The 72,089-nt window shown below is 41.6% G+C and overlaps 1 protein-coding gene across 1 annotated transcript; it reads right to left on the minus strand.

Annotated features, from left to right (window-relative positions):
* Nucleotides 1-17,670: 17,670 nt before the first annotated feature.
* Nucleotides 17,671-50,746, minus strand: LOC119015606 (pseudouridine 5'-phosphatase). The gene is made up of 4 exons (XM_037091769.1): nucleotides 50,592-50,746; nucleotides 49,661-49,879; nucleotides 47,961-48,190; nucleotides 17,671-22,206 (listed from the first exon to the last, which is right to left on the minus strand). Exons 1-4 carry the CDS (start codon nucleotides 50,659-50,661, stop codon nucleotides 22,030-22,032), a joined length of 696 nt encoding a protein of 231 aa, XP_036947664.1. The 5' UTR covers nucleotides 50,662-50,746; the 3' UTR covers nucleotides 17,671-22,029.
* Nucleotides 50,747-72,089: the final 21,343 nt, after the last annotated feature.

A 72,089-nucleotide genomic window follows, 5' to 3' on the forward strand; every position in this document is an offset into this window, starting at 1 on the left:
TTGAAGTCATTATCCTGCTGCTGTATGAATCCGCAAAGGTCAAGCCAGAGGGTGGAGCGTGTCTCTGGAGACTGGAGTGCTACCGCTCCTTGGTCAGGATGGAGTCAGTTGTGTGCAAAACAGAACAGAGCGGCCCCAGACTTGAATATTCCCTACACCGTGTTCCACTGTAGGTTTGAAGCGCTGTGGGCTCACTCTCTCTCATGTTCCTCTTAGTGAGAATGAGGGGATCAGAGAAGAAGATGAAAGAAAAGAAGAGAGGGGCGAAGAAGAAAGCCGGATGGGACGAGAGAGGGGAAGAAAGCGGGGAAGGAGATGAGAGCTCCAGGCCATATATAAAGGTACATTTCGCTTCATGTCATAAGTGATACTTCACTTCTTGTTTCACTGTTTTGTTTATTTTGTTAAATGAAAGCTTCTAACAGGCTGTCTGGCTCTTGCAGAGAGTGTCTGGCTGCGGTGTGGCCTTTCCACGTAATTAGCAGCCGGTGATTTGGAATTCACGGGTAAAGGCTGGCAACATCCATCAGGAGCAGCACAAGCCTTCTCTCCGCCAGCCTAAAGTTCCACTTCTCTAAAAAATGAATGAACTTACTCCTCCAGATGCGTCACAAGTTTGCTTGGTCGCGCGGACTTTTTTCCGCATTTAACGACGCCTCTCACGGAAAGAATAAGTGGGTAATGTGCACAATTGAGCAGCAGTCTGTACACAATGACAGTCCATCAAGCTAAAGGCGGGTGGATGCCGTGCATGGAAATGATGCTGCAAACGCGGATGCATACAGAGCTAATCACTGAGGCAGAAATAAGCACGAGGCTTCAAAAGTGTGGAGGAGTCTATATTCCTCTCATGTATGGGATGAGGTGCTGGTGCATTTTGCTGAATTTATCCCATTCTAACTTGTCCTGCTCCCTAATTGAAACCCCTCTCCTTGGGTAGGCATTACATTAATTCTTCCAGACAGAGGCTCTTATCAAAATGCAGCAGGCCTACTCGGGTAAATAAAGGTCTGGTGGGGGGGGGGGAGGCAGCAGCGCGCTACAGCTGAGCCGTGGGCGCATATAAAAAAGATATTAGATCCATTCTAATTATGCTCTTGGAAACACGGTGTCTCGGCCTTCGCCATGTACAGTAGAGGTCAGCGAGAGAAGTACAGCAGTGATTATGAAATCGATAGCTCTCCGCTAAAGGGCCAACGGATTCTAAAAGGCCAATTATCATGACAGCTGCCTCAGCGAATATATTGTATTTTTCTACTGCAGAAATCTGAGTGGAAATAAAACTGTTACCCATGAGTAATGCTGGTGTTGTAAATAAGTTGGGAAAGCCCTTACTCAGATAGAAGCATCGTTTCGACCACATTTTATCATTGTGAAAAGTTGACTATTTACACTCCACTGTCCACTCTGCTACCGGTCTTGTCAGTACAACAAACAGGGTCCTCAGCTTGAGATTCGAAAACAACAGACCATTGATTTTGTTTCCCAGCAGAAAGTGGCCATTTGTTGAACTGCCCAAAACAACATGCCCAAAGCCAGAACCAGCGGGGCCATGTTAACATACTGCAGGGGCCGGGGGCAAATTAACTGCAGGCCCCTTCATCCTCTCTCATCACGTTGTCGGCTCATCTTTGACTTAGTATGTAATCACAGCACGTGCAACGTCTCATTATGTTTGAATACACCTTTAGGGAGCCAAGATGGTAAAATGGACTCCCTGTCCAGTCTGCATTGGTGGGACAGACGTTGACATTGTGGTCCACAAACACTGAGGCAGGCTACAAGAAGTTATTCTGGCAGTTTGTGGCAAATGAACCCACAATCAAACTCTCAGGAGTTGTGTTATGCAAAATGTGCTAATCTTTATGCGTGAACACAGACAGCTTGTAAGTGCTCTTTGCCTGTTTTCGATACACTGGGAGTTAGGCAGAGTCGGCCAAGATGGTGATAGCCAGTGCCACCCACACTGAGCTCCATGCTGGCTCTTCAGAAACCTATGGGTGATGTCGCTTTGGTTCTGGTCCACTATTTTATGCAGAAAGTGTTTTGCATCGAAAGGACAAATTGGGACAACAATTTAATGAAAGTCCAGTATTGAGTGAAAACCCGCTGCAGTCTGCGGCCGTCAAGCAATGGCGCACTTTCAATGCCAGTTCACATAACGAGCATCTTTATTTCCACTGACAGACTCTGAGAGTCAGACAACATTATGGAAAGATACAGAGATAGATCTTTTTTTTTTTTTTTTTTTTTTTTAAAGAATAGGATCCTTTTCATTTAACCAGAAGCAAACACTCACCAAAGGCAACATGCTCCATCTGAAGCAAACGTATTTTCATTTTTCGTAAATCGCGCTTTGTTAAAACTTCACAGTTAAACAAAACACAACAGAATCTTCTTTGATCCTTCGACTATACCAGTAATCACCAACTCTTAGTTCAGTCGAAATAAATCCTCAATTCACTTTGTAGATTAGAAAATGGGGCTCTACATTCTGTTCTCCCCCACTCCCTCTCCTGATACTTTCACATCTAACAAGGTGAATTATTTCAGCCAAACCAGGGTTGATGGTAGGTGGAACAGCTCGCTTGCTGAAAAAACAACTTTTTGGTCCTAACAAACCTGAAGGCACCATTCCTCTGCACCCCAGATCGTGCATTGGGGCCAACCCCTCGTGTCACTCACAGGTCCATAATGTGCGGAGGCTATAACACTCTAGAACTAGATTCTCTCCTCTCTGGCCAACTTCCCCACCAAGAGGCCTCACAGCGGGATCCCTTTGATGAGCGCAGATTCTGTGTTATTAATGAGGGGGAAATTAGGGGATACGGGGGATTTATACCAGCCCTAATTCTTCTGACATCTCATTAAAACCCAGCCTCGAAGTGCCCTATCCTATGGCTGCCCCTGCTTGGTCTATAGGGGAGTGGGTGGGCATAAGCTCTCCAACTCCCAGAAGACCTGGTTTCTGATGGGGTGGAACGGTGTCTGGGTGGGACAGTGGATCCCCTGCAGGAGCCATGAAATGGCAAAGTAATCTCAGTCCGTTGGGAGCTTGAGTTTAATTTGCTCCTGTAATAATTCCATTTTACTATGGAGCCACATATGCACACGCAGGGTATTCATAGTTGGCTATTGTTCCACTACTAACCCAATCCAATATATTATATATAACCGTGCGTGCCAGATAGAGCAACCTGAATACATCCTTCCATAACATACATTCAACAACCTTTTGTTTATTTGTATTTCCACTTAACTTCAATTCATAAAAATAGATTTTAATTCAACAACCATCAAAATGCCGGAGATAAAAACGACCTGAACACATTCCTAACATGAAAGACAAAGGTTTTTCCAAAGTTTAAAGCTTGTCAGTTGAGACTGTCATGTGAAGTAGGAACGCGTTTCATTGTACAACCTTTTGTTGTAAAAAACAAAAACTGAATAAGTGAATCTTACCTTGTATCTTGCTATCTCTAAATTCTTGAATGAATGAAAGAACTTTAGATTTGGACCCTCTGAGCTGGAGGAAGTTTCGTGAGATTTAGCATTTGATGTCAGAGACAGGCCACAGCATAAGAAAACACATAAAACTGTGTGTTGTCAGCATAACGGCGGGAATTAACATTATACCTGTGGAGTATCTGACCTAGGGGAAGCATATATGGAAAATAGTACAGGACAATGAACGGACCCCAATGAGAGCGGGGCTGAGAATGAGAAGATTTCTCCAATTATAACAGAGAAGGGGAAAAAAACAGATAATAGCAGTGTCCATAATGTACAATGCAATGCACAAATGATAACTTCTGCTGCTATGGGGCACTGTATACCAAGTTTGGAATAACAGGGGGCATAGAAGTTGATCAGCCAATCAGAGCCGGCCAGAGTCAAGTGAGAGATTAAAAAGTAGCTTTACCTTCACTCCTGTTTATCAACCTGACTGCAGCAGTGATCTGCAATGCTGTAATGCTGACCACCGCTGCTGGAGGGGAAATACACTTTACGTCAAGAATGTAATGTTACAGGGAGAAGAAGGGAAAAGAGGAGAGAGAACCGGTGTCTCTGGTGAGAGCTTAATTGGCGCGTGCCATTGCTCACTAACATTAGTTTACTGCTAATGTGCAGTGAAGAAATCTGGTTGTTCGGGGTGGATAAACACTGAATGAGTAACCTGAGTAAATATGGACGATCGCTTTGCTTGTGATGAGCACACCATTTAACAACCACCGATGTGACTCAGGCACAAATGTTGTCAGACGATGTTTCATTTGTGCTAAGTTTAGTCTTGTCAGCAAACTCACCTATCCTGGAAGTAGCAATGGACTAAATCAGGGTGGGGTGGAGCATTGTTGGATTGGAAATATCTATATCATATATATATAACAAATCGTGTTGTCTTGTTGCTTTCAGACATTTTAATGCATAATTCCTATCCTGTCTTTGATGTCAACACAGCTTTCAAGGTGATTTCTAAGGATTTTGAGATCAATTGTATCCAATGCGGGACTCAGATCAAGTAGAATTAAGACTGAACAAGCCCCAGACTCCGTGGCGAGACATAAATCACTGGTGACCTCAACGAGAGCTGGCCATCTGATTTGCAAAGGACAGAAAATCCTCTGGATTGTTATTGCAAGAGTCTGCAATGGTTGCAGAGTTTAGCTGATTGTTTATCCAAGACGTCACTGGCAGCGATAGGAAATATTTGCATGTGAGCTGGGGGGTGGGGGGTCTGTGAGCACTGGCAACCGTTTGACAATGTCTGCAATTTTACTACCAGGAAGACAATAGTTCAACAGATCTAACAACAGAATAAGCAATGATAAGGACTTCAAGTTGCCTGCAGCCCCCATTGAAGATGGAGAATTTAGATAAAAGAGGTGGATGATTGTTATTAGCCACAGGGCAATGACAGTGATGGCAGATGATGATTAAAGACGATGTCACCATGAGCCATATCAAGTTCCAGGTGGGTCGATAGAAGAGCTTCTGATTGACAAGTACAATGCTAACGTGCAATACAATATGTTTATTTTATGTTTATGCTATAACCCATCATATGTTGAGATACAGTATCGGATTAAAAAGCTAGTAAAGAGAATAACAAGTAGAGAGCATGCCATTTTCTGGCAGATTCCACCAGGCATGTCGTGTTACGGCTGGAGCCGATCAAGGCTGCTTTTGACAAAGTTTGAGCTCCACCAGCTGCGGCGCTGCGCATGTCAGCAACCGGCCAAGAAGCAGGTCTCCGCTCTGCTCCACGGAGACCACGCGTCAAGTCTATTTTTGACTCAGCTGCACAGAGAGGATTGAGCCAGATAGGAAGTCAGACAGCGGTGCAGCATGTATAAGCCTGACATGACCTTTTGAAGTTAGTGCAGACTACAAGAGGTTTTACATTTCAGACTGTTGAGGTGTACAAATTTATCAAGGTCCCCGTGTGAAAATATATTTCAGGGAACAAAGTCTGATGTATTGATTTTTTTTTTCCAGCGCCACTTAGAGTTACATTCACTGCCCACTTAGAAACCTTGGGGCTAGCCGTGAGTTTGGTGCTGAGCAAGCCCCTCTTAGCTCCTCCGTTTGGCATGACAATTTCACATCTGGCACTTTGATGCGCTCAATGAATCCTCAGAAAGTCTTTCTTTGTGGTTCAATGTGGTCTCAGACTTTTGGACCCAGTCTGGGGAAACGATAGTGTGGTTTGCAGAGGCAAACACTACGCGGCTGCTTGTTAAACAGGCGATACCGTGTGAGTTCATGGCACACTGCACTAACAAACAGAGGAGATCACATTCTGTGCTTTGTGAATTGAAGTTTCGAAAAAGGCTCACAGTTGACACCCATGTGTATTTCCCTTTTTGGAGTACTCGAGTACCTGGAGTGGTGTGAACAGTGCGTGTTTACAGATGGTCAGGGAAGGCATGACTCAGCACACAGCGCTCATGACAAATTCACTAAATACTGGGGACGGAGACGACAGCGCGCCGCTGTAGAGAGAGCCGTGTTTGCATCTGTACTGCAGCACCACTTGAATTATGAATTAATAAAAAGAAAAAAAAGAAAAAAAAAAAAAACGATGAATTACTCATATCTTCTGGTGCTTTGGAAGCTAATGCATTGATTATAGGTTGGGTAATGGAGGAGGGAACTGAGACGAGATGTGTCACATTAAAGCCCCATTTGCGGATCTAATGACTCCTCGGGATCCCTTACACCTCCATCCACAGTCTGAAGTCTTTTTGAATTTGTTTTGACATTTTCTCTCTATCAACAAAATCCATATTTAGAAGTAATATATCCAATACATACGCAGTATTGGGGGAAATAAAAAATAATTTGTTTGATGAAAATACAAAAAGATAGATATTTCCTGCAGTCAGTAGGCACTTATCCCGGATAAGTACCTCACACAACCTCAAACCAACCATCAAAATTACCACTTTGAATAACTTTTCTAATGGCAAAATCTACTTGGTGTTAAATTGTTTTTTTCTCTCCATGGGCTATACAGCTGCAGGCTACATGGCTTCTGCCGTGACCTGCCTCTCCCAGACAAGTCCGGCCTCATGCAGGTCACAACAGCTGACGTCGAGAACTGTCTCAGAGGCTTTGAAAGTTCACCAACACAACTCTGATGTTACCACAGGCACAAAGAAAACCCCCTTTCTTGTAGAGAGGGACCCAATGATGGCACAGCACAAGGAACCTAGAGTTGGTGAAGTTTTGTATCTGGATAGCACAAAAGCCAGAAATTACTTCATTCCCGACATGACACACATAAACAATGAATAAATGAATAAAACAACATTTTATTCGTGGAAGGATCGCCAATTTGCATATAATAAATTTCCCCATAGGCTAAAGTAGAACTCAAAAAAGAAGAGTGGAGAGTGATCGCAGTGTGAGAGAAAACATGTTTTTTTATTCTTTCCTGCCACACAGTTTCTTCTAACCTTCTGGGAAATGGCTGACTAGAAGTTTGGCCGTCCAACATAGAGCCCTAAATATTGTTCAGGCTTTTATGACCACCCTGGAGATTTGCCTCCATTTCTGTCTGTGTTTTATTCGTCACAAAGAAAAGCAAACTGCGTATAATTTAAAGTGTGTGCCATCAGTGCTGAAACTCTCCCCTGCCCCTCGGGACTATCCAATCATCTATAAATGAACAAACAAGTGTTTTTTTGGACCAGACCCTCCTGCTGCCAGCAGCCTGGTATCTGTGACTCGGTTTGTTCAGCACCCGCTGACACACACACACACACACACACACACACACAGGTTACTGTCTCTATCCACCATCATTACCTAGCAACACGCCCCCGCATGCTGGATTCAGCTGGGACCCCCCTTTGCTCACATCTGACCTCTGTTTCCCAAAATAAATTAAAAGTCATAAACAGTTCTTGTTTCAAGTTGTTGGAAACCTGTTGATGCTCCTCTGCTGCTGGATCAGGTATGATTTAGCCCCACAACAAATGGATGATAACACTTCATTTTACAAGTCAGAGTATTTCATGGCAGTAGGTGTGAAACCATGTAACTTATCTAAACATTCTTTGAAATTACTCCCCCTGTTCCAACATTAATTGGCTTGAATCTATTTGGAAATGAGCCCAACGTGATTTAATAATAATATTATTATTCCTTAATACACTACCAGAAAACTTATTTCTGTCTGACTTTACATCAGCAGCCCACTAAATTGACAAGAGTTATTACAGTTTGTTTTTTTTTTTTTTTTTATATATATATATATATATATATATATATATATATATATATATATATTTTTTTTTTTTGTTTCTGCCCAGCTTCTGTCAGCAAATTGAAAACATTTTTAACCATTTGTATTCTCACCAATGTCTTCACTTCAGCAGTTCTTTATTTCAGCAGATCACTCAAACTTTGGAACAATTTCCCGAGATGGCAGGGTTTTTTTTTTTTTTATTTATTTATTTATTTATTTTTATAGTAAGCCACCAAAAATAGCTCATTACCAACAAATACAACTTCATAATCAAGAATCAAGCGAGATTTTAACCCTTTCTCATGGTTTAAAAACTTAAATATACTTTGCAGAAACAAGTTGGTAATCAAGCTACAAAATCTCACTTCAATTTATTGGCCTGTTAGATAGAGTAAAAATCAGAATTGCATAATTAGCAGAAGTAGAGCAGAGACCTGTTGAAAGTTTCTTGGAAATGTATAACCAGCTATTTATTCATTGCTCTTTACCTGCTATTTATATCTGTTGAATATAACAAAATATTAAAACTAAATGAGAGTGTGTTGAGCCATGTTACGTGGCTCTAAATGTCATTTTGCATGTGAAATCTGAACCATCGCTATTATCTAACGTGCTGCAGCATAATGTGTGGTGCACATCCTAGTAAGGCAAATGCATGAAAAATGTGGGACAAATTGCATCTCATATCCATTCAGTAAACCCTATGGCTTGGTGTTATGGCTCGGTCATATTACAGCTGAACTTACATCAAAATATGTATCCGACAGCAACTGAGGTGAGAAATAGGTTACGCACAGCCAGAATCTTGATTTATATTTGATCAGTACAGTCAGATGTAACAGTTTGATCTGCCTGGACTTCAAAGCATGACACAAAATGGCAGCGTGATCATCACAGATATTCTTATTTTCTGGGAAAATGTACACTGAAATATGTTCCTGAAAAAAGCTTGAAGCAAACAGAATCTTCTTCTTCATATTTGCTGAACCGCCTAATTATACGGTCTCGTTCCCTGTCATTTTCACGCCCAGCGCCCACGTTGCGTAAATAGCAAACCTACTTGCGCCCACCTGTGCGCCCCCGGGAGCGTTGGTCTTAAAGTGAGGTGTGGTCAGGCGCGCCGATGACGGATTGCTATCTTGAGGCGGCAGAAAGACCATCAAAAAAATGGCCGAAAGTCAAAAGCGCAGTCAGTTTCCTGCTATTTAACTTTTTTCCATAAAGGCAGTAATGTCTTGTGAAAAATACCATGGCACATTTAAAGACCAAAACTAAAAGCTGTAGTTTTAAACACGCTAGAAGAAACGAGTCAGGGGTTAATGTCCAGATACACACATACACACGTCCAATTTATGACCCGTCGAGACTGATCCACCGACCAAGATCCACACACACACACACACACACACACACACACACTCACACACTCCTCAGTTAAATATAATTTTATCTTTTCATATGCAGTCCTACCGAGTTATTGATGGGACAGGTGATTGGGAAACAGTGGGGCAGAGGGTCCAGCAGCCGAGGATCACATCCCTCTCCTCTCAGCAAAGACAAGAGCCACTTAATATGTGCCAGGCCCTGGTGCACCTGGCCATTAAAGGGAGTGGGAGACGACAGATTGGTTTGATTAATGCTCTGCCCAAAACACACCCATGACCAATTCAGAGTCTAAATCCCACCTCTGCGCCCCAGATTATCCTCCGTTTAACTGGCAAAATGGACTTGGACACGTCTTAAATGCAATTGCACACCGTGCTTCAGACCAAGCACTACACACCATCTAAATAGGGCCCTATGTGTTTTTATGGGTGTCACCACTAATGGTGTCTTTTGTCCTTTAACTTGAAAGCCTTGATACAACTCAAGGTCCACTTTTTCGATCTTTCAAAAGCATTTCGCTGTTAACATTATGAAACAGAACGCTTCCATTGAATTCGAATCCTTAAGAGGCAGTTGGGATCTCTGATCTGTGATTATTTCATTTCGTCGTCGCTTTTCTTGAATAATTGGTCGCCTTCCAACAAGGTCATGTTCCGAGGAGACAATAGAAACCTTATTCACTCACAGTATAGTGGAACTTTGCCAATACCTCCAAAATAACAGGCTGTCACGTATTCTCTGTGGTAAAAGGCCTGGAGCTCCTCTAGAGGAGAGGGAAATGCATTATCAGTTTGAGGGTAAAAATCAATTAACACCACATCTTGTGTAGATGTTGTTGCCTGCCATGGGATTCTTTAGTGTTTTTCTTCAACTGCTCTTTTAAAGGTAAAAATTCTGAGCTATTTCTTAAGCCTCAGGTTGAAATGTGGCACTTTTTTCTTGATTTCTTTTTTTTTTCTTCTATTTAGGTAAGAGAACATTTCTACAGTTATACAATCAGGAAAACGTTCTCAGAGCCAGAGTTATTTCAGGACTTGTGTTTCCCTTCAACTTCAGTCATCTTTCAGCTTTGCAGCCAGACAGCAGGTGTACATTCAAACACTTACAGTTCCCTCATGCACTGTACGTGGACAGCTGGAGGCCGCTGTAAATTGAAAAGCTGACTCTCCACTGTAGACACACCTCTTTAATTCTAGTGTTGTCATCTTTTGCTGGCCTCTCAGCCCGACTCCAACTGTCCAATAAAATGTCTCCAAGAAATATGCCACTGCTACGGGCTGCTTCTAAGCCCGTACACACAAGGAAGGCACAGGACGTACAGCTGGGGTTGTTTAACGTGTTTACCGTTGTCATGGTTTCAGTGCTGATGACATCTTAGCACAGCTCCTGCTGGTTAATTGGTCCTGTGTAGAAATATTCGTGTCATTCTTCCTGCTGTAACTGTGAGGGGGGGTTCAAGGAGTGTTGCAATTTCGATACAAATTGAAAATCTATGGAAATTTCCATTTTGACAAGACCACACGGCGGGCTCGCTGGTAGACTGTCGCTGCAATTTCAGAACCTTATCCTGTGTGATCCTACATTTATTTGTCTGGAAAGAGGCCTTACTTGGCACAGATATGAGAACAAAGAATGTTGTAAGACACCAAATTTCTGTCTTTTTTTCCCCAAAAGGTGGCATTTTTTGTTGAACTGTGTAATCTTTATTTTTGGTGAGCATTATTTTAACTTACCTTGCAAAAAGCCACCATGGTAAAGCCAAGTTCCCCTGTCTTTTTAATGAACTCGAACTCGAACAAAAGAATAATGTTTAAATCGAAAACCCCACCGAAATGTGACCATAGACGTGGAAGTCATGTCAAACCACGCATTTTGAAAATCCTGATGATATTAGAGCATATGAATGTATGAATGCAAGTCGTTTCATTGTACAATGCATTGAAACCTTCATGTCAAGCTGGGGGAGTAATGCTAATGGCGATCCTCTGGTGTCATCATGAATTTGACATGTGTGGTCCACAGCAGTGACGTGCAGTCAGTGCAGGCAGGACCTTACCAAAGTCCAACAGAAGTGGTTAGATCACATATACTTGTATGTTTTGACCATTTATTCATATTCACGAGTCATAATTGTATTCATTGTATTTCAAATCTTCATTATCATTATCATGAATTTGTCTCAGGATGACAAACACTCCAATAAAACTAGTCAGAGAAAAGTTGTTTTAAAAGTGTAGTATGTTCCTTTCCTGAATGCTGGGGAGGATGTTACCTTTGTCTCCGCCTGCTCCTCGAGGTCCCGTTTTCATAGAGGACATGCTGATGCCACGTGGATACTGTTTACAATTTAAAGACTGTTTGACTGGATGACTCTTCTCATCCAGAGGCAACAGTGTGAAGGTGAGTGGCCCTGCGGTGTTGGGATAATGTGTTTGTGCCCCATTGGTTGAATTTAAGCAGTATTTCCCACTCCCCACAAAGGGTGGCCATCTTGAATTTTTAAAGACCGAACCTGTAAGTGGAGTCAGTGATGACGTCCGTGTCCCTCTGTACAATCGAAAGTTATGTTCACTCAGAAACAGTGAGCCACGTGAAAATAAATATGTTACTCGTTTAGAAAACTCAACAGTAAGAGTTTATTGTTGGGTTTACTGAATAGCTGTTTTTATTGCCCATAATGCCTGTGAGTTTGCTGTTCAGGTTTACAGCAAACATGAAGATCAGACTTTATTGATACCTTGGGGGAATTCACAAACTTACACACGAGCAGTGTACAAACTAAAATTAGCTGTACCTAGAAAATTGATGAACGCAATCAATATTTAACACAACTCAATATTTGATACCGAAAGTATATTTTGATGGAGATTTTGAATACACAACTTGTAACAGCTGAGTATATCCGCACTGTTGGGTTACTATTTTCAACTGAGAAAAAAAATGTGGGTGTGTCTTCCACCTCTGAAATTTTCATACTAAACGTGCATCAGGCGTGATTTTCCCCGCAACGTTTGAGATCCGATCACGCAAACCATATTTGGGCCTTCTTGTTAATCCAGCAAACATTATACACGATGATTTCTCTTTACTTGTGTGTAAATAATGTTTGCACCGGTAATGTACCTGTCTATTTGCTTAGAGAGAGATGTGAGATCTTGTCACAAGGGTCACTGGAGACGCATGTGTCCATTTGTGATCGGATCACTCAGGATGGATGGTAATACCAGGTCTGAATTCTCCCTCCTTCTCCGTCCTTATTGCGTTAATTGTGGTGTATAAGTCTGCAATGTGTGACACTGTGAGCTAATTGTGTCCATTGATCAGGCTTGATTGTGCATTAGCTCCACATCTAATGGCTTGGCAGTAGGAGCGAGGCATATTTACTGATTTATAGCCTAATTAATGTAAACTACATTTTGTCTGTCCATGCATAATAAGAACTTGGAACGCTGGGTTAATTGAATGCAGACATATGCTACATTGATAGGTCACTGCCCACCCAGGCGGAAGTTTTACCATATGTTACCGAAGTCTAGTCTTTGTCAGATTGCCATGAAATTTGATAAACATTCATGGTATCCAGAGCACTGCCAACATGTCATAAACTTCACTTATCCACTGAAATACTATACCTGTACTTTGATGGATTTGCACAGACTGTGGTGCAGGAATTCATGGTTCCCAGCGGATGACCTTGTCCATGAGACTGACAGTTTTGCTGTTGAGAGAAACTCCGGCGACTTTTAATCTAATGCCTGTGGCAGCCTGCGGAGATCCTGCAGAACTATGGCTGTCAAAATGATGTTTATTTGTTCCGTCTAAAAACTGTAAAGCCTCATTTAAAGACCGCAGAGCGACTGAACTTTTATAAGACTAAATTACAACAGCTTCCAACAGTGTCAGGTATATTGGCTACAAATCCAAGCCCAGATGCAGTGTGAAATTATCGAGGCTTTGAGATGCACACCCATTATTCCGTGTGTGGGGAAATGAAAACTGAGGTAAGCTGAGGAACATTGAGTCATTGTGTGTGTGTGTGTGTGTGTGTGTGTGTGTGTGTGTGCGCGCGTGTGTGTTTCTCCTAACAGCTCAAACTGATGCCCACATACATAATTCACAAAATCAAGGGAGACCGGCTCTCCTGATGTGTTCACCGTGAAGCTTGAGGATATTTTTATTGAACCCAGGCGACCCTTTACCGCACCATTTGCTTTCCCTTAAACTGCGGTATTCTCTCAACTGTATACATTTATATTTAATTCCCTTTTATTGCAGCTGTAACAGAGAGGACGTTTCTGTAAAGCGGCACCTCGTGGTTACATCCTCGTGGCACTCTGCTGAGGTACAGGGGGAGACGAGACTTGTGCGTGGAACACTTGTTCACACGCATTCTCCTGGCTTCAATGGAAGCTTTAAGCCACATAGTGTGTGTCTCAAAAGAGGAGAAGATTAACAGCGAGAGATAAAAAGGAAAAAGGGAAGGCTCTGCGAGTGTGTGGACCGTGGAAATGAAATGCTGATGCTCTGTTAGCTCGTTTGTCACTGTTCTCCTTCACAGGAAAGCCCGTGTAAAGTATTCATGGGCTCCCTTTTACTTTACATTTTCCTTTCTGCATTAGATCACTATTGACTCGCACTGAGCCCTACACAGCAAAGAACTCTTGAGAAAACCGCGATGATGTGCCAAAGTGTGATACTGCAGCTGTACATCTGCTGAGGCATATCAAATTGATTATTCCCCGGCCAGTTTAGCACTGGAGGTGTCACACAAGTGGAACGCAAGGTGGAATAGATATAAATGTGATTAAAATGTAAGTGAAGAATCAGTGCGTGATATAAATAATTCAGTAGACAAGGCTCAGATTAAAAGCATAAAAAAAAAAACATTAAAGTAACTATGAGATCACGGAGATCCGCTGTCATAATGGGGGGGGGGGGGGGGGGGGGGGGTGTAATTAAAGCTAAGCTACAGTAGTGTCACCCCAAAAAGGCCACCAACACTGGCAGCAGTGTAATGAACAACTTAGTCATATGCACATTATCATATAAGCTGTGGGCGAGTGTGCTGGCAGTGCGCACAGACAACACACTAATATCTCCGGATGATGAAGTTTCACTCTAATCAGGTAAGGACTGAAATGACTTCTGACGCCATTCCAAACACTGGCAGGTTGAGGGCGACCACTATATGACCAGATACAAATTTCCAAATCTTGGGTCCCAGCTCAGAACCAGAAAAAAAAAAAAAAAACATGGCTGACGATCACAAGAAAGAAGCAAGTGGTAGCACAGCGTACTTATATCTAATATGCAACTGCATATTTGCAAGACTGTAAGAATTGTAACCCAACATGTTTTGAAAGCCAGCTTCAAGCTTTGGTCATGCTAACAGAAGCTAACTCGGCTCCACTGACTTGAAGTGTTGGGAAGCTACTGGGTTAGCGAGCTATGCTGACGTTATGTGACAGTCAGGTACAACTTTTAAAAGGGAATTAATTGAAATATCATCACAAATTCACCTGTGAAAGAACCCAGACCTGCTGATCCCATTCACTTAAAAGAGATTATGCAGTTTAACAATGCAGACATACACTGATGTGCTGCACAGATATTATAGATATTGCACATTTTTAACTCTTGTCCCTAGTTGGGTTTTTACATGTACAGCATAAGAAAAACATACAGCTTGAACCACTAATTTAGCCAGACTAAGGGTAAAGTCGGCAAGCTTTAGCTTAGCAACATTTGGATGCTAATACGATTTTGGGTGAGAATACATCTTGGTTGGTGAGAAGACATGGCTGTCCATTTCACTGCATTTGCACTTGATTTAAATGTATTACCGTTCTTATTTTTCATTAGAAATGATAATATCAGTGAGTGCAAACTTGAAACGCCCATCAATTTCAACATGTCTTTATATTGCGTATTTTCGCTAGTGGTCTCAGACTTTCTGAACCTGTATGTTCCTGTATGAGTCATGTTTCTTTTTCTTCCTGTTTTTCTCCAGTCATCTAAAATGCAAATAAAAAAAGAGAAAAAAAAAATTCTTAAACCCTCAAAACAACACAGTAACTCCACATTTTCCCATGATATCAAACTCCTAGTATAGCAAAAGGCAACAGAGAAGTTACTGTTTAATTCCACAAAGCATTATTGCAAACATGTTAATCTGATATTGTCTGGCCTTAATTGTGCATTAAGCTCCTCTTTGCGTTCACAAATCTGCTTCCCAACATCGTCCTCTCTATCACCTGCTCCTGTAATCAAATTTATTCTCTCATCACTCGGAGCTGAATAAAACATGAGGTCTATTTGCATCACTGAGGAAGCATTGAGTCTCATAGCAAGTGCAGAAAGCACAGTGTCTGCATGCTATCTTATAACAGACAAAGTGCTTCTCTCGGTCAGAGGCCTCCGATATCTTCATCTCCATAAAATCCCTTTTGGTTCAAGTCGAGGTTGCACACTTTGGCAGCAGAATATAAAACGGCATCCAGCAGGACTACTTCCATCAGATCTTGGCATTCTTCTGTGCTCTACCCTTCTTGGCAATTCAGCCATAGCCTGTGCTTTGGAGATATGCAGACTTTGAGATATTCTTTTTGCGTGGTGTAGAGAATAGAGAAACATATCTAAAGTTTTGCCACCTTGCACATAGTAGAGTTATTTGTTTTGGCCAAGTCTTTAAAAGAAAAGGAGGATTATTTTAAGACTAGTAACAAAGAAGTCGGCGTACACCGAACTGTGGTGGAGTATTTAGACGCAAACTTTCGGATTATGACCGTTTCTGTCAGACAAATCAATTAAAAGGCTTAAATCTGTTTTTATAAATGGATTCCCTGACTATAATACAAAAGCTCCTGTGTGTTTAATCCCTCATCTCCGTCAGTGAGGTGATGACTTTTCTTTCCAAATCCCCCGGAGAAAAATAAAGATCTGCTTCCCGGGCCTCTTCAAAGATATGGCATTCAGTCAGTATCTTTTGATAGTGCACGCCTGAGACAAGATTGAAGAAAATGTACAGAGAGAGGCCTGCCTCTATTATCTGATGAGCTTCCCTATCCCGCTCTTTCCACATTCATTCAGAGGGACTGTTTGGCAGCCCCTTAAGTCGGAAAAAAAAAAAAAAAAGAGCCTTTAATATCTAAAATGAGGTCATCCATACAACGTCTCTCCCTGGCGTCCAGTGTTTTTAGGCTTTGCCTGTAGTGGAGCTTCTTGTCTAAGCGCTGATAAAAATCCGGGTATAAAACCTGACGTTGAAGATGAATGTGTCCCACAGCCACTCTCGCCTATCAGTCGCGAGCACAGACGGGGACAGGGGCCTGGGAAACATGTCAGGGAGCTATCTCTCCCGCCGCTCCCCTTCTCTCTCCTGCCCTCTTCACTCACAGGCAGAATTAAACTTGAAAAGGTTTGCGGCAAGGATAAAAGAGAATGGTGATTGACAGAGAAGGGAATGAATGCTAATTTATTTTTATTTTATTTTATTTTTTTATTTTTTTTGGAAGGACATTTTGTAGGGTGTAGCCTGCAGCACTCTTTTACAACAGGTGTGTTCAGGGATACGCCGCAACGTGGGGATGGCAGAGCCGCAACCGGGCTGATCGAGGTGTGCTGAGATACCTGTTTAAATTATGATAAATAAAAAAAAAAAAACAAAAAAAAAACATTTCCTCCATTTCTTTAAACGGGTCAAAGCATGCACGGATAAAAAGAAAGACGCCGAGCTCCGCAACGCTCCTCACAAACCAGATTTCAATTTCAAAGGAAACTACGTGCAGAAAAGGCATCAGTGAGCTGTTATGGAGTGCACACACTTTCACGTGTATCAATCAGAAGACAGACTCGGCAAACACTTCCCTTGGCTACGATGGCGGTGCACGTTAGACTCACCCTCAGTCTTTCACAGTGTCTGAGAGTGGAGCAAGACGGAAGGTTAACGGAAGATTACGTGCCGTATGTTTTGTTTGAGTGGCTATCACCGTGCAGTACGGCAGCGTTTTGAATCTTCTCCTGCTATATTAAATAACAAGAAAGCCTGAATGCATCCACCTGAGTAAAACATCTGCCCTGTAGTAACAAAGATGATGGTCTGATGGTATATAATGGTATATGGTGAGCTCCACCTCTCCACCATGTTTGTTGAGTCATTCCCTGATATTAGGTGTAAGTTCATAACGACTGTGGATGAGCTCAAATTATTTGACTCAAGTTATTCAAAGCACTTCCAGCTTGGATTGAAATAAGGTTTTATGGTTAGGTAGGGCACCTCCATTGTCATGGATTTGTCCCGCGTGTGCGACGCACATGAAATCACATTCATCATGCATGTCAGTATTCAGCCAAAGCTAATATAAGTCTTTAGCACTCTGAGGTAGAAAAGGGGTTTTGTACAAAACATCCACTTTGTGTTACTGCCGGCAGCAGCTCGACAGATAAGTATCATACTTGAGCGAATGATTGTCTTTTGATGCACTTTGCACGTCCAGATATGACTTTCCCTCCAAAAACGACAGCCAGTGTCGACAACCATGGATCCTTTATTTTATCTTACAGTAAAAAAAAAAACTTAAGGTTAACAGCTTTGTATGGCTACAGCTCTCATATTGACTTCCATTTACTACACATCCTGTCTGTGTAATGATTTATGGGGATTTCTCTTTCTGTCTTACTCTTCTATAAAAAAAAAAATGGTTGGTCCTTGATGTGATGCCAATAAACTGTATACCAAAAGCTATATGAGAAAATAAATTCGATACTCAAATAAATTAAGAATGAAGCAGCACAGCATTTGATGTATATAGCAAAAGCCAGTGTACAGAAAGATGCATTAAATCTGTTCAATGTGTGTCCACTGGACAATCAGCAGACAGTATGCAACATTTGCACTGCATTCGCTAAACCGTTGAAAGATACTGTATTTGTGCCTGTATTGATCCATAACAATACAAGTACAATATTTTCATAAAAGGAATCCCTTCATGTCTTCTTTCTTTTTGTGAATTAACGTCTGAGTGACAAAATTGCTGTAGCACCAAATACTTAAATACTTGAATCCTTAAATCAAATAATATATGGCATTCATCTGTCAAGAAATGCCCTTGTTACCCAATCAGAGAAGGACGTTCTTGCCAAAGGACTGCACTTTGCAGTAGCTCCAGAACAGATACCAGCAGCAGATCTCATCACAGCAAGTGAGTCAGCCATCAGAAACAACAAGCTGGCAGACACAGAGGCAGAACATCTACGACTGAGCTTCAAGGTATCAGCCGCTCTCGCTAATGCAAAGGCACAACTGAGGAAAAGAAGGCCCTGGCATCACTCAAAAGAGACTGGAACATCACTGTCTTGCTGGCAGACAAAGGGAGATGCACTGTAGTGCTGAACACAGCCGAGCACCATACCGAAGTCGTTTATCTGCTTAGCGATACTAACACCTGTGAGGCTCTGAGGCAATATCCTACCAGTAGGTACAAACACAAGGTTATAGAATAGCTGCACAAATTGGAAAAGGACAAAACCATTGACAGACCATTACTGACTGTACCACAGGATCCCATGTATCTATGGACTCCCCAAGATACGCAAAGGAAGCAGCACCAACTCAGTTACCTCCAGCATATCCCAGCACTCGGCCAGTATCCTAGCTTCTTTGGGCGGCAACACTAAACACCACACAACAGCAAAAAAAAAAAAAGAAAAATCTCAGGATTTCACCCAACAAGGTGAGGGAAGTAACACTGGACCCAGACCAAACAAGGGTTTCTTATGACGCTTACCTCGCTTTTTACATGCCTTCCCACACAAGAAGCGGTAAATAGGATGAAGAAACGCCTGCTACGGGGTAATGCAGATGATGATGTTCAATGCAGCCAGGACTGCACAGATTTGTACATTGTGGAGAGACAAAACAACCTTTGCCCAGGTCAAGACTCTGCTGTTCTCTTACAGGTGAAGGAGAATAATCATTTTCGAGGACAACAGTGTAAACATTGACTTGTTTGGCCTGCAACACCTTTTACGCCGATGGTTACCGATGTGTTTCCCATGGCTATGAAGTGTTTCCATAGCTACTGACACATTTCCATGGTTACCGACGCGTTTCCAAGAATACCGATGCGCCTGGAACCTGGCTTTTGTTATTTAGATTGAATCATCTGAGAAAATATGCAATATGTCTGAAAATGACCTATAGCCTAAATACATATCAGATCAAGTGAAAAAGGAAAAAAAATGAAAGGACATAATCTGGAACTTTATTTGATTCAGAAAAGTGAACAAATTTGCAGAGCAGAGAAAATGCAAAACAGCGTGGATGACATGATTCCCGAATTGTTCTCATCCTGCAGCCCGCGATCTGAATCTTAATTTGCAATACAAACACCTGTTTCAGCACGACGGTCACTTTGCGGTGCGAGTTAAAAGGCAAACGCACAAAGGAGGGGAATCACACAGAGCAGGAGAGGGTGACGCGTGCGTTTACAGAGTCATGAGTGTGCGCAGGAAAATGGAAAAAAACAGCGGAGGAGGCGACCCCCCCTCCTTGAAGATGAAAGGCCAGAAAGGCTTGGAGGAGAAGTGGACGCGAGTGCAGCGAAAATCCTATTTGAGCAGCCTGAGGGAGCCGTGGCACCAGGCTCCACCAGCGGGGCCCCCCGTTAAAGCCTGCCTGGCGAGAGGACGGGGGGACATGTGAATTGTAGTAAGTGCAGAGGCAGACATGAGCAGAGATGAAAGGGTGAGGACGACTCGCAGCCTCTTTACTGGATTACACTGAGGAGAGGAGTAGTGTCTTTGGCATTTCAATAAGACCGCTTAAGCGCAATCTATGGGCAAGGACAACGAAGCGCCGACAGAATTTGGTCTGATCCACCGCGTTGTGTTCAAGAGCTTCTGAGAGAAAATGTCTTTTGGATGACATCCAAATGATCAGTTTGCTGTGGTATGACATGCAGCGGTTAATTCTTTTCCTGCTAGTAGAATAACAGACTTCAAAAGTGTTCTGAATGGGGCAATTTGTGAGATATGGCCAGAATTTTAGTTTGAAATGTTCAAAAGGTTAATTATCAACTGTGTGAAAAAAAACAACTGTGATGAGATTATGTTGAAACATGTCTGTGAGATGTGTTGCAGAGATGTTTACAGCAGTTAGCGTGCTAAGCAGCTAGCCCTGACCCATCCTGCCCCAGTGGCTTTATCAAGCTCTCTTAGTTTGAAGAGTAAAACTTAGCAAAAGACACAACATCTGAATTTGGCTCTTTTATCATAACTCATCATAAAACATATTATGACGCTGGTTTGTCTTTCCACAGTCACCTCTGGATTGGGCTAAATAAACTCTTATTTCTAAGGGTGAGATGTGAAAATGTCCCGGCTGTATGTGCTGTGTTCAGTTGCCACTTCTTGTCCCCTGAGTCAGAGTCTTGGTCAGAGCCACCGTAAACCACCTCCACACTGGATCTGTCGCCTTCAAACTGGCCTCCATCAGTCTTGGAGGCTGTGTTCGGTCCCAGTTTTGTTCCAGCCATGTTGACTCTTGGGCTGCCGAGTCCCTTCCAGACAAACTCTGGCTCCACTGCTAATTGAGCCACGGGGTAATTAGCTCATGGCAGCTAGCTACAGCCAAAGATAGCTTCAAAGAGCAGTCGTCTGTTACCTGGGTGATGTGCTGCCACTGATGTATATGGAACTACTTTGAATTCTTTCTTTGTTTCGTCGGCTGTCTTCTGTCTATCAATAACCTCACCATTAGTCTGGATCTACTTGAAAAACATTACACATACGCCACAGTCAGAGAATTTAAACACATATATATATAAATGTAATACTATATAATCAAATGTGAACCCACCCCAAGCCCAAACAACCTGACTGAACCATAAGGGTCCCAGCAAAGATTCAGGTCTCTGGTTGGAGTCGGTCAATTTAGTTGTATAGAGCTCTGGGAAGGTCGGGTCCAGGAGGTAGAACTCTATAAATCTGCTGTGTTTTCAGTGCTGCTTTTCAGTAACTATAATTAGATGTGAAGCAGGTGCTATACATCAAAATCAAGTCTCTAAAATGCCGATAAACAAATAGTTTATCGTGAAACGAAAAATCAAATAAACCAAATAGACTTTTCGCCATTTAAGTGCTGGAAAATTCAAAGAAGATTTGAGGTTTCCTCTTTCGAGACCATGCAGCCAGTTTAAGGTGTTTTGTGGAGAAACGTCTTCGAAGCACACAAAAGTTATGTTTGCAGTCAGCATTACCAAGACTATTCTACAGCTCTTGCAAATGCATCGAGCACACTGGCGTTAAATCTGGTGTTGTTTCCATCCATGGTAACTCGATCCTCACCTTCGCTCGCTTTGTTGACACATGGTCGTATAGTAGGTGTGCTGCTGCCTCCTGTAGATCGGTGGCGTAGTGTGAAACCGCTGGCAGGCTGTGAATTTCATCACCTGCACAAAATAAATCAAATCGGAGAATTGCTACCAAAGCACTACTAGACAAATAGAACTCCACAAGGAACCTGTAAGTAAATGATCTACGAACACCACTTGTGTTCTTAATTAAAGAGTTCACCTGCTCCTAGAAGTATGTAGCCAGTTCTTTTGTCCCTGCCTCCAGCCTTGTACAATAAAAGGCAAATTAATTTTCTTTTATGCTGTTTACAGCACTAGAAAAAAAAAAAAAGTCAATAGCAATGAAACTTTTAACAATTCCTGTATTACAGTAGCAGGTTGGTGCCAACACAAAATAAAATTATTCCCCAAGATCATAGTAAGGCATCCATGAAAACAATCAGCCTGGCTCGGTTTCCTGATCATTACGCCTGAAGAAGAGTAATGGAGAGATATGACAATTTGGCTGGTTCGGATTCGGTTTACAGGTTTGGCTCAGTCGAACGCCGGCAGGCCAAAGAGCTGGGGCTCAAACTCCTCCATGCTCCTGAGTCGCAGTGTGGCCTCCTGGGTAAGGCTGCGGTCCAGGTTGTCGTCGGGAATCATCACCACCTGCATCCCCGCAGCGAGCGCCGCCTTCACGCCGTTGGGAGCGTCTTCAAACACCAAACACTGAGCAAGGACAGAGGAGAGGGAAACAAAATGATATTATCCTATAAGCCTATTAGGTCTACAGGATTTCACCCCTGCACACGCCGCAAAGCTGAAACCAAAAAACAAACACAGGAAAAATGGAAACAGGAGCACTGTTTCCATCTTCATGTGACGGACTAGATATTCCTCAGAGGAGTGCTGTTTACCTCTGCCAGGAGAAATATCCATTTAATCGACAATTGGACGAACGGTGCCCCCCGTGGCTCCACTTCATTGGCTTAGTTTGTATTTTCAGACAGTCCATTGATGATGATTGGATCGTCCGCTCTGAGTCATTGTCCATATCAAGAGGCCGGACGCAATAAAAGCCATCCTCAGTGGAAAATAATAAAGGCTAATGTTCTAACAGTACTCATTATTGTTGCCACTGAGTCAGAGCGATGACGACTCAAATATTCTTTTGTTTTTCGTAAGACCATGGAAGTGAGCCGTGGGGGTGCTCAGGGTGCTTCAGTACCACCTACCCATCAGACATTTTAAAACTCAGTAACAATTATATTTTGACGCTTTTATAATCCAATGATGTTTTTTTTTTTTTGTTCATTCTCGTTCATCTACCTTCATTTTTTTGTGTTCTGAAATTCCTCTCTGAGATCGCTGGCCTGCTACGCGTGGCATTGTATGACCATCGGCACAATTTGTTTCTTGTTTATAGAAAAGTACGTGCTGAACGCTAAATCTGAGACCAAAGGACTGTAAGTGTAATGCAGAGATGTAAGCCACTGGTGATATGGTTATCAATATTGAAAAGCAAACTAATTACACGTCTCGGAACTTCACAATCGCATAGCACAGGTTAAAAGAGGTGCGAGCAGTAGGCCGGCATAACACGCTTGCAAAGACGTCTGTCAAGCACAAATCACCTGAATGGAAATAGCAACTGTGAAGTTTTTTTCGCAGCAGGCCTCATGAAAAGGTAATGTTCACTGTGTGCGCTGTGTATTGCTGTCACGTCTGCTGTGTTTATGTCTGCCAGCTTGGGTTAGATGGATCTTGCCTGAGTTTTGGACTTGCATAACCATTCTGTTGCACTTTCCCACATCGCAGGGTGTTTTTTTTTTTGTTTTTTTTTTCCCCCTCCCTGAATTTTATGTACATTGGATTGCAGCATTATACGTCCAGAGCACTGTGACAGACAGATCTACATCTGGATACCGACTGTTAGTATATCTGTGACTGGTCCAGGTCAAGACATGCTTCGCAGCAGTCTGTCAGAACATCACACTCTGTGTCGATGAAACTGGAACATCTCAGTTAGGGCTTACAAAAACAGGGAAACAAAGAAAATAGCCCGACGTTCTAGTGTTTCAAAACGCTGTGACAGCGAGCAGCAAAGGTGCATTCTGAATCCAATATGAATTCATCATCTAAGTTGGTCAGAAGAAGCAAAAGACACAATGTCAGTTCAGTACTTGACAGCTGTCATGCTCCGTGCCACATATGCAATTACATGCACTGCAGCCACACTATTGTAACCTGTTAAGACACAATTACAGCTGTTCATGTCTTCATATTTGAAGGGTATTACAAAAGTAGAAACATGTACAGCCAGACTTAGATGCTTTACAATCTGCTATTGCCCACTAATGAGGACATTCATGAAGGCAAGTTTTATATAACACTGAGGAAGAATTGTTGGTTTGTCATTTCACAAACTATGCACAGTGGAGTCAGTGTTAGGAGCATGGATGAATACTGTTTTCAGTCTATCAACAGAGGATTGGTGCCTGAAATACCAAAGACAGGAGATCAGACCAGAGCTTGTGAAGCTTCACCACAGGGAAGCAACATTTATTCTCTTAGAATCCAAAGGTCAAAAGTCTTTCTGTGCAAGGATTTCTTTTTAAAACAAGCTGCTGCTGAGGTGAGTCCCGTCTAATAAAATCTTTGGAAATGGAAAATGGAAATTTATAGGGCAGAACTCAATGCCACATGTCGCGACACGTTAAAAAATAAAAACGCGGAGGCTAATTGGCATTTCAAATGCTTATCTGTCCGCATGTTTGAGAGGGATGCTCAAACAGCCACAGTAAATTAATATGGCTGAACCGTCAACAGGAGGTTAATCATTTTTCAGTATCCAATCATCACATTCATGAGTGTGCAGACAAGAAGAGGGACCTTGACATGTACTCATACAGCTCCTGATGTAACCGCGTAGGTGTACAAATCAATCTCAAATGAGCTGAATCTGCATGTACAGAGTAGGTGCTGTGAGATGACTGCGCTTCAACAGTTGGCTTTAAAATCAAACGAACCTGATGCACAATTTTGGCGAGCAGCAGCACTCAATTCTGAGCAATTCTACTTCAGCGAATGTCAACTTGTGGCGCGCCACTTAAATGCTTTTAATGTGAAGCAGCAGCTGTAGGAAATGTTTGGTTTAAATTAGCATTAACCTACCGCAGAGGTCTACAGGTTGTGAGTACGAGGACAAATAAATTACCTGGATACCTTGATCATCACAGTTTTACCAGCAGGGGGGTACTTAAGTTCATTTGCATTTTAATTCTACAATAACGAGCTGATCTGCGTTCAAGCAACCGTCAGGTGGGATATGCGAGCGAAGTGAAGCCAGTGAGTGAAGTGAAAATGCCACTTAGCAGTACGATGGCAGTTGTTCTACAGTACATGCCACTTCACAGCAGAATTCTCACTGAGAGGAAAAAGTGCAGCCGAACAACAACCAACTGAGAACCGATGCAATGAAACGTGGAGTGCATGTGGAGTAGAAGGAAAAGGAAAGGTGAAGTAGGTCGGTTTGAAACAGCAGTTTGAGAATGACTGTTGTTTTTTTTTTTTTGTTTGTTTCCCTACATACCGAATAAATGTATGCGTTGGATTAAATGCTGAAATCATTCTAAACATCCACTGAGGAATTTTACATATGGAGTTACAAGTTACTTCTGGAGGAATAAACACCCAGAGTCACATTTGATTCTGGAGCTGTTCACCAATAGGAGGAGAGCTTAGAGATTACTTTTTAACTTTTGTGATTTAAAAATGGATTTATTGTCACATTACTGCCCCATTGTAGCAGCAGAGGTGATCTCCATAGTCGGGTGTTTATGTTCTGTAATTTTGACTGCCGGCTGGAGCTAGAGGGGAAATGTACTTCATGAATGTGACGAGGAGAGGGGAGGTAAAGTGACCTGAAGTCCTTGGTGAATGTTGAGTTCAGAGGAATGGCTGACTTGATTCACCGATCGAGATTCCATCAGGTTGCATTACTTCTGGCCCACGATGCCATTTGTTTGCATATTTTTTCCCAATGAGATTTGTCTTTAGCCACCATACGACCTCAAAATTCACTGAATACATGTACATCTAAGAAAAAAAAATCTGAAGTTTCTAATAATCTGCCTTTGGTCAGCCCAACCCACAAACATTTCAACCACCCATGGAGGAGATATCAGAGGCTGTTACATGAAGAGAGCTGGAAAGGGGTTGAGAAGGGCATCAACCCAGAAGCAGGACTGGATCTGCCCCATTGGCCATTGTTTCGTCATTTTGCTCTCAACAAATTGTACAAAGTACATCAGCAAACATTTTTTCAACGTGAATAATCTGTTCATCAAGATTTGATGTGTGTTTAAAGTGTTCCCTTGATTTTTTTTTTTTTTTTTTTTTGAGCAGTGTCGGTACAATAACTTTCAGCCTGGTGTTAAAAAAGGAGGAGTCTACAGTTCCAATGTTTAACCATTTTCAAAGCATTTGAAGTCCATGACCAGCTGAGCTGGAAGCACTGTCACTGGATTTGCTGGGATGCTATGGAACGGTAATCTTTCCAAAAGACATGGACATGCTCCTGGCACTCACTGACAGTGAAGTATCTCTGCAGGTAATGCTAAATTCCCACTCACTGCCCAGCCGCCCAGACCCATGATGATTTTCTTGTAAACTGAACAAACCCATCCAACTGGGGTCACTTGCTGGGTCCCGCAGGTTATGGGCCTACCCATACAGTATAGGCTACACAAACAAAACTTCCATGCACAATTCTCAGAGTTATGGACTTAAACAGCCAGTATTTCCAGTGGTTGTCAAGGCTGAATATCTTACTGCTCATTCAACTGAGAGAACAGGAAGCCCATTTCCCGGACAAAAACAGCGTTTTGTTGATAAGGAGGTAAGTGAAGTGTCCTTGGCTCTGAATCACACTGAGGAGGAGTGAGTTCATTGTTTCATCCAAAAGGCCTTTGGGGCAAAATAAGGAGGGCTGTGTATAGAATCTCTTGTGAAAACTACTTGACAGAGAGAAATAAGAAATAAAAATATATTAATGTTCACTGTTGGAGAAAGTTGGAAGTCTAGATATTTTGCTGAACACTGCTGGCTAGTATAGTAATTTTAGCTCAAATTCTCTGCTGCAAATGTACTGACGCCTAAAGGGTTAGGAACATAAATCGACAATCACATGACGTGTTGAATAGGAGTTTAAATCAGGATTGAGAGGGTCAACATATTGTGCCTGATGCATTACAGACACACGACACATACAGTGACACTGCTGTACGACTGATATTGGGTGATAAGATGTGGATTCATGTACTTTCCTGGATGCAGGCATGGATTACTAGTACACACCTCTGTGGTATATAATTCATACAAGTTGGATCAGCCTGTAATTTCAATTTTTGACTTTGCTATTCCGTGTGATTTTAAATCGGGGAATTCAGTGGGTTGATGATTTTGGTTTCCATTGGCCATTGTTATGTTATTTTGTAAATTACACAATGTACATTAGTAAAGCTTTTCAACTTGAACAATTTGTTTATCATGACCTGATGTTTTTTTTTGAGCAGTGTATTTCGACACTTCCTGTTGCTCTGCAATATAATGACGTGTGCAAGAAGCACATTAAATCAGGAGATCAAAAACTGTGGACAGGCCCTGTCTTTTACACAACTTGGGATGCCAATGATATATCTGTCTAATTAAAAATGTAGCCTTCATTTGAATTACGCATTAATATATGCTAAAAAAAAAATGCTTTTGATACATTTGAAAAAAATTATAAAACCAGCTATGGATAATTCATTATAGGGTTAAAGCATGGCTTTAACTTTGTAGTTGGAAACAGCAGTTCAGTGTGAACACAGGAAACAGTCTTACAATGCGTTTAAAGCTCTACAGAAGCTTCCAAAAGCTAAGTCTCAGAGAAAGCCTTAAGGACCTTTGTTCGTCTCAACTCTAATACTCAGGTAGAACAAAGAGGTTTCCTCGACTCTCTTGAAAACCTAATTGACTTCTACGATTTCACTAAGCCTGAAACTGGAGGATGTTGAACAATGACTGCGGAAACACTGAAAGTACACAACAGAGGGCCCTTGCTAATTCCCTTGATTGGGAGCAATTAAAACTGTTAATTGCCCAGTGAGCTCGTGAAATGACCCTTAAATCTGGTTTCAATGTGCTCTGTTAAAATGAATGAAAACACAGATGCTTTGCATGGTGGATTAGAGGTAGACAAAACTATGTGCCTGGGCCAAGTGTAGAAGTGGTCAAAAGTTTATACACACTTGTAAAGAACATCCATATCATGGCAGTCTTGAGTTCCAATGATTTCTAATTTTTGTGATGGAATGAGTGGATCAAATATACGGTTATATAGGTTATTTACACTGGTGACCATGATTGTATCGTCATTAAATGAGATGAACATAGAAAGAATCTAAACTACAGTACTGCTTCAACACTTCATGGGCTATGGACAGACCTGAACAGCCAAATGTACTACTTTGCACATTACAATCCTTCTAATCTTGTACGGTAATATACATTTTTACCCAGTATTGTTTGAATGTGCTTTGTATCCCCATTTCTTTGATGCGTTTGCTCTAGTCGCTTTTGCTGTGATGTCACGTTGTTAGTGCCCTGCAGAGGTTAAGAGCATTTGTCAGCTCTTCCTCCTGTGATAATGGCAGCTGAGGTGAAGAAAATATAACTGTTTTTTTTCTCTCTCTCTCTCTCTCTCTCTCTCTACAGGAAGAAAGTGGTTCCAACAATTTAACCCCTAATGATCCTACAGAAGAAGTGTTCGTCTGATGCCAAATAATTGCAGCCATTAATTAATATAACATGTACAATGTCTGCATTACAATGTGGCACAAAACATGTTGCGTGAGTAGAACTTTAAACAGGACCTTGTCTGTAAACATTGCTGCTTGTTTAGAGCTTATAGATAGATTTTCACCAGTAATGGTGGTTGCTGAACAATGAAGACAACTCCCATGATCCCATGCTACTTATGTATTGTGTTTTTATTGAGAGAGAGTTATTGTTGCTGCAATGAATTGTACAATTGGGATAATTGGGATGTTATACTCAGATGTACACAAGAAAACTGGTGGAAAGTGGAAAACATACCCGGTCTATTATGAAAACAAATGTGTCTTGAACTGTTAAGCGCGCACATTTCGACTTCGAGTGTCCACAGTAGGAGACCACAGCAGCATCAATAGCTGAGAACTGCTGACTGTGGCCCAAAACCATTTCCCAACAGTAGCTGTCACACAAAGCGTAGGTGTTCTGCTTGTTAAACACCCGGCCACAGAGCAACAAAGCCTCATAAAAATGTTTACCACTTTACCAACATTTTAGAGGGAGAGAAGAGTTAAACCACCTTTTCAAGCAAACATAAATCCTCATAACCCAAATTCATAGCAAATCAGAGCAAGTACACTCACTGATGTAAGGGGGGGAAAAAAAAGTTGGGGGGAAGGGAAGTCAAACATTAGTGGTGCTGAGGGTTCTTAATGTTTATTTCACTTACAGTATAATCAGCTGAAGTGTTTTTGCTTATGTAATGTTGCAGATTTTTACATTTTCTTGAACAATAATACAACAAAATTTGAATATATAAAACAGTAAATATACAAATATATCAAGCAAATTTGTAATTGAATGCGGCCTTGATGGCAGCATATGTTGCCCCAAAACCTTTCAGCTAAACTAAGCTTTATAACGTTCACTAATGTGGGAATGTCACCGCAAAGGCTGAAAAACAACATTGGTTTTGTGTCATTCAAACAATCACTGATTAATGGTCCACCAGTGGTCAAATGGGCTCTATCGAACTTCTGTGTTGTGCTCTGTTAGCGGATCTGGGCGAGGCAATGAGACGAGGCATTCGATGCGTGCATGAAAAGGCTTGAATAGGCCGCCAGGAGGGACAGGGATGGACTACTTTTTCATGTCGTAATCCACTCACATATGGCCAATAAACGAGTAATTAATATCTGTAAATTGCTACAAATTCTCACATACAGCCTCTTTAAGAGCAATGGCTAAGATGTCAGCTAACTGCCCACTTATTTCAAACACTGGGAACTGTGTATGATGCTTTCTAAAATCATCTCTCAAGTGCCTGCGCTCATAACATAGGCTTTTCATTCCCTAATTGCTGCCACACTCGAGTGCCATGTGTAATGTGCACCGCTTGGTATGAATGCATCAAAGCAGTTGTTGATTAAAGGCACAATATCTTGGCACGAAAAAATAAAAAAAATAAAAAAAACTTTCAAGTTCTTGGAATTTGCAGTTACAGTTGCCCAGTATGTACTAGTAAATTAACTAAGTGTCAGATGCATGAAGCTTTCAAAGTCGGATCCCAGCGGTGCTGGATGAAGTCCTGACTTTACTTCCCTCTGGGTGAAACTGTGAGGAGACGCAGCATCCACTGCCCTCTTCAAAAAGGTGCCATGGAAGATTTACAACCTGTCCTCAGGCATACACCCAAACACATGCAAGATTCATCAGAGCCAACTGAATCTAGATTCACTATGTGCCCGAGTCAGAGCTGCTGAATGAGACAAGACAAAGGGGATGTAGCGTGAAGCCAGAGCTGTAAACTATGTATTTTTGGTGGACACACATACATACAAACACCTTTGCTATTATCTCAAACACAATTGTCCCACTAACGCACACGCACATATACACAGTCAAGCCCTTTAGAGGAGTGTGTTGTGGGCAGATGACAGCAGCCTAAGCCTGCCTGCTATGATTTGGAGGAGATCCAGGCTTTGTTTGGCTGCAGACACTGCAGCTGGCTGAGGACAGCAGTTCAATAAGAACAGTTTTACAATAAGCGGCAGCCCATGAGATAAACGTGATTGAGCGGTGTCCTGATACATTTCAGCTCGGTCCACAAGTGCTCATAATCAGAAAGATGATCTCTTTATGAGCAAGGATCAGACATAGGATATTATCCTGACAGGTTGCATGGTGCTAAGCTATGTACATTTTCTCCACTGATATTGATTTATAGAGATGAGTGAGCATTCAAAAGGCAGTCGACAAACTTTATACGCTTTATAGTTAGAGCTGAAGCTCTGTCAGTAGTCCTCAGTGCAATATAGCACTGCTATCACTGCAGTGCAGCACTTAATTTACTGTTAGCATCAATGATTAGCGGCACTGATCAGCCATAACACTGAAACCACTGACATTTGAAGTGATTAACAGTGGCAATCGTGGTACAAAGCAGTGTTCTTCTGGAGAAACTTTGGGTCCTGTACACGCCAAGCTTTGGGGTCATCATTTGTTTTCTGGCACGAGGGTGTTGGTTAGGGTTATCCTTTGAGCTCTATAGGTTTGCAAGGTGGAGCCTCTATGAACTGGACTTGTTAAGGGACGTCCCATGAATGTGCAACTATTTTCGGTTTGATTGGGTTTCAACTGGCATGAAAAATGTTGAGCAGATAAAGCACATAATAGGACTTTGGTGTACATTAAACGTCAGTGATGTCTTATTGTATTCCAGTACACATTGATGCCTTGTACCATTTTGACACTGACACCGATGATGCCATGGAAAGAAAGAGCTATTTCAGTTGCTATCAATTTGAGTGACATACCTTTTTACCATTTTTGGCAGTGATTGGGTGTCAGCTTCAAGTCTGTTAACCAGTTAAGGTAGACTGGGCTTTAATTCATTTGAATCTAATTTGAACATGTCAGTGCTGAATTTAATTATTAAAAGACTCAAATACACAACTTTCATTCCAGCTAATTGTTAATGTTAGTCACTTGAGTTAGCTGACGTCAAGTGGTTTACAATCCAAAAATGTTCAAAATGTCCAACATTTTGTTACACAAGAGTATCTTCAATGGAAGTGCTTTAAGAGTTTTGGCTGTACAGGGACACTACTGTAGCAGTTATTTTTGTCACTGGCACATACTGTATAGTAGTGTGTCAAAATTATGGCGATGATGATTCTATGGATATCCTGAGCCAATTCAAAGGATCGAGATTGGAGCTAATCCAGTGTGCACGCAGCCTTACACAAGGCACTCACAACTCTGTCAGAGTCAACTGTCTGAATAAAGTAGCAGTGCTCTTCACTCATAATTATTTTATCCAAAAATTATGATGTCCTAAGTCAATGCCTGGGATCAGGATTGGGGCAGATTCACATATATTGCTGGTGCTTACACCCTTAATTGAACCCTTTTAACATTTTACAGACATTACAACCAGCAGTGTGTGCATCTTTTTTCATTAGGTTGAGGCATGCTTATTGTCCTTTCCTCTTTGTGATCACTCCTTCTAGCCCCAAATCTCCAGCAGCATAGATGCATAAGCTTGAAAGCATTCTTTTGCTATGTGCAATTTTCAGAAAAAAAAAATGTGCAGGCATTGACATAAAGAACTGATAGGCTTGGAGGCATAGGATTCTGAAGGATCAGACAATTCGGAGCTGGTTCTTAACTGGAATTGGTTCTGGTTTCCCATCCCTTGGCTGTCACAGTGCAAAGTAGGAGGTGCAAAGGTATACCTGCTCCTTCGCTAGTGTTTGAAAGCCTGTTGGAGCGATGGAAAGAACATTACCATGAGTACAGTCATGTGAACAAGCTTGCCAAACTTTTGTGTACCAGGAACACATGTTCAGCCGCCTCTGCAAAAGAATCCTGACAATCCCAAGAACTAGCTTGATGAGCAGAAACAGCCAAAAGTAACTATTTTATATTCATTCTATTGCACATTATATTTAACACTTTTAAATGGAGTCAAGTCCGGGGTTTTGAAAGGATAGTTTGAAAGTTCAATTTCATATGTGATCATTGGCTTACATTGTGCCTTGAAGTAAGTTTTTAGGGGGTCTACTGATTTTGGTCTAGTATCTCATTTTATCTTATGGACATTCTTAGTATTATGCTTCCCATTTTTTCAGAGCAGGCTCAACTAGATTTGCATTGTATATGATATATGCCCAAGGGCAACAAAAGGGAAGTTTGCTGTCTTTTACTCCTCTACTAAGAAGCACCTGATTCAGAGCAAACTGCTGTTGAGAGGCTTGGAGAAACCTTTTTCAACAAGTGTTCTCTCCAGCTACTGCTACATTTCCCGAACAGGTTGAGATATTTGCAGACTGTGCAGAGATATTACATGCCTCAGTGAATTACATTCTATAGAATGCATGACTTTCCAAGTTACTTATGAGTGACGAGCTAACTGTGTGTAAAAGAATCAAGTGCTTTACTCAGAGATGTTGCTGCTTTTTTATCCAGCAGAGCCACTGAAGAAAGAGTACAACAGTAGCAACAGAGTAAGGCTGTTATAGCCTTTCAGCCGACATGTATGGCTGCGAAACCCTCGTAAGCTGACGTTCCCATGCGTCAAACGTACATATAAACACACTCCAATTATATATGTCATTAAGGGAAATAGTACATGTATGTGGATACATACATTTGTGTCATGCGTGCAGTGGCGAGTGAATAAGTGACAGTGACAGATTGCCCACTGCATCCTTTAAATGATCCTGGAGCCCGGGGCAGCCTGTGCGAGAGATGTGTAACATTTCATCATCTCTGTGTGGAGAGCAGAAATAAAACCAGTGTTGATGACAGATGGACCCTTACAGTGGAGGACAAGAATCGTGCATGTGCACGTATGTGGGCGCGCTGACATCTTATCTCAAAGGTCACATATGAGACTGTACTGTTCAAGGTAGATTCTGATTCTTCTATGTCTTGCTGGGTAGCAACACAACACGCCAGATTGATGGGAAGAAAATGCTATAAATGGAGCATATTATTGCCACACTGATAACTAGCTTGACAAATCAAGTAGCCACTGACCTTTATAAGGAGTAAGATACTACCCAAAGGCCAAAGCAAGTAGAACGATACATCAAAAGTAGTCAGAATGTTCACTGCTCTTAGCTTTCATTGACACCAGATACACAAATCCTCGGGGCAATGAACAAAGGTTACAATAGGGTAACCGAAGTTCTATAAGCACAGGCAGTGCTGGAGTCTACTGGACCCTTTGGGTATAGCTCTCCTCCAATCATACACGCGCATTGAAAATGTGCATAGTCAGCCAATCAGGGCTTGGCTAACGAGTATGTGTCTCACAGTACATAAGAAAGCATCCCCACTGTCTTCCATTCAACCTAGGGTTTAGAGTTCAGGAGTTCTGGAGGGTAGCAGTTAATTAGAATGGAAGAAGCCTCTTTGGATTAGATTTGCCATGACCTGGATGACTGAGAACCTTCACACCACAACAAGGGTTTCCATGTTGTGAAATATTCTAACACAGGCTCTGTCATCTAGCCAACTCTGTGGGTGGCGCCCAACGGATGATAGTTGATCATGATCATGGAGGTCATCGTACTAAACAGCATAGACTCTGAAATTGCGCTCATCATGTCCATCATGACCACCGTCACTTTTATTACGTTCTCGACAATCAACCAACTAAGCAGGGCATCTTATGCTGCCGCTTGGGAAATGCTAGGCCAACCTGCAAGGCGCTTCTTCCGATGAGAAGTTGTCATCCCCCAATGTCATCGGAGGCAGCCAGGGGTGACGACAGCGGTGATCAATTGGTCAGCGCGGACAGCTCGTCTTCCGTGGGGAAGGTGGCGATTTCAAGCTCTGGCTGGCTCTTGTCACAGCAAATGATCACAGTGCTGAAATGCTGCCATCACTGCTGGCATCAGATCTTGGCATAGTAACTACAGGCCATTGTTAGACAGGTCATCTGTTGGTCTTTTCAGGATTAAGTGAATTCTTCTTATTTCTTTTTGGAATACCCCTGCTGGTTTGAAAGTGCAGGAGTGCGTTTAATAAATGAGGCAGTGGTGGACTAAAGGTTAGAGAAGTGACCGAAGGAGATCACATCAGTCTGGTTGAACTTCCAGTTGTGGATGTGTGAATGTGTGAATGTGTGAATGTGATCAGGGCATTCCTGAAAAGGAGAGCACTGCTTGGTAGATTTCCTTCCTAGACATATAACTAACACTGAATAAAGCATGTTTCAGTATATGATAGTATATGTAACAGTATGACATTTGGTGGAAGTTTTGATGCAAACATAAAAGACAACACTGAAATGAATATTGAAGTATTCTTTGGGCCAAAAGAAAGTTTCTGGTTCCTTCTTTCCAGGCACCTTGCACAGACCTAAGTACACTCACAGCTTGGCTGTGAAGCAAACAGAAATGTTTGCAGATAAGGCACCAAATTTAAGATTTATTCATGTAATGTTCAGTCATGTCTGCCAACCTTCTTCCTCACTCTCTTATGAATCACATGGCATTTTATATGTTTCCCCGCAGGTTATAGCGAGAGGCGACCAAATTAAAATGACATGTTATCGGTTTAAACGTCCAATAACTTTATTTATGTAGCACCTTGAAATTCACTGGGAAATTTTAGGTAATGTACACAACTCAGAAGTATCACAAGTATACAACAAAGCAGAAATTGTCACTTATTAAAACTTACCAAAGTTCAAACATACACCTACGAGGTAAATTGACTTGCATTACCGTAGTGCTTTTCCAGTCTACTGACCGCTCAAAGCGCTTTAAAACACTTGTCACATCACCCAGTCACACACACATTCATATACTGATGGCAGAGGCTGCCATGCAAGGTGCCTAGGATTCAAACCAGTGACCTTCTGAACATTGGGTGACCCGCTCTGCCTCCTGAGCTACAGCCACATCTAAAGATTGAATTAATTAGCAGGTTGGATCTCATTTGTTTGACAGACACACACGCCAAATTATAAAGATAACAGTGTGTGCTTTTAGGGGGAGTTATACATTTTAGATCTTATTCTACTCAGTTTTTCCATTATTCATTACTTCTGTGCATTTTCCTGATTAGTGACTGCCAGTTCTGACATGGAAAAAGGTGGTGTGATGTAGTTAAATATGGGTCACAATCAATTAGTGACGTGAAATCAGGACACATATTACAAGTTAGTTCCTATATTTTATTTCAAGTAAATGGTTAGGATTATATATCATTACTTTGTTACAATTTTAAAAAATGATTGAAGGGAATTATGTAAAGTTGACTGTATGTTTGGAGTCGGGTGGTATGATTTGAAAATGTATTTAAAAGGCTTTTAGCGAAACTGGTGAGAGAGAAATAACATGTACTGCCTGACACAATGCGTTCACAATGGAGGCAGCCATTACCGGGCACTTTTTCATTATGAGATAACTTGCTGCTTTGCTGAGAGTGAAGAGATTGAAATTGGCTCAAAGAAAAGCCCATGGACAGCCCAAGGACTTAATCAAAAAAGTACCATTGAGTCAAAATGAGTGTCTGCAAATCTCCTGCCTCCCTTTGCTTTGCTTGTGATCTGAGGAGGACCCTGCAGCAGGCTTAACCCTCACATTTGAAGTCCCTGGTGATAAAGTATCCAGCTAGGAAAATAAAAACAGGGAGGAGGGACAGAGCTGTGTATCCAGATGTAAGTTGATCAAGTCATACACAACACTAGATAAGAGGAATGCAGAGCATTACATAGTGTGGGCTAAGAGGTTTTAAATCAACCTGGCCATCACTGCACCCTAAACCATGAGCTGACCCATAATATTGTGTCAGTTTATTCCAAAAGCTTACCATCTTGAATGGTTTAGAGAGTAGACAGAAAAGCACAAAGTAAGCCTCTCAGCCTGAGAACTGTTGCCAACCTGTCTTTGAGCATTCATTGAAAACCTTTTAAGGAACCCTGCATCAATACCACAACTTCTATTTCGCAACAGACGCATCTGTTCTATGAATGAACCAGGCCAGCATGGGGCACAATCAACTATTAAAGTATAGAAAAAGGAAATTGCTGAAATGATGAATACATGGTTTAAAATCTGCAGCCTTGAAATAGGGAGTTTTTTTTTTCCCCTCATGTTGGATCGGAGACTTGATTCTTATTATGAGAATCCTTGTAAAGCCCTGATGGTTTCAGAGGGATGAAAGCCAATAAAAGTATGGGGATGGGGCAGGTCGTGAATCATAGTTGCCGTGTTGTTGCAGTATCATTATCTGCACATCCAAAGCTCCTGTGGCCAAAAGGGAATTCACCGCCTCTACCCACCCTGTGTGAGAACCTACCCTTATTCTCTCGTTTCCCGGTGTAAGCTTTTCCTTAATTTACTCCTCCTCCACCAAACTGTATATAAAAAAAAGCAAATTAAAGAAAAATTAAACTGAAAGGGAAATGGAAGTATGAAATAGGTTTTGTTACTCTTTGGGTTTTCAACATCCTCCTTCTCGCGATACAAGCAGAGCACCCAAACTTCTCTGCAGTCATCTGCAAGAACAGACACAAATGTCTCCATCTCCTCCAACCATCTGAGGAAGTGAGGATCCAGTCCATTAGCTTCATTTGCGATGGAAATGTTCCCACAACAACTGGTAAACTCTTATATGTGTGAGCAAACTTTTTTCTTTAGACTGCTTTTTCAACGGGTGCCAGCAACGTGAAAAAGCCGGATCACCATGGTGAAATCAGTTTAAGGTTGGATATTTGACTCTGGACCCAGCTGCAGCTCATCCAATGTAAAACTAACTTCGACATACTATTGAGGTAAAAATCGGAGCTTGTAAGTTTTGACATTTTCTTAAATATTCCAGCACCATGGAGCAATGTTATGAGAAACTGCATGAATGTTAATCCTCGTTTGATTAAATGATCACAGTAGTCGGTGAGATGCAGGAGGCTCATCTGGCTTTGTTGTTAACATTACACGAAGCTGCTTCTGCTCAGCGATCCTTTGCCAGCATGTGTGTCTATTGATGCCATGTGTACTTTAAAGACAAGCTCCTTGGTACACTGACTGTCATACTTACCCACATACACTGATCAGCCACAAAATTAAACCCACTGACTGGTGATGTGAGTGGCATTGAGCATCTTTGTTCTGCTGAGAATCTTTAGGTCAATGTGGATGCCACTTGACATGCATCACCCATCCAAATATAATCATGGAAGCATCTGTTTGATCCATGGAGCAAATTACATGTTGGCCTTCACCTATTTTTTTGTTCCTATTTGTAAAGAGTTAGAATACCTGAATGTTAATTAACTCAAAAGTAATGTTTGACTTTCCTCTTCCCTCTGCTAATTCTAAATCGTGGAATGTGTATTACTTCATTACAGACTACAGCATATGCTTTGTGTGACATTTTGTGCTGGAATGTGCTGAACAGATAATAATAACCGAGTATAAAAGAGAGCAGTGACAGTGTTACTAAGAAACACAGCCTCCCTCAAAACAAAAAGTAAATTATATTTTCTGAGCATTATCCGTTTTAAACGTCATCTAATGACAGGTGATATAGCTACGGAACACATGGGATGTCAATTCAAAATTAAATCTGAGTGAGCGACAATGTTGCATTTGGAAAATATAGTAGTCTGCGATGAGCTGGCGACTTGTCCAGGGAGCACCCTGCCCTCGCCCTGAGACAAGGCTGGGATTGGCTCCAGCAGCAACTACCCGTGACCCCATGGAAAGGGATAAGCGGTTACGGACAATGACATGACGTGACAAATATAGTAGTTGCTGCCTTGATTTCATTAAGTGCCAGAGAACGAGTCCTAAATTGAGGGCTGAGAAGAGAAGGTCCCTGCAGGGTGAGCCTGACTAACAAGACCCGCAGAACATCTGAAAAGAACCCCTGTTAATCTAGTGGGTGTTCCTCCGGAAAATCCTCTCATACACAAGACTGAATAAACAAAATAACATATTGATAGTTAAAAAGAGCAGCGCACAAAGAACAAAGACGCCAATCAAGAAAGATGAGAAAGCAGAGAACTGAGCGTTGTGGTCTCAGCAGCAGAGAGCTGTGTCTGCCTGGTGCTGTTGACTTTCTCAGATTGTGTTTATTGAGTCATTTTTCCTTGATTTTTTTTTTGTGATTCTACCGTGGGTGAATATCCTATGTAGTTAAATCAAATTTAAAGTTCTTGTCATGACTTGGAGCGTTGTGCATGGCCAGGCACCTACCTATCGACTTTGACGTTAGATGAGGCTGGATTAAATTAAACGAGACTGTTGAGTTACAGTTAGGTGATGCATAGGATTTGCAATTCACCACAACTGGGCTAATTGCTTGAAAGTGTGTCTTTAACTAATTGTCTCGAATCACCACTAATAAAGTGGCTCCGATAATTTGCTTACAAGCAGATTTCATTACCTATGACTTCCCAGTTGAGCTTTTTTTTACAGGAAACATTGTGTTTTCACCGAAAGTAGCTCAACAGGATTCCTGAAACAAACACAATGAAACAGTAAAACACAGCAGATGTTTGAAAGTGCAAACAAAACGGGAGAAAATAAAGAGATTTAGTCAGAAGCTACAAAAGTACTGAGAGCTGAACTCACTGACTTTTAGAAACATCCCTCTCTCAGATTTCCTGCACAGACACGAGTCGAGAAACGATTTGCAACACACACTTGTTTGAGGTGTAGATTGGTCTGTTATTTTTACAGGTGGGCCGCAGTCACAAGAACTCACGGCGGCCCACTTGGCCCCACTCTTGCCCTGCTTGGATCAACTCGGCGCAGTAAAAACTGGTGATTGAAAAGCAAATCGGCGTGGCTTGGTTTCACTCGGCGTAGCCGAGAGTGCTGGTGGAAAAATGCCAAATGTCTCATTTTGCCCAGCCAGGCGTACAGACACCAACGGGAACTTGTGTCCCAACCAAAGCCAACAGAAATCCACAGCCACCTGAGTTAAGAGGACAGGCACATAATGTCTGAGTAGACTCAGCAACACAACGAACATACACTGCAAACGTGGGGATTAAATATGATCTTTGGAAAGCGCGTTGTAGAGAAAGGATCATTAAGCACTTACCATTTTAAAAAGTGACCTTAACTACTTCCCTACAGTACATTTAACATTTTCACATAACAACTTAACTCAGAGATGATTCAGAGATGCATTTGCAAATCTATAGGCTGGTGTGTATTTGCTGAAGGCAGGCAAGAGGTGAATCTGGTGAGTTTTTTCAGACCAGTAATGGGCCAATTTACTGTTCAGATAGAAATGCTCATGTCTTAATTGTGCCTGATTTGAATATCTGGATTATAAAGCCTTCCCCAGGTGTAATGTCTTGTATGATTAATGACGGGGAAGAACTAGTTCTGTCTGCCCCTCTCCCTCCCTATCAGTGTGAGCATGAACTAGCTCACTTTCATGTTTCATTAATCTTATTCAGGCCGCTGAGCACACCTTCGGTAAAATCTCCCGTCTTATCAACAGTGTAACTTCGGAGTCGTGAAAAATGTCTCCGCTCTCCGCGGAAAAGAGAGCGGCGCCTTTTTTTCTTTCGCTTTTGGTCAGCTCAGACAGCGGCGAGGCGACACCGCATTACTCACCTGTGAGGCCACTGAACTGCAGTGTTCACGGCGAGGGACAAGAGGTCCTCGCTGCTCTGCCCCTGGCATTCTGAACATCACATTAAATCACATCATGTAATATATTTGCCTTGCTGCAGGGGACATTTTCATAGAATCATTCGGAAAAGGAAACACTACAGCCTCCCTGTGTTGTATCACTTTTAACAGTCATGTGTTAAAAGCCTCTGATACTCGCCTGTCAAGGTTACGTTGAGACAGAAAAATGTGCTTAGAATAAAACCGCACAAAACACTGTATTCGCTTATCACACTGCTTATTTGTGAATGGTAAATGGACTTGCATTTGGGTCATCACATGCCAGCTCACACAGAATTGGGAACTTTTTTTTTCCCAGTTACTGTCATGAAAATAAAATCCATGTAAATATGTTATTTTTACAGGACCATGAGCACTTTTTTTTGCAGGAAAGGACCACAGTTTTTCTAATACCACGATTTTGACAGGAGAGAGATCCAGCCAAGTTTATTTGTACAGCACGAGGCAACTCAAAGTGCTTTACAGGGGCATACAAATAACATTAAAATAGAAGTTTTAATGTTATTTTTTATCTTTTTTTTAATCCGTGACTTGAACTCGGAGGTCCAAGGTCAGCTGATATGGAATAACCCATTTATACTGTGCTTTTCCAGTCCATTGATCAATCAAAGCACTTTTACAGCACCCGTCACATTCACCCAGTTACACACACGCTCAGACGCAGATGGCAGGGCTGGCATGCAAGATGCCAACCTGCTAATCAGGCGCGACACAGCGCTTCCTAACCGAAGTGCCCAACAACTTTTCTTTGCTTAGCCGCTGCCACATCCACTTACAAAACTATGCAGCAACCGCTGGGAGCAACCTAGGGGGTTCAGTTTCTTGCCCAAGGGTACTTCAGGGATTCAGCCAACGACGTTCCAGTTAGTGAATGACCCACTCTACCTCCAAATCCAAGCCGCACCGATTTTGTCTATGACAAGGAGGTGTTGATTGAGTTGTCATTTAAAATGTGTTTCCTCAGTGACACAATTAACCTTCTGCTGTCTTTATCTTACTTTTGAAAGCAGAAATAGTGTTGATGGAGGCTGTCAGCCATCCAGGTCATGGTAATTCTGTATCACAGGCAATTGGACTTGTTTCCGTCTCATGCAGATGTTTCCCCTCTCATCCAAGAGGCTTCTTCAGCTCTGGCTCTAGGTATCATGGCACAAATAAAACCATCTCAAGAAAAATCCTACACTCTAATATACTGATCTCAGTTTGTGTTCATCAATGAGTAGCAGTGTAGTGGAAACCACTTGTAATTATCGCAGATACGGTGATCAAAGACTTATTTGGATCAAATAGCTTGAGACAAAATCAGTCATACAAAACTGCTTTTTAGAATATTCCCTACAGTGTACATTTGGGGTCCTTTCACACATACAACTTTTCTTTTTCTTTTTCAGCATTACCCGCAGTAACTCGTCTGCTTCCAGCTGGCTACCTGACTCTGGTGCTGTGTGCACTTTGACATCATGAAAGGGAAAAAGGAAAGTCGTTTTCTCCCAGTCTAAGACACATCCCGTAGTCACCTCCAAGCTTGTGAAAAACAAGCTCGGGAGATCTAGTGGCGAGCCTCGGTGTTCCGAAAAAGGCTACCTCGTGTTTACATTATACTCAGAAATTCAGATGAACCGGGAAAACATCTGTGGTTGAAGACGCTCTCATCTATTGGACCGAGGATGCTTGGAAACGTCATGGCTGTATTTTGAAACAGTTCATCAAACACGGTAAATCGCAAAGCTGTTCATTTAATTTCTGTGCACACAGGCAATAAATAATACACATGCACTGCTTCAGAAATAAAAGAAAGGGAAAGCCAGGGGGACGTGAGCACTATAAGCGGTTTCCATTTGTATTAGCTGGTAGCGGCAGGTGAAGCGACGGAAGTTGACCAAACAGTAGTTCAGAATCTGCTTGTTTAGTCTGTCTCTAACGCTGGCCAGCTGTCCCCTCAAGAAAGACGCACAGCAGGAACCGAATAATTAGCATGCAGACTTTGGCTTTGCTAAACAATTATTAAAGTGTGTGTGGCACACGTTATTGTGGCATCTGGCAGTGACAGCTGATGGCTGTATGGAATACTCCCACACATATACAACCTGTATTTCTTTTTTTTAAGGCCTTTTTTGATAGTCTTGCACAACTGGCAATGTAATAAGTTACTAATATATATGTGTTGCTTAATATCTGGGAACTGTGCGGAAAAGTATTTGTTATTTTGAAGTCGAGGTCCGTCTGTGTGGACATCAGTGTGTGACAGGCGTCTGTCTTTCTGCCTGTTTGTCACGTCTCTGCATGACTAGAAACAAGCCGCCGTGGTTTCTCCTCAGAGTTGAGATTAGGGCAGGAAGAACCGACAACTGGATGTGCGTTATTACCAGAAGGCTGCTTCTCCTGTTTACCTCGCCCTCTCCACCCTCCTCCCTGTAGCTCTGCCTCTGTCTGCCCCCATGCTCGCTCCCTCTGTCTCGTGTCTCTGCCGCTCGCCCCTCCCTCGCGGAGCGGGAGCCGGGGAGTGACGCATCATCATTCGTTATTCCACTGAACACTCTGTCGATTCCCCCCTCTGAGCCTCGGTTTCATATCTCATCAAGAAAAATGCCAGCCCTAACTGTGGCTGGCTCCAGATTAAAAAATCAGGTGTGCAGTGCCACAGGCAGACCTATTTGCAGCGAAAAAAAAAAAAAAAAAAGCCTTTTAAGTGAGAGGAGAGGAGATAGCAAGAAAATCTATTGGATGCCTCAAATTTCCCTGTTAAATTAGGCTGTAAAATATCCAAATGCAGTATGAGGAAAATGCAATCATTGCTCACTTTTTGAAAGATTTCTTTTAGACTGCACCTTGGTTTTTGTGTTATACAGAGGCCATTTGCAAGTGCAGGGTATTCATAGTTAACTGTAATATATGGTCCACATTTCTTTTGTTAATAAGGTTAGGGTTTATGATATCAGTGATGGCAGATCTGCTGAAGGATGAACACCTGATGTTACTGTATATCAGAGGAAAAAAGACCAGTTTACAACTCCATTTCCCACATAAAACTATGCTCTTAAGGCTGCATAATCAAAGTACATTGTGTATTAAGGGCTGGCGACATGCGGTTGATGAGATTATATTTTGATCAGATAACTTTATAGATTTTACACTATTTCTTACAGTCATGTCATTTGTGGCAAGACATTAATAAACATTAGCTGCCTTTCTGTGGAGCCTATCATAAATATTTTAAAGCCCAAGCAGAAGAAAAAAATGCTTAATATAAACACCTCAGTCAGAATAAACAGGCCCAAACTGCAGTATTCATGAACTGATCAAAGGAAATAACTGTACCATAGGGAAGTTTTAACCTCGATGTGTTCTTTTTGTGCATACCCTTGATCTTGACAGAAACGTATGGGGATGTACACTTTCCACTTCCAAAATATTTCATCTTCCAGGCTGAACCAAACATTTCCAGGGCGTTTCGTCTTTGATCCGATCTCACAGAGTCAAGTCTTTTTGGACAGATAGGAAGGCAGGAAAATATGATAAAACAAGGCAAGGCCGTGCATTATGTCTGATGAAAATAAAAGTGAATACAACCCCACCAACTTCCCACTTTGGGAAAGCATGGACAAAGTGATGGGAGAGAGGACGCAGGCAACTGCTGCCGACCCCGTGAGTATAATCCTGCTTTTAACAGTACTTTGGATGATACTGAAGCTAGTGTTTCTGGTAAGCTAACATTACAATGCAGTCTTGCAAGGTAATGTCAGCCAAACAATACCAGTTGGATGGACTAAGTTACTTTGCTTGATCAAGGATGAGCAAAATAACAGCCCAACTGTATGCACAGTGCATTGCCAAGGTAATCCTGCCCATCTTTCTCTAGTGTCTCGTTATATCCTTGAGAAAGCCAAGGACTTACTACTACCTCAACAAACTTATCTTGCATTACATGCCGTGTAGATGAACATGCAATCACCGCTTACTAACTGTGGACTCCTCGTTTATGAGTTACTTTTTAGGGAAAAAAATGAATTGCACTCTAATTTAGGCTATGTGGTATGTGGAAATCGGAATTATGATACAGACCATACACGCTAGGCTGACTGACACATTCCCCAGTGGAAGCCTCAGGGAGGGCCTTATAAATTTTCTAGTGGAGATCATTCCGGTTGTCAAAAAGGTTAAACGTGCCCTGAGATGCTGAGGAGTCTGGATATAGTGTGGCTTTCTTGGTAGACACACCCCTGTACCGACAGCTCCTGTGGACTGGCTGAATCGGTGATGGTCCGTATTTTTATTTTGACTCAGTAAATCATGACGAAGTTTTCATATCGTCTAATGTCTAGTCTTGTGGTGCTGGGTGGTAAACCGGTTCACACCGAACACCAGTGTATATTTTCGTTATGATATGAATTTTTAATAGACCCCCATACCTGTGTATTTGATTACACAACATTCGGAACGCTACGCTGCGCTGTGCGACACTGTTTCAGACCGGACCCTTTTCAATGTTGCGCTTCTAAACAGGCATGGTGCAACTGCGAGGCGTGGTGAGGGTAAACAGCAGTGCTCTGGTGTTATGTTACGATGAAGATGGCTAGGATAGACGTTGCAGTTGATGACTACGTCGCTGTTCACGCCCAACTTCGTGCTTCACGTCATGGTCGCTGTAAATGGAATTCATAAAACAGAAAGTAAGAAGGAAAGAAAGAAAGAAAATTCATAGTTTTCCCGTGACATCATGCTCACAGAGGAAAGCCTCCTTGGAGGGCTAAAGATGAGCCGCTGCCTCAGTAATCATAAATATTTCTGCCAAACTCTCAAAACTGTTGAACAATCACAGAAACAAACGCTCGCTACTTTCAAATTAAAAGCCCCCCCTGCTAGGAACCCCGTTCTAAACTCCAATGGCGTGCAATGTAAAGCTCTTGATTTGAAGACTAATTCGACCTGCATCTTGTTAGCTGTCTGTTGCTTGAGGCAACTAATGCCAGGCGCTCTGCTGCACGCTTCCTTTAATAGCGGGGGTTTAAAATCAGCGTGTGTTTGACTGAGGAGGTGAGAATATGGGCCACGGGTCTATAATTAGCTAAATCTGTCAAGTGTCGCCACATTTTTTCCGATGCATATGTTGTACGTCACTGTTCATGCCCAACTTCGTGCTTCACGTCACATCACATGTTTATGAGAAGGAAGGAATGTTAAACCTCCCTTTTAGATAGACAGGGCTATCTGTGAACACCTGATTATGCATGAAAAAAAATACCTTCATATACCGTGTAACTGTTAGAATTTTGAAAAATACCTTGCTATACATTTTTGTTCATACCGCCCAGCACTATAGTCTTGATATATTTGTTCTATCAGCTTAAATGCTTTGTTATGCGAGTTTAAATAAGACTTTGTAAATAACAGAGCTTATAGGCACATTCACACATTGGGAAAAGCAATACCTTTTGTACCGTCAATTCGTTTGCATTAACATTGAATGCACTGACTGTTGGGAGTGGGTTGCTGTTAATAAGAAGAACATTATATAAGAGGTCCTTTTCATGTTTTAAAAAAAAATCCAGTTATTTCTCTCTTTTAACAAGTTTCATGTTCCAAGGGCATGTTGCCAATTCAATCTCTGTGAATGGCCGTCCTGAACAAAATTGAACAGAGGATGTGCTAGTTAAAGGTAATCCCTCAACAAGGGCATGAAACGTTCAGGGGTCAACGCACAATGACTGACGGAACAAAATCCGAATACATTCATGCAAATATAAATTTGGCCAGTCCCTTATAGTGTAACCTAACACCACACTGCACAGTAATGTTTGAAACCTCACACCCACACCCAGCATCACTGGTGTAAGTAAGTTCACCCTCCAATTCAGCTTGAGCACTCCCTCCTCAGCATATCTGTACGAGATGCATGCCCGTCATAACTGCAACTTGTTGATAGCTTGTCTACATGTCACACAATAACTCGATGACCTGATTATTATGACAGGCAGCGGGGTGGGCGGGCATACAGGTTTCCTCACCGTCACCAGTCTCACTTTCTGCTCCGTCGCGGCACTTTGCAATACATCATAAGTGTTTAAGCTTTATAAAAATGACGTGGCTGTGATGTATGGCACATGTATTCATAGAACTTAAGTTACACCCACTAACTACCGTCTTCCTCTCTAACGTGATCCTCATCAGTATGTGCGTCTGTTGGTGCCATGGCACATTGACTGTTCTACATAAAACACATAAATATACTTTGGGTGTTCCACTAATCCTACAACTTGTCTAACTATGAGTAACTATGAGTGTCATTAACTCACATTATCTGGCAGCCTTCCCCCCACAAATCACATGCAGGGCCTTTACTTCATTTTTGGCTCCGCTGGCTCCTGTTACTATTTGTTTGTGCAATGACAGAGTTGCTTCCTTTGTGCCAGAACTCGTCTTTTATTTTCCTCGGAAAAAAAACCATACCAGTTGCAGAGCGAATAGCATACTGAAAACGTGGTTTGCAGGGAACTAATACTGTATTGCGCAGATGGTTTCATTTTTCTACAGCCATAACGATGTGCAATCAGTATTTAATTCAGAGTTTTCTATTGCCGATGTAAAGTCCTTTTTGGAACATTTTAACTGTAGTCTCCAACTTCTAAAGGAAACAGACTGGAACTGGACCCTGATGAACCCTGATCACTTTCACTATTATCAATTAAACAACAAACCATTAACAGAAGAAGATTATGCTTTATAGCTGACAATGTACACAATTAAGAGTTTTAAAAATCCAAATCCAAGCATGAAGTTATCATATATTGAATTATTAGTTCACACACCGAACAGTGATCAACAGTAGATTTGCAGAATACCACCACTTTTAACATATGCTTTACAGTGCATGTGTTTTCATGAAAGTAGGTCAGACCTCACACTGTTATTCGGTGTCTTTTAGTGAGATATTTGGCAGCTATTTTAGTCTGACTCAACACAGCAAAAGGCTTCCAGAGAGTCTGAAAATATATATCTTATACAGCCCGTGAACCCTGAAAGCACACCACTTTTGATCAAAGTGCCAGAGTAGAAGTGTGTGTCTGTCAGTGCAGAGAGCGGCTGACATCAGGCCCTGTCTGCATTACTGCAAATGGAACACATTAGCTGCAAATAAAAAGCTATTGGCTGACATGCAGGCAGCTAAATGCGACTAGATCGACGGAAGACAAACTGCCTGACATGCTGCTGACATATAGTTCCGCATCTCCTCTGTGTGCTGAACCACATTTTGTGTCACGTCTGAGCTCTGATCATATTTTCAAGCCATGGTTTTTACCTCGTGTGAAAAACATCGTTTCAAGTAGGTAGCACCACACAATCTTTCTGGCGATCTTCTATGTGGCATGAAAATTATAATTGTAATAAAAAATTCAATTGAGGCAAAAACTGTACTCTGGACCAGACTACTGAATAGGTCCTGTCGAGAAATCTGCTACTCACTGTTGCTCACTACATCTTACCTACCGTCCAGACTCCAGGTGTGCATAAGTGACTGTTATGAACTTATGTCAATACCAAAGATGGACCAGATGTGATGTTAATGATTGGATCAAATGTTGTTTTGTTATCGCCAATCATTCTTAACCCGCATAAACCTTGAATAAAATGGTAAATATGAGTGCTAGGCTAATGGTAGATTCATTATAATGATTGAGGTACCTTGGCCAAGGAGGCTGGTGCAGCTCCAAACATAGGGACGGATCCAGGAAGTTTTTTCCCCACTTTCTTTAACATTACAACATAAATATTCAAGTTTGAAAAAGGTTTAGGCTTGACTGAAGTAAAGGGTAAGTATGCGCTCTACTAAGTGCCACTGCTTCAACCAAATCTGCATGTTCGCTCAGAGCTTTCCATTAAGACTAAATGCATTCATACAACATTTGAAATAAACCTAGCAAAGTGGGTTGACCAAGCCTACATTCAAATGAACAAGCAAGAATTCATCGATGGTGCCGCTGTGATCTTAGTGCTTACCTTCTCTGGAGAGGCTGGAGGGCTGAATCTGCTGGCGCAAACCAGGAAGGAGTCGGGTTGAGGTTTGCTGTTCTTCACGTCGGGATCGTCACCCAGAACGATGTGGTCAAACAGGCCGAAGAAGTCTTTGTGTTGGCTCGTCTTCAGCTTGAATGTCACGCCGGCAGAACTGGTAGCCACAGCGATGGGGATATTGTGCTTCTTCAGTTGGTGGACCAGTTTCTCCACACCTAGTGGTACACATGACCATACTAAAATGAGACTTAAGTTTTGCACTGAGGTTTATATTAACACTAATGTATCAGTTGGCTGATATTTGAAATAAAACCACCTGCTGATACGGAGCTCCTTTCCAGACAGTACATATGTTTTATATTTTGATTCTTACTTTTAAGTTCAATGGTGACCAGATGGCTGAGCAGAGCTGTGGGAGGATTTTAATCTACGGAGTCAAGGATGTCAGTCTATAAAACCTGCAATAAAAACTCCCTCAATGAACACACTCCTTTAACTGGAAGAGAACACGGACGCTGGACAGATCTCTTTGTACCCATCACTGCTCCATACTGCCACTTCATTACATTTCTGCATCCTACAGCGTCTGCATATTTGGGCGGTATATCACAAAGCTTGGCAAGGCAGTATGTCTGGTTGTGAGGAAAGACTCTGTACCTGCTGAACAAAGCTCTCTAGTTCTGAAGAACTAATAGAGCTTTACACCATTTTCCCACGCACGACTGAGTGTTTGTTTGGTCACATTTGCCTTATGGAAAATTGGAAGTTACCAAGGAAGATATCCTGGAGTCCTCTGTGGACAATGCAGGCATTTCAGCAAACACACTGTTTAATCCTTAATGGAAATACAAAAAAGTCAGATACATGTTTGAACGATGCTGATTGCGTCACAGCTACTGGTCCACATGAAGTAATTAATCTTGTTTTTTGGTCATTTTGCAACACAGGTTTTCACAATGAAATGTAAGCTGGAGATGCCTGGTCTATCAACATGGCCTGGATGTACCAGCATGCATTGCATGTGACATTCTCAACAGCGAGCACTTGCTCTTTGCTCAGTGCTCGTCATTACAATTCAAGTACAACGTGATATTTAAAGGACTATATCCAGGCATTAATTGATGATGAGGTTAATGCGTGACTGCTGCACCCACTGAATCACCACCCTTGTGTAACACCAATGGACATGTTATCCAGTACTTCATTTTAAGAGCCAATTTCCAGTGTTTCTCTATTACAGCAACAGCAGGTCATTATGGTAATTGGACTAATTACACCTTGAAATAAAGTAGCACACAGGATTAAAATAACCCCTCGCTCAGACGTTAGGCCATGACTCACCACATATATAAAACTGAAACTGTCAAACACTTTGTCACAGCGGAGATCTAGATGACTTAGTTATTGTTTTTCGTTTAGTTTAGTTTTTGTTTTTTTTGTTTTTTTTACTTTTTCCAGAAAAAAAATGATCATCAGAAAGAAATTTTGAAGTGCAGCTGTAGCACTGAGCATCAGGTACAGATGCGGAAGAAGCATCACCGCTACCTGTAGAATAAAGACAGCAGCACATATAAGAGCTAATTGTGAGGCTGCTTGTGAGCTGCATGTCATTGATTCTTCATCTTTTTACTCTAATTCTTTTGTGAGTGGCCTAAACGTGGTGCTGAATGTCAGGCGTGGCGTACCAGGCATGAGTTTGGCAGAGGGAAAGATCTTTTCTTGTATTTGTCGGGTTTCGGCCAGAAGTTCCTCAGCTGTCATGGGGAGCTCCAGAGCGTCCCGGATAGTCTGGCAAGCGGCCACAGCGTTTTTGCCCATCACCGACGACTTCACGTCCCAGGTGTACTGCTTTCCAAAGCGGTCACAAATTTCCTGGAAGGACACCGTGTAGAGCCGCTCCGTATCTGAAGTGAGGATACAAAAAGAAAATGAGTGGAGTTCAATTAGACGTAGATTAATTAATTAATGTGGGATCTAATATGAATTGCAAATGACCAGAGGAGACAGATAGCAGCTGAGTGTGACCTCAAACTGTAAAAGTCAGATGTGCAAATCAAAAGTGTAGCATTCAGCAGCACTTCCTGACTACACAAAAGTATTCACATCACCAAATGTGACGTTTAAAAATGACATCAATTCAAGATTCACTGAATGCCAAGTTGTGTCATTTCACAGACAAGTCAGTCTTAAATGGTGCATTAGTATTAAGCTCATCATCAATGAAATGTAATTCATTCATGTGATGTTCAACCGTTTAATTGTGCATGTCTGATTAATAAATAAGTTGTCAGCGAAACTTTTAGCTTGAAAATTCGTCACACACACTAAACATTTGATTTCAAACATTTAAAGCACACATAGCTAGTTTAAATATATGCCGAATTAACCTCTAAATGATACCGTTTAAGGAACTGTATTAGTTGATATTCGACTTGATTCAATATTGTAGTTGTGTGCGAAGAAATCATAAATGTCGCTTTTTTTCCCATGGAGCTCGTCATGCCGACTCCTAGACTGTGCACGGCTAGCCCACGGAGCGACTGAATGAGATTCTGTATATTCAGCATAGGTGCAACCTCGTATGAGACAGTGAAAGACGACGGGTAATGTAAAGACCTAATAATAATCCATCCATGTCGAAAATGACATGGCTCACAGGTTTGTAGGAACCGCTCGACACAGACATGTTTCACTCAGAGGGTTACTTCCGCGTTCAACGGGATGACGAAGGCAGGGGGGCGGGCAGAAGCTACCACCGCTCTGTGACAGCACGAAACAAGACGCTGAAAATATCACGTAGCGCTCCAACAACCTCCGAAATCAAGCTCTTACACAGTATTCTCACCAACGGTTTCATTTAAACACCCACATGACTGTATATTTTAGTTTAAAAGTGAGCTTCCCCCCGTTAATGGATACATTTTAGTCGTCCCGGCGCAATGGCGATTGGGAAATGCAGTCCGCGCTGGTTCCTGTGGCATTTCATATTTTAAAACTTCTCAACCATTACTAGGGTAAGAATAATGTTAAGGACATACATCTGTCACAGATAAGAAAATGTTTCGAAATTGTTTACATCAGATTATGCTCACGCAACAAAACATTAACTCAAATGTTAAAAAATGTGTTGTATTGCTCAAACGTCACTAAGAATGTAAGACAGCATGATTCAGGTAATCTGGGACAGTCATTCAGCCCTCATTCTACAAACATATAAAATACAAGGACTAGCTAGGAGCCCAAAAGAGTGAACCACAGAAAGTGTCATTAGCAGTGTAATTATTGTCATCAAATCCAACTGATAATTATTATTTTAGGACAGTTACATTTGATTATCTTATTGTGTAACAGAAAATACATAATGAGAGAGTTCAAATGAAAAAATAAATGAATTATCATGGTGTTACTTGGTCTCTTGGTTTTCGTTTAATTCTTTCAAAGGTTATACAAATACTGTTTTAAATGTTTATGTGAATTCATTAAGTTTCTATGAATTGTACATTGTTTCAATTCTGCTTTCTGTCCTCGTCATTTAATGCTTTTGAATGAGCTAGGCGTGCATAAAGTGAGGTGATTAAGGCTTTTTTTCCAATCCTAGTGTGTCAGATGACAAAGCGACCTGTCCCCAGATTATCACATTTCGGCAGAATCGTATTTGTTTGCACAAAGAACAATAATAGGTGTAATAATAGGTCCCCCGTCTGGGTATGATATCTACATTCCTTCTTCTAGTGTAGTTAGAAAGAACATCTAAGGGATTTCAGAAAGTATAATGGTGTGTGTGTAGATTGTCGGATATACTGTGTACAGTATAAGCTGCAGTGTCGTAGCAGGAAAGCGAATGACTGAATTTCACAGAAGTTCCACAGAACCGATGGAGAGAAATAATGAACAAGGTTAGTGGCCTTTTGAAAATGGCTCTCCCAAGTCTCAGCCGCATATTTACATTTGCGACCGGCCGCAACAGTGTCGGCTGGTAACATTTTCACGTTATTGTCATGGTGAAACATGGTCCTCGGGCGGGAACTACCACAGACGCGACGTTGTAATGACTACTTAGTAGTCGCGGGTCGGCACGTGAACATGCTGACGCGGCTTGTGCGATCCCATCACAACATCACAGGACGGTTTAGTTTAAATTCACTGTCTTACATCTCCATTGTTCAGCGTGTCACAGAGATTGTGCCACACAGCAAATTACTGACAAGCGGCTGTTCACTGCATTGCAACCAACGCTGCCACATTTTTCGGAATAATTGGAAGCTCCGTGTTAACAGAGTTTGTCTTGTTAGCGTGAAAGAGATGTCAGGGGAATGAGAGAACACCCCCCCCCCCCCCCCCCCCAACCTGGACGATCTAATGAGCCTGTGGATTTCAGGTCTAATTGGGGGATGCTGAGAGGGAAACGGAGGCTTTGAGTCCCGTCAAGTGTGCTTTGTGTCAAATTGCATAGTTTAGGGAGTTGCTCGGAGTGACTGAGCGTTCGGAACACTGAGAAGGAGCAGCCACCCCGCGTCTTTCGGGAGGAATACTACGGAAAAGTGCAATTTCCTGGTGACACATTTGTTTTGTGCAAACACCGACTCCGACGAAGATGAAAAAGTTGAGTATTTTTATTCGGTCCCGGCAGTATTTCGAGCGCAGAGGAAACAGCAGGTAAAAAAAAAAAGGAAAAGGGAAAAAAAAAATCAGCCTGATGATGCTTCCAATCCCACAAATCAATGCAACAGACAAAAAAGATGACAGTCTGGAAGAAGTAGCAGGAGATTGCTATGAAGCTAGCCCGGAGCGACACTTTGCTGTCTGACTGAAACAGTCTGTCTGTAGATATAAATAGTGGAGTGGTAAAATCACAGCCAGAAACACAGTTAGTTAGTTTTTCATATCTCCCTCTGGAATGGGACTGCTGCAGAAACACTGCTGCCATTAAGACTGGGAGATGCTTCTATTCAAAGCTTCATGCTTGCTGCCTAATTGTTACACTGGGATCCACATATGAACTCGTTGCAGTCGGGGTGGTCCAGCTCTTAAGAGATGATTAAGATACATTTTACTTGATTTAGCGTGGAAACGCTAAAGACACCGATTTAAGTATTTATTATAAATTCCAGTGCATTTAACGTCTAACTACATTATTAATCAAACAGAATGTGGTATTTTGCTAATCCTTTTTTGAGATATATTCATTTGAAAACAGTAGAGAATATATTTAAAGCTGCACTAGTTGTAGTATATGCCTTTTTCGGAATGATGGCAGTAACCAATCGTATCATAGCATCTATAAAAAGGATATAACCTCGTGGGCGTGGGTACACTTTACTGGGGAACATAGCTCGCTTGCAAATGTTTGCATTCCGTTTTAATTTGCGCTTTTTTTTTACATTTATATTTAGGGCGACTTACAGTAATTCATACAAACACTGATACAATGGTGGCTGCCATGCAAGGTGCCCACCAGCACATCCGGAGCATTTTGGGGTTCAGTGTCTTGCTCAAGGACACGTCGACATGCGTACGCTCTGCGCATCCTCCCAACTTTTTGGGAGCTGGGGTTGTAAAAATACGTTAGTGTGCGAGAGACTCGCAGCAAAGAGGTCCAGCTGAGCCATTTCATGCTCTACAACATGAGAGAGGCATCGGTGATCCAATCACAAGGGGACAGTTTGTCAGTTCACGGACACGACAGACAAACGGACATGATATCTTTTGCTCCGGGGGGGAATTTCTCTCCCTCTTCATCCACTTGCCGCTGATCGTAGTTGAAGTGGCTGCTCCGACCCACAGTGTGTTGGTATTCAAGTTTAATGTCTGCTGATGTGAAAAACACTCTCAAATCGCTGCTAATTGTTGGCGATAACAATTACATATCATATTCAAATTCATGCACAAACATGAATTTTGTGTATTTGTGTAATGGAATTTTATGGATAATCAATCAGTGTGTTTTTTTTATATACAAGTAGGAGCCTAACAAAAACCTTAATCTTTTAAAGGTTATTAATTGTAGTTATTTATGAAGCTCCTGGTCCTAACAGCCTCAGTCAGGATGTAGATAGGCTCATCGACCAGAAGATGTGCTTGGTAAATAATTTCGGCCTGATTTTGGTGGGAGGGATCAATAACTGCATTCGGCGTTATTAAAACACTAGCAGAGGCCCAGTTGATGAATCCCGTCTTCTTACAGCATGACAGACAGCCAATGATGATCATCCCTTAAAGCCGACGCTGTCACATCCACAGATGATACAGTCATTTGTAATTCTCCTCCAGTTTATCCTTTGATTACTAACCATGACACTTCCACTGGAGGGACGGGCCCTAAAGCAATCAACACACCCACACACACACACACACACACACACACACAGTGACACACACCGCTATTTACATTGTGATGATAAGCTCGTTAACTCTCAGTGGCTGATCGGTATCGCCCTCAGCTGCAATTCCCCAGCCAACCATTTGTCCTGGGTGAGATATCAGCAATCACCATTTTAAATGAGGAAAGGTGATATGAAATGCAAATTCAGCAACAAAGATCAATACTGTTCACTGAAGGGAATAAAGTCAAGCCGAGTACCTGGTAGACACAGCCGTCCTTGAGCCCACAGTGAAAGACGTGACATTTCACGAGAACATTCCCAGAAACTTCCATTACTTGTGACTGGAGGGAGCTTTTCTGATTGGCTGGCAGGCGTCCACTGACTCAGCAAACCTCGCGTTTTGGGACGTGGCGGAACTTTAGAGATTTTAACAGAGCTCCAGCTGAAGGGCAAAACCCAATCTCTAGATAGCCAGAGCTGCTACATCTGCTTCATGCACCATGACCATCCCTCTGAGCTCGAACTGCTCCCGCTCGAGGGCACTTAAACCAGCGAAAAAGGCCATGAGACACGGACCTTGGCTTGGCCTATCGTATCTAACTTTGAGCGTAAAAATTTCCCAATGGAATTTCGCTTCAAAGATAGAAGGACCTGAGTAAGCCTGAATGCACTGATAAACCTCAGCAAATAGGCAAACAGTAATCACCATGGCGATGACAGGTTATGTCACCTGGTCTCACCTCAGTAATAGACGACTGCATCGCCCCACCTGGTGCTGTCCTCTGTCGGATCGACGGGTCTCTCGCACACCTTGGCGTGTGCGACTGGGCTGCATTACACCGCATATGGTTCTGACTAAAACCCCACCACCCTCCTTTTTATTGCGTCGAAACCAAATTACCCAGGGGGAGGCTGTAAGCTCTTGAGATTGAAGTGTTTATGAAGCAGCTTCCCCTCACTGATGATAACGGTAATTGCAGCGCTCATTTAGAGGCATCTCCACTTTCAATTATAAGGTTGATTACAGAAAGAGCGCGTTAATATGAAGGAGTTGAGTATTTTGATCTCTATGAGTAAGTAAGGCCCGTCGACGAGGTCAGAAACCATTACTTTTTTTTTTTCCCCTTCAAACTTTCATCAAGGAATCCTCCGCTTGCAGCAACGGAGGCCTTCGGCATTCTAGCTGTGAATTTGTTGAGCTAATCTGAAGGAATTTCACTTCTTTCCTTCCTGAAGCGCCGCCCACAGGCTGGGCCGGCTTCATTTGCCTCGCGTCTCGCAAATGCTCTCCTCCGTCGGTTTGTCCACAAGACTTTTTTTAATGATGAGCCTCAGAAGAATGTCCTTTTCTTCCTGGCCATCTTGAGACTAAAACGGAACCCACACATGCTGACGCTCCAGACGCTCGACTAGCCTAAGGAAGGCCAATTTTACTGCTTCTATAATCAGCACAACAGTTTTCTGACATGGTTGCGCGAGGGTTTCTAATGATCAGTTAGCCCTTTTACACAGCAAAACTTGGATTAGCTAACACAGTGCACCCCACCACAGGAGTGATGGCTGCTGCAAACAGCCCTCTGTACACCTGTGGAGATGTTCTATTATTAAAGTCAGCCATTTCAACCTAAGTTAGTCATTTACCACGTCAATAATGTTGAGACTGTGTTTGGGATCAATTTAATGTTATCTTAATTGAACAAAATTGTGCCTTAGTTGTTTCAATAATAAGGGAATTTAGTGATCCAAAAACCTTTCAGTGGGTGTGTATAATCACTTGAGAAAAAGAGAAAAACGAAAGCATATCATTTTCCATACAACGACTCATTAAAATCCACAGCAGTTATCCGTTACGGGGCTGGTGAATAAGAAAGTGCCGCGTGTGCTACAAGACGTGACCTGCAGGGTCGCGGTGAAAGGAAAACCCTCACTCTCCGATTCTGCATCTGTCTTTTTCTGATAGTCACGTAAACTACACTTCTATGATTTTCTTGTGGGTTTTTTTTTTTTTTTTTTGTGCTAATCAGGAGTTTTCTCGCCGTCGAGGTGACAGGTCATCTCTTTGTTCGAACTCTTGAAACGAGCTGTTTACGTTTTCCAGACAGGCGACCCCTTGTGATCTTGTGAATAACGAGTCCCGTCTCCGAGAAAGCAGAGGTGGATGGAGTGTGGCATTGTTATCGCCAAGTGCGTGACTTTGACTCTGCAGAGTGTTGCTTACATGCCGTACGAACAGTCAACGGTGGTTCATCTTAAAAAGTGGTTTTAATGGTTAGTGAGTCATCCATCTCAGAGGGCAAGAATCTTGTGAACGTAACTGAATGGAAGCAGAGAAAATATGACATGCGGAGTCCAAAGTGCCGTCTGATCGTTATTATTCTTACAGCTGATTTTAACTCTCATAGCACCCCGACTGTCCTCTTGAACATTCTACAAAATGCTGCTTCATTGTTCAGGATTTATGGAGGACAGAGCCGTCCCTGGAAATCAGATAATGGACCTACAGTGAGGTGGTTATTTATCAAGCACCCTAACATTTCTTATTATATCAGTATTTTATTTTGAAACAAGACATAATATTTAAGACAAGTCGGGCAATAACACAGTGATGGATGACTTGGTGAAATAGTACTATTAAATGCTCTGCGATGTAACAAAACTTTCAGCCGTCTGTTGTTGAAAATGAAGTAGATGAGAGTGGAGTTTTGTGAGGCTAACCAAAACAATGAGCTAAAAGAGGCCAAAAAGCCCACAGCGTAAATTCGACTCCGATTGTCTTGTTGCCGCGTTTTTGGGTTCTGTTCTGCCAGCGAACGTTACAGAGCCAAGTGAGCACTGCAGGTTCGTGTGTGTTGAACGAGTCAGGCGCTCACCATCCCTACAAAAAAAAAAAATGAGGAAAACTTTGAATCTTTTATTGGACATCTGCTGTCTGAGTGAACCATCTCATGCTAACTAGCCATTAAAACCAGAGCTCTGGCAGGACATGCTTTGAACTCGGCGAGGTAAGTCCTGCTCTGAGTGTTTCCCGACTGACAGCTTAACCTTTAACCCCACACAGCGCAAAACTGTTGGATGGCGTTAACAGTGTTTACACTCGGTCTCCATTTTATTGGGTGCGCCTAATTAAAACTAATGCAGACTGAGACAGCGGCCACGTAATGGAAAGCATGAAAGCAACTGGCAACCTTAGTATCGCAAATTTAAAGCGTATTAGTTGTGGGTCACGCATGATTTTTACACCAGTCTCGTTGTATCTAATGCCCGACTTCATACAGGAACACTGCATTACTTCATGCAACAACTAATGCGTTTGCATTGCTGCGGCTGCGACTGCTGCTGCTGCGCTTCTTTCCAGCTCGCGTTTTACACTCACTTTTTCTATTTTTGTACTCGCACACGGGTTGTTCTTTATATTGCATTTTTTATATCTTTTTTTGTACTCTGAATGTTTGTTTCTCTCCCACCAAATGCTGTATCATTTATTCTTTCTGTTCGCCTCTGGGACCAGGAAAAATAGTGCTGTTTTTCCATGCGCTGGACGGCACTTTATACATATAAAGATGAGAATAATATCTCTGTTGTCTCTTAAATGTGCTGTGAAACGCATCATTTTCAGTCCCAACCTTCATCATCGTCTGTCCTCTCTGCTGTTATTTGCAGCGGACTGTACACATTTCGGCTTAGAGCATCTATGGAATTGAGTTGAACTAAATTAGATTTTTATTTTATTCAAGTCCTTACGAAACGTAACCTGAGGAGACCCAGTTTTGAGCTTCAAGTTTGGATGCAGAGATCCATTTAGAGACATACAGTATGCACAAAGGCCTGGCGTGTTCACTGAAGGCACTTTGAAGCTGTGCTTTGACAGGTTTGTTGTTCCACCGTTGAGCAGTTAAAAGGAAAAATATATCAGTGCTTTTGCTTCACTTCATCTCCCAACAACTTGACTTGCGTCTTTTTTTGTCGATGCCCTGGTTCAAAGCTGCAATATTCATGCTTTAAATTCTGCATCAAAATTTTTCCACATTAAAATGGCAAGAAACAAACACGGTTCCCTCTTAGTACCCAGCCTGCCTCTCTATGGTGTGTGTGTGTGTGTGTGTGTGTTCTCACTTCACTGCTCATTTCCACTGCTTTTTTTTCCCTGAAATTACTTTTCAGCGGTGTTGGGATGTCTTTTTTAAGTGTACATAATTTGCAATGAATCTCTCGTTTGTTTTCCATGCTGGCGGCCTCAGTCTCCGGTGGTCGACAGCATTCAAAAAAATATATCATAATATCCATGCTGGTGTGCTTTTTTCCCTTTTTTTTTTAACCATAAACCCAATTGAAAAAACAAAAAACACTATGTACTTGAGTTTAGTTCAAATGTTCGATTTAACTGTTCTTTTGACTTTTTTTGACCATCCAACCCGGCCAGCCAGGAGTGGAGCCGCAATCATACGGCTTGAATTGAAGGCTGCTCCTGGCTAATGTCTCTTCACAGGCAAACGAAATGGACAAATGTGACTCACAACAACACAGAACATCCTTGATCAAGTTGTTGCATTCATCAGGCGGACCGCGCATTGAGCTTAAAGAGCCCTGGACTACAGTGGGACCAGGAGAGGCAGGCTGAAATGAATCACTTTGAAACCTTACAGCGCAAAGCAGACAAGCTTTTTAATATATGAATTCAAAATATCCTTTACTTTTCCGTCGATCTGCTGGTCCTGTGAATTGTCGAGGATGCAATGTCCCAGTGACCTCTCGGTAACCATAGGAACACATCCTTTTATCTGTTCGTCATTAAACAGTCAGTGAGTCATAGCGACCACACAATAACTGTCCTCTCTTAGTCACATCGCACCAGCTTCTTTTTCTCTTTCTAACTTGTTACATATACCATACGATAGTTCGATTATGGGCTGATATAAATGCAAATCAGTTATTTCTTTGTGAGCAATTAGTGACACACACATCAGGTTTAATGCAGTGCTGCACAACCTGCTGTCCATCACCAGAATCTGAGTGTACCCCTGCAGGAAAATGTAGCGCTAATGATGCAGAATGTCATGAAAATTGTCCAACGACGTTGGATGATATATATCCGTTTTATTTTTTTTTTTAGCTCCAGTCCAAGTAAATAAATAAACCGAAATAAAGTTGCATTTTTCAAATTTTCCGTGCAGCTCTGCCTACAACAGAAGGATAACCCTTCTGAGCAGTGAGACCCATTTTAAGTCTGCTGGTGTCGACTGGAGTCGGGAGCTGCACTGCAGGAAATAGAGAATCAAAAGGAGCATAAAGCAGCCGAGGTTACCCTCTGTGGGACTCACAAATCAGCTCCGAGATGTTCTGAACTCTAATCAGCTCGACTGTTTCTCTCACTTCTGCGGCGTCGAAGCTCAGTGTTCGGGTCAAGTGAGGTGAGGCAAAAGTTTATCGCGGCTTCATGATGTCTTGAAGGGATGGAGGAATGAAAAGCACAATTAGCATCATTAGCAGAATATTTGAAAATATATGAAAGTGAGACAAACTACTTACATACAGCAAGATAATTGCAATATTTGAGAATACATAACGAGTGAGGTAAAATACAGCAACATACAATATGCATAGAAAACTGCTGCACTTTGAGACAAATAAAAACACACATGGACAAAAATGTGTAACATACAGTATACATACATACATTTACATTCAGAACATATACATAATGATGTTAAAAACAGGGTAGGGTAATGTTAACTACTGAGAAAAATAACTTTTGCCTTACCAAAAATTAAAATAACTTTGTGATTCACTGAGCATGCTGCTACTTATATTGTTCAGCGAATGCACGTCTTCCTTTAAATTCATTATATCTGCACTGAACAGCATATTCTATGACCCATGGTCCTCAGCTCTGCAGACTGATAATAACAGGAATGAATATTTCATTACAAAACATGAAAACGAGCCAGTGTTCATACAACATGTCGTGTTTTTTTTACAATTCAACTGCATTGAAACAGGCTGAATTAAATGTACGTGACAGAAACGAGGTACCTGCTAATGATCGGACTGCAAATCCAGCCAGGAAAGCTTTAACGGCCGCTTCTACGAGACCAAGAGGACGCAGGCTGATATAGCCTCTGGTACATTGTGTTTCAACATGAGACTAATGAAACAGAAGCTGCCCTCCCTGCTCTGACCATTTCACTTACAGCGTTACACCTGCTCATGGAAACAGCACAGCCATACTTACACATCCTCAGGTGGCTGCGTACTGCCTGCCAAGAAGCAGCAGAGAAACAGAAACAGTGCGAGTGCATCGAGGTCGGGGATATTTGGTTATTTGTTGCAACAAAAGGAACAGGGAAATAACGCTGAAATTCTCAAAGCAGATCGCTCGAATTGCAAATCTAAAACAAAAGAACCAAGTTGGGACTTCGGGCAGAGTAAACGATGTTAAAGGTTGATACAATGTGTTTTGCATCTGGATGGGATGACAATTGGAAAGAAGGGCGGCTTGGCAAGATAACCTGCCACCTGTGATTTTTGGTGAACAGCATTTTGTGATTGTTGAGCCCTAGCAAGTACATGAAGAGGGACTCAAAGTGATAAGTAGGATGGTGTAAGTTTGCCTTATTTGAAGTAAGTTCGTCGTGATGTCAGAGCTAGCATGCTATGGGAACCAACAGCAGATTTTTGTGAGCCACTGAACAGGGTGTTACAATAGCTGAGACAAATACATAAGAAAATGTTTCAATATCAGCTATCCGCATCCATCAACAGTGACTGGCATTGACGTTTCTGAATATTGTTAAAGGAGAACTTTGGTGGATTTAAACATGTATCTTCATTGCTCAAGCGACCCTTGACTTGCGAGTACCGAAGACGCAAACACTTTTGGTCCAACCGTTACAGGGCTCTGTGAACGGAGAGTTAGCATTGACAGCTAACAGCATGGGGTCAGAACTTTACACTGTGTTTTAAGCTTCTTAACATGCTCCACATCTCACCCCAAAAGTTATACAACATCAGCAGACACCTTACAACACAGCACTGTAGCGTCTATGACTCAAAATGAATTTAAAAAAGTAGTTAAAACAGTGTGTTTGTGCAAGGAGCTACATACCGATTTGTTGACATCCGTGTCTTCCGGTAGCTAGACCAAACTAGTCAATCCGTTGAGTCAAATCAACCAAAGTTCTCCTTTAAGCTGAGTGCCATAAATAAAGGCAGTCAACCACTCTATGGATCGTCTTCGAAGAAGTTTGTTGAAGAAAGGGAAGGCTGAATTACAGATAGAGGTTTCGGAAAATCCAGATGGCTTGCAGGAAAAATAGGCCATAAATGACCGTCACCGCTGTGTTCTGAATCCAGTTTACAAGCTAACTTCTTTCATCCTCCACACATACTCCACTGTACCACAAGATGTTTGCAACAAAAATGAGTAGAAAATGTTAATATATTTAATGAAGCCCACGGTTAGCTGTATAAACCACTTATTTGGAAGTATAACAAAAGTGATCACACCCCGTGAGCCTTTACAATAACCCTTTGCTGCATGTGTTATTGTAATGCAGTGCAAACAAACGGGACCCTCTTCATCATCTACTACATTTACTGTGCTGCTTTGGCTTGTTCACATTTAAATAAGTCTTTTAGATATTCACGAAATGATTAAACCGTCTGATGAACTCTGCCTCTAACCTGCAACCTGAGTAAAATAAGGACTGTAAGGAATAATGGTCACAACTATGAGAGCAGGAAACAGTTGGCTTTAAATGAGAACAACACACCGTATATATATGTGTGTTTCTTAATAGTTGCTAGTGGTGTATAGGAATCCACCCTTATAGTTCAAACTGAGTCACGCATCTTGGCTCCCAGTTGGAGATGTGTTCAGTGTGTTTATTTCATACATTATATGCAGAAATGAACACCCAAATGTGTTGATAAATGAGGCCCATTATCTGCATTCCTGTTGCGTGTTTGTTTGTCACCAGAAGAAAGGGTCACTGTTTCCCCGCATTAACAGTCTGCTGCACCTCAGGAACATCTTCCTGCTTGATATGGCTCTTGATTTATGTGGCTGTCATGGCTGACGTGCAGTGACCCCTGAGCAGCCCAATAAAATATTCATATCTATGCGGGACACGCTGCAGCCCTCCACATCCTCCCTGCTATTTACCCTCTCCACTGCTTCAAAGTAAATATAAGCGGCGTCCCTATAAAGTGCCGGAGAGTGGTGCGGTTGGAAATCTCTACAACCGCTGGGTTTTGGACAAACTATAATCATTTGTGTAAACTGAACCCTGGTGAGAGCTGGAAATAATGTGTGCCTAATTGGGTGCGACTAACAAGGCCTCAAGGCAAGTGTGCATTGTGTGTACAGAAAAAAAAAAAATAATCAGAGAAACCCATTTAACCGTCAAGAGGGTCCATGAGGGAACTAGAAAACATGGATGTTAGACCATAGACCATAAATCAGAGGTTTACAGTCAACTTATTTAACTACCGTATTTTAAGACAGAGGCAGTCAGATGGATATCAAATTCCATCAGTTTGATGTAATTCAGTGTTTTGGTTTATCTATGTGGCACTTCAACACCTAGACCTGTTGTCAAAAACAGCTTTTGTTCGAAACTGTTTGGTAACCTTTGAACCACCAATCCAATCCATTTGCTTTCAAAACACATGTAGAGTGGTTGATTGGGCATTCCAAGGCTCCATAGTGAATGTGATTATACCATTGTGTTCTCTACCATCGACTCATCACGTAAACCTACATTGTTTCTTGTTCCGGGCCAGCGCTACCATTAGAAATGTGACAATATCCAAACGCTGTCCATCCACTTTGACCGCATTTGTACACCAAGCATCAGAGTCCTTCACCTCTTGTTGAACCAGAGTCCAATAGCTTAATATGGGAGGTTGTACCCTGAGGTCCGAGCTGTGTTAGCTTAACTTTTATCCTTGCTTGTCTTCCCTCTCTGGCCAGATCACACTGCTTGATTTTGCACCTCATTCCAAGGGAGACAAACACAAACCAACCTGGGAACAAGACACAAAGACCTGCCACCTTTCTCCAGAATAACTCACCCCATCTTTCAAACACAGAAATATTAACATTCATCCAAGACCTCACAGGGAAAGAAAGTGAATCAGCATATTTTCAGAAACGGTAAACTATTTCTTCAATCCATGTTGCAACCAAATCCCCCTGCCTGGAGCTGATCCACCGAAACAAATGGGGGACTAATTGTGTAAACTGTGGATATTTGTCTGAGTTATCGCATCCAAATGAGCTTCATTTGATTGTTGTTGGTAGTTGTGAAGCAGAAAATGTGCATATATCCCAGAAAATCACCTTGGATACTGCGAGTGCCAACTCATTCATTGGCAGTGGAACAGCTCCAAAAGTGTTGCTTGGTGGCAGAGCTCAGTCTTGGCTCTCACATTTTTTGCCTTGGAGGAGACTTGTTGATATTCGCAAATTACATTTTGCTGCGTGTGAATTCCGTTTTAGTGATAACAGAGTGTTATGTAAAGCAATCTATTCACACATTGCCAGACAAAGAGAACATTTTGGGTTGACTATTCTCTGGATGCCAGTTTGCTGATCAGAAAAGGATACTGTTTATCTGCAGGCGTGTTGATGAGGGGCTCGTTGTTTTTGATTCCCACAGCTTACCGGGATACTGTAGAGTGATTAGCAGCGAAAGTCTGCCTGATGTACATCTGCCTCATTAGGCTTCCCAGAGAGGAATGGATCAGTCTTGTAACATTACTTCACATATTTACACACCAGTAATTAGAAATTACAAAGTCAGATCCTCATCGCTGCGTCTTATATCAGTGAGATTAATTGTCTTGTCACAAGTGCATCATTTTATTGGCTAAGTGGGTAGGACCATGAGGATGGGAAATAGAAGAGGTGAAAAAAGCAAGTCAATTAAACCAATGTATTCGTTTGACTCACACAGATCATTTAGATCAATGCAATCATGGTAATGGTAAGATTGTTTTAAACTGAACACATCACGTTCAGCATGCATAGCCTTGGCAAGCCAGTATATGATTATACACTGCCCGGCCCCCAAAAAAGTCACACTGTAATATTTTTTTGGACGGACATTAGCTTTGATTACGACGCACATTCACTGTGGTATGTTTTTTTTTTTTTTTTATGAGCTTGTGCAATGTCATAACATTCATTTCCGTCCAGAGCTGCATTCATTCCTCGCCAAGATCTTGTACAGATGATGGGAGAGTCAGGCCGCATGAGTAAAGCACATCCCAGAGATGCTCAATGGACTCTCTGGTGGCCAATCCATATGTGAAAATAACATCTCATGCTCCATGAACCACTCTTTCCTAATTTGAGCCCGATGAATCATGGCATGTGTCGTCTTGGAATATAGCCGTGCCATCAGGGCAGAAAAAAAAATCATTGATAGAAAAACCTGGTCATTCGTTTTTTTTTCAGTTTATTCATTTTTTGGATACATAAGGTTGCCGAACTTAAACACTCTTGACACTGTGCTCTATATAAAACTGTTATGAATACCTCTTTAATTTTGGGCTTCTTTACAAAAAGGGTGTGGTTCTTCAGGGGTTCAAAGTACAGCTTGGGTTGTTTTTTTTTTGTTTTTTAACATTAGCTTAACTCAGTATCTCTCACAGATGGATGTTTAGCTCTGTCTAAAATTCCTGCGGCTGGTGAACAAAAAAAGATGCAGCAGTTCTCGCCATATCCTTCCCTGGAGCAACCATCAGGGAGGTCATCCTCAAGGAAATGTGGCTTCCACCATTATCGTTCTTCTTTGCTAACCAGCTGCTTGTTTTCTTTGGCTTTTGATTGGAACTAAGCTTTTCTTGGCTGGTACTTTCTTTAGCTTTTGTGCTTTGGCTTTACAATATTGTGTATTTATATTTTTTCAGTTCTTGGTTTTACAGCTTTTATTATTGAAAGCGTGCCTTTTTTCAGTTCTTGTCTGGCTTTGTCTTGCCTTTCGGTTCCATTCTGTGCATCGTGGCACCCAGCGCAGTACAAAAAACGTCTTGTATTGACGGCATGGCAGTTTCTCATTCATGTACACAAATAATCAGAGAGCCAGGCCACAAGCATTGTACTTCTATGTGTGAAAATAACCCTGAACTTTCACTTTTCTTTCCAGGCGCCAGTGTTTACTCTGCAGCCTGGACACACATCGGAAATGTTTGATGGACAACATGCGGCAAGTGCATGCAAGTTCATCAACCTGCCCATGTTTGCGGTGAATGATGAGCCGAGAGCACCTGTGGCTGTGGAGAAAAAAAGAAAATATGGGGAGGTGGAGGTTCTATAGCTCAGGGCAGCTCATTAAAAAAATAAATCAATGTGTTCAGGGGTTTTTTTTTTTTTTTTTGGAATGCGAGTTGAAAATTAAAATTTGTGAAACATGAATGTGAACTTGCTCATTTAAATCCACGTAAACTGAGCTCATAAAGTGTACAAGCTGGGAATTACTGAGTATATGTGCTTTATAATTAGCACAATTTATCATAAAAAACACGCCTGAATAGGTTTATTCCATAAGTATTCTGCTCTTGAAGCAGAGCAGTCTTTCCATAGTGTATGAAGATAATGTGCTTCGAAGACAGTGTACAGACTTTAAGGAGCTCTTTGTTCCTTTGCGACACACGCGTCGATATAAAATGTTTATTCAGTGGATCCTTGATGCTTCATTCTAAATGTGACCCTGGACAGTTAGACATAATCTTAGGTCATTAAACACAGAGCTTTAATGCTGCCTTTATTATACACCGTTGACTGTACAGTACAGTACAGTGCTCGGTGTTGGATGTGTTCATAAGTTGTCTGAGCACAGACTATTAGTGCACCTGCCGACCTCATCGAGGTATACACACTGTATATCTTTGCTTTATGTTTGTAGTATGGGTAACATTAAAATCCATTGTAGTCAATCATTTTTAGCAATACTGTGTGTTTGTGTGCATGGAAAACGAATGAGAGCAGAGAAACATTGATTAAACTAGCGAACCGTCCATGTCATTGATTTGACATTTTGACATGCCAGTTAGCAGGCCACATTCACAATCTTAAGTTAACATGCTAACCATTGTTAAATTGGGGACTATGTAGTTTGAAGAAGAAATTCAAACTCAGAATCCACCCGATGGGGAGTATGAATATATATACCAAATGTCATGGTGAACTATCCTAAATTTGTTGAGATATTTCCATCTAGACCAAAGCTGTGGAATGAGCAACAGCGTATCCCTTGAGCCACACACTGGCAAATTTGGATCAGTAGGATCACGACTTTGCTTTACATAAAATGTCCTGCGGAGAGAAATGTTAGCGTCAGTCTTTCATGTTAAAAGAATGATTCAGAGCCCATGTATTACTCCAGCTGTTCCATCAAAATGGGGAGAGAAGCAAATATCCTGTACATTGTTATCTCCCTGTTGGTGGAGCTCACACAGAATTTGAGATCAGCGGAGCAGACCAGATTTCACACCTGAGGCAAAGCAGCCAAAATTAAAACATAAATGTAAATTCAGACGGGAGCTAAAATGTTTTAGTGAATGTTTTTTTTTATATAAAATATGTCAGGGAGAAAAACAAGTTAGCATCTGTAATTCAATTCCTAAATCCAACCATTATGTGTTTATGATCATGTTTTTCTTATTTTAATAACTATTTTGTGTTCTTACACCACAGCTATGAATGCATTATCTTGCTTCTCACTAATAGATACAATTACACTGAACAGACTGAAAGAGAAATCAACATTATATTTCTCACTGTGAAATATACAGTGTGTATTTAACACATACTTAAAGACTCATTAACTTATCCTCTGCTCCTTTCATCATAATATTTTTTTTTTTTAAATAAAAAAAAAGAGGAAGCTGTCAATGTGTAGTGCATGGCATTAGAGCGCTGCCTTGTTTGTCCCGCCCTCCTCCCCCTCAGATGGGCTGGCTTCCGTCCCTGCAGCTGTCAGTCAAGTTGATGAGCTGTCTAACGGCCTGTGGCGGAGGTGAAAGCCGCTGCAGGACCTGAGGATGCAGCTGATTGCAGCCAGCGAGTTATAAATAAAGCTGCGCGCACTCCGTTAGTGTTGGGGCCATTAGAGAGGCTTTATTCCTCCATTTTATTCAGCATCCTGCTACCATTTACAGCAAACTCACTGACTAACTGCTGACCATACATTGTAACGATGAAAGATGTGAGTGAAAATGGTTGTAGTTTGAGACTCAAATGCAAAGAAGAAGACAAGGACCCCAACAAGGAGCTCTGAGAATCAAGTTTTTTCTGAACAGGGCAGTACCTTGAGCACTCCGAGGTCATGCCCTCTGTACGCGTTCTGGGAATTTGAAGGTTTTCATGATCTGAGTAGAAATTTACATTTGAAAACTGACTCTGCTGCTGATACTGCTGGAGTCAATAGCTGTCATGTTATGTTTATTCTTATTCCCTGACCTCCCCCCTCTCTCAATGAAAAGATTTTAGTTTCCTTGACACTCCTGGAAGTAATAGCTACAGGCAACCAAATAATACCTTCACCATTACCTTGGGTAAATAAGTGCTTTGAAAATTGAAAAGATTTGGGATAACGTAGGTACACAACTCAACAAATTATAAAACAAGGGTCTGGTGGTTTTAAGTCCTTTTTAATTCATGAGTGCTCATTAAGTAAATAATTAGAGATAGAAGTTAATTAGTTAGATATGAGGTTAAAAATGTGATTCAATGTTCTGACCTACAGAAGTTGGAAGCTTTTTGTAAATTTATTCAAGATATCAACTTTTACTTCCGCGCTTGTTGAAAAATGCTGAATATTATTGAATAATATGCCGGTAATTTACAATTAATTCTAAGGTATTTATTGTAGTAATTTGGGGGGAAATGTCAAGGAAATAACAACTAGGTTGCTTGGTTATTACCACCTACTTACCATGAAAAGCACAGCAACAGGTTGGTGTGGTGGTGTAGGAGTGTCACTCCATGGTCCGTGTGCGTGCCTTGTTGGGATCCCCCCTGCTGATCAGATTGCCATTTTTTTGTGGCAGCATTCACTACCACAGCCAAAATGGACTACCCTCCGTTTGCCACAACACCAGATCCAAGTCCTCTTTACTTCCCACCCACCCAATGTTAATTATATTAGGATTACAAAGATTACCGTTTAAAACTGGGCAGTTTTGTGTTTGGGAAAAAAAAAATGCCCTGCAGTGGATACTTTGTCACATTTGTTTGCTGATGAGTGGAAAAAATGTTGAAATATAAATGGCAAGTTTTAAAATGTTATTTTGGGAAAATTCATTGTTATAATAATCGAGTATTAAAAAAAAAAAAAAAGAATTCAACTAACCCAAAAAATAATCGACAGATAAATCGGTAGAAAAATCATCTTTGTGATTTGTTTCTGAACATTAATGCCAATACTGTCATAGAGAATATTTAAATATGGCCTGTGAAAGTGTTCACCTGTTTTATTGCTGTGGTATGTTACGAAGGCAATAAAACACAGTGTGTGTGTGTGTGTGTGTGTGTGTGTGTGTGTGTAAAGCAGTTATTAGTGCAGCTGCTTGTGGACAGTTCTTCCCAGGAAAATATCTCTGATTAGCTCTGTCAGGGCCTTATTCTGCTGCTGGATGATCAAAGAGGTACTGGAGGGTGCAGTCATAATCTGTGAATCATAGATTTGAAGAGCGGAGTCAGAATGGCCTCTATGGTGGAGAGGACTGCGGGCGAGCACGGCTGCATCACATCCCATCTTCAGCTCTTCCCATTAACTTTTAATCTGGAGTGGTGTGAAAATCCATCGCACTGTAATGCTGCATGTTCCACGCTCTGCTTCTACTGTGATCTCCTCATAAAAATGCATAATTTCCACCGTCACCATGGGAGAACTAGAGGACAATATTCATGTATTCTGGAGAAATTGGAATGCATTAAGTGTTCGGAGTCTTGCCCACTAGAGCAAGTACCACAAGCCCTGTGATTACAGTGCTTATCCCTTCAGGAATAATTCCGCACAATGCAAGCTTTCAGTGCCGCATTTACTTCTGATGAATTATATTTTGAACGAGCCGCGTGGTCCTTTATATATGATCCGTCAAAAACATAGAACACTGGGGCAGTCTACAGGGAACAGTCGTCTGGGCAAATAATGATGCATTTACATCAGACTGAAAAACCGAGAAATCCCCAACCTGTGATTCTGGCGAGGCACTTACGTTTGAAAAGACTTTGCATGACCCGCAGAAGGCAGCGTTCACTCACCAGTTCACATGTGGTGCCATGTTCCTCTTTCTCCGCTGCAATATTAAAATCAATCAGCTGTCACAAATGTACCTAAATTCCCATCTAGATGTAGACCACTTTCTTTCAAGCAATGAATGAATCGCTGATCTCTCAACGTTCCCTGCAGCTGCACCGCGAAGAGGTCCGCCAGTGGAAGGCGCGGCTTAGTTTGCATTAACTTCAAAGGAAAATAAAGAAAAGACTTCATTAAAACTTCAATAGAATGAAAAAAGAGCCTTAAAACATAAGGCCAGAGCCAGAGTGAGGGTTTTAAAAACAGTAAAAACTATAAATATGTCATATTTTTTGAAGTCATTTCTTTTTTTTCAGCTAACTGTTAAATTATGTTTTCTGAAAAGTGTATATCCCGCACATGTTCTGTCGCATTATATTTCACGTTCAAAGCCTTCTCTACTCTCATTGCACCATTAATTAATTAATAAGTTCACTTCTTTTATCTGGATAATCAATATTGGAATTTGTTTAGGGGTTTTTTTTTGCACTAAGCTCCCATCTGGGGAAGAGACACTAAGAAACAAGGACTCATGTCACAAAATATCAACATCACCATTATGTATTCTTACTGTTTCTGACTCTATATGTTTTATGCCAATAAGGGACTCAAGCTTGGGAAATATATTCAAATGTGTTATGAATATATCAAAATAATCAAAAATAAACTACTTAAAAGCTATGACCCTGTCCACCGCCACATATATTGGATTCGTATAATCAATCCCCAGTTTATATTGATTCCAGAGTTATTTTGTGCTGTATTTATTCTTGTTGTTATTGATATGGTGTTCACTGTATTTTTCTGGGCTCCCCTGGAAAGGGATCTAAGTTACATAAGGGGTTTTAAAGCCAAATTTGAAGTCTACATAATGATTTTCTTCGCTGGTATTCAACAAAGTCACTTCAACTTCCCTTTAAGTGTTGTTTTATAGGTATTATAACAGCAAGTAATTCCTGACACAAAGAACATTTCGACTTTCAACTCCACCACTCTCCATCCCACCTCCATATGTGAAGCTCAGGAAATGATCATGTGATGTGAATGTAATATGACACGTTTCGTGGAGATGTCACTATGGTATGTAACTTATAACACATACAAATCTAAACGTATCGGTGGTTTGCACAACGTTAACTGCTAACATTTTTTATCCTGGCGACTGGGCTGGAAACAGAGATTTGCAACGTTCAGTGCTCATGCAGGAAGTAAAGTGTGTGGCAGTACAGTACTGTAGAAATCAAAACTGTTTTATTTAGTTTTCGGCTTTTTGTTTTTTTGCGCTATGACTTTTGGATTTTGCATTGTTTGAGTTGAAGCTTCCTTTTTTGCCCGCCTGCCAGTGTGTCTTTTGTTCGGGTCCCTCTTTGTTTTGGACCTGACAAATGTCGGTAATTACACAGCTTGTCTCATCCTCAGCAAAATGTGTTTGTTTTTTTGTTGTTTTTTTTTTTTTCCAAGTAATTTATCAAGAAAGCTAGACGATCTTGCTCAAGGTTTTCCCTCCATCAAGATGGTTCCACTCTTTCTTGAAAATCTCATGCATACATTTTCAAGAGAACTTTAAAGCGCATAATCTGCCATCTACCATCAATACATGTACTACTGGAGACAGGCAATCATCATGCTGATGCGCAAATGTAATCTACATACTTATCACTTCCAAAAGATCAAATATGGCAGCTTTGTCATTGGCCTTAACCTTGACACTATGACGCACCATCTACCTTTCTTTCTTCTTTCTTTCTTCTCCACTGACGATGACAGTACTTCTGCCATGGGCACTAACCGTTTAGCAATAAAGCTGAAAAAATGATGGTCCAAAAAATAAAAATGTAGTGATGCCAGAGACTAACTAGTCATCAGTGACCAAGTCCCTGTTGATTTATTCTGTATTACACCAATAAACCGGTATCTGTCTCTAACTTTAACCTCGTGCTTTGGTTTCCAAGGCAGAGCTATAAAAACGGTAATCATGGTTTAGATGTATCGTGTGTGGACCACTGTATATATTTGCTGATGATAATTAGTAGAGTCTGTAAATCTAATTTCCAAGAAAGATCGCTGTGCCGTAATTTAGAGATATCATGATAAATAATAATTAGCTGCGACCCAGCTGATATATTCAGACTTCAACGTTTCATTCGACAACAGAGTGAGACAAATTAATTTTTGCAGTTCCCCCTCCCCTGATGACTTTCCATTTTCTTTTGAGTCTCTCACGTCTACATTTCCGGCACAAATCAGGGTTTGTGTGGAATCCAAACATCCCTCCGGGTTGTTGAATGTTTCCTCTTTGTCGAATCCGATCGTGACGAGCTGTAACCTTGCACACTGATGATTTCCGAACATGTCGGCTGTGTCTCAGTGAATGCAGAGGGGGATTCACGTCCAAATGGAAAAAGGGTGGCCAGTCACAATATTTACAGTCCTGTAAGTCCTGGACATATCACTGACATACAAACGATTTCTGTGCGGTTCATTCC

This window comes from Acanthopagrus latus, chromosome 24 (assembly GCF_904848185.1).
Source record: "Acanthopagrus latus isolate v.2019 chromosome 24, fAcaLat1.1, whole genome shotgun sequence".
Lineage (NCBI taxonomy): Eukaryota > Metazoa > Chordata > Actinopteri > Spariformes > Sparidae > Acanthopagrus > Acanthopagrus latus.

What these genes read in the sequence shown, in the direction of transcription:
- LOC119015606 (XM_037091769.1), bottom strand. Translation starts at nt 50,661, where the DNA reads ATGTCTGTGTCGAGCGGTTCCTACAAACCTGTGAGCCATGTCATTTTC. An exon ending in CATGGATGGATTATTATTAG is followed by an intron (nt 49,880 to 50,591) that starts GTCTTTACATTA and finishes TCCTCACTTCAG; the next exon opens with ATACGGAGCGGCTCTACACG. An exon ending in CTCTGCCAAACTCATGCCTG is followed by an intron (nt 48,191 to 49,660) that starts GTACGCCACGCC and finishes GTGTACCACTAG; the next exon opens with GTGTGGAGAAACTGGTCCAC.